Here is a 72089-nt window from a genome sequence, read left to right as displayed (position 1 = left end):
ACCCGATGTCATCCGTCTTGTACACGCCTGAACTCGTAAAGGCTAGTTCACGTACTGACCATTCATGTTTGTTAACCATGTTTGCCCTACACCTGTATGGAACCTGAAATACCCTTCAACCGTTGTAGCCTATCGATAACCAAATTGAAACAGATCCACTGACTCGTGAGCCGGGCGTTGTGGAATGGGACACTGTGTCCGAGCTGTCGGCCTACACTGGGGTAACAAGCCTCCCGGTAGTGACCGCGAGCTATCCCTTTTCTCAGCACTCCCCATGTGCTTGAAGTTGGGGATGGGGAACTCAACGGGATCAAGGATCGCGGGGTCTTGGCCTCACACGTTGGGGGGCCTTAGCCTCGCAACCAGTTCAGGGCATTGATACGTGGGGTGTATCAGTTTCCCTAACCTGCTGGATGAATGGAACTAATTAAGAACTCGGCTAACATTATCATCGCATAGCACTAGATAGGTTGGCGACTCGGTAGTCGATGTCGCAATGAGGGAGTGTTGTTCATGCGCAATCGTTAGACAGAGTCACTTGAGGGAGTGTTGTGGCGAGGGCATGCATCATATCATCTATCATGCATATGTATTAATAAGATTAGTCAGGTGTTTATGAATGATTGCCTTTCATTAAGTTCATAATATAATTGATGCCTGTTACAATTTAAGACTAATAGCACCCACTGAGTTGATCACTCACTCCCACTCTGGGACGGTGTTTTAAAACACCAACCAGATTCTCTCATAGACGCAGGTGTTATAGAGTATGAGGAGCCTGGCAGTGCGAGCTTTGAGAAGGAGGACGAGCTGTCCTATTTCCAGCTAATGGACGGTTCCCCGTCGGCCCAGTAGACGGGATTTGGATCGCTGAGTAGTGGACTCAGCTCTATTCTTTTGGACATGATTTTTTTTTTTTTTTTTTTGTGATTTTGTTGGGCAACGCCTTGTGCGACCCATTTATATTCTTTTGGACCTGTATACATTGATCTCTTTCATTTTAGTAGACTAGTTGTGATTGTGCTTCGTGTTCCAAGTAATTCCATGCTGCGCATTTAAGTCTAATTAAACGCAAATTTGTAAAATCGGTTAAAAGTGATACCCGGGAACTTGAGAGCCGAGCGTATGCACGACCCCCAATTTTTAGGGTGTTACACCATCTCTCCTCCTTTCTCTCCCGCTTTCCCTCCTCTCCTTCCTTCTCTCCTCATTTCTTTCCCGGTTTCCCACATCTCCTTTCTGTCCTCCTTTCCTCAACTCGATCTGACTTGATTTGGTTTCCAAGACCGAGTCGGACTCGGTTCAGGTCAGGCCCAGCAAGGATTCAGATCGGATCGAGTTCAGGTTAGGTTCTTGAAAAATTGGATCGAGTCAAGTAAGACCCAATCCGGTCCGACTCAACTCAATGCCCACCTCTAATTATAAGCTAATTGTAAAGTAACTACATGTCCAACTAGTTGCATGCGAAACCTCTTCTTTAATCAGATAGATCATCTCCAAATATCAAAAGAGCCCATTCCTCCGCAATGTTTGTAGAATAAGCTCAATCAACAACAAGTATGTGGGTCCCACTAAGATGTGTGCATAACATTCAATAGTCTGTCGTGCACTCCTGACCATGTAAAATCATGTCTAAAACATCCAAAATCACGTAGCGTGGCCCACCTAAGTTTTCGAGGGACCGGCTTTACTAGAATGTAACTAAAGGGCCCACCTTAATGTATGTGTTGTATATCCATACTGTCCATCCATTTTTCCAGCTTATGTCAGGAAGTGGCTCCAAAAATGAAGTATATATAAATCTTAGGTGGACCATGCCACAGGTGGTAATTGACCGTTAAAAGCTTCCTTTGGATGAAGCTGATATTTATATGCTCCCTTCAATCCTTCATCCGGATGTATTTGTCCTTATTAACAGGTTGGATGGCATGGATATACAACACACATATCAATGTGGACCCCACAGTCAGTCAGTCCCACCGTGACCGAATGTACGGTCTTGGAGTGGCCTAATTTTTGGAAGCGGATTGGCTGGTGTACCTCACACCAGCCATATCTATATTAACGTCAGCAGGTTTTGTGGGTTTGATTATGACGTATGTGTTATATCCAAACCGTCCATTCATTTGGCGATCTAGTCTTAAGGCTTGAGACGAAAAATAAGAAGATCTAACTATCAAGTCGACCACACTACAAAAACCAGTGGGGGATTTAACATCTACCATTGAAACCCTTTTTGGGGTCACAGAAGTTTTGGATCAATATGAAATTTGTTTTTTTCTCTCATTCAGGTATTTGTGACATTATGAACAGATTGGATGTAAAATAAACATTATGGTGGGCCCTACAAATTGTTTAATGGTGAAAATCATTATCTCCGCTGCTATTTATGGTGTGGTCCATATGATCTTTGGATATGATTCATCTTTTGGATAATGCTCTAATATGATCTCTAAAAGTAGATGAACGGTGTAGATATAATAAATACATCACTGTGGGGCCATTTAACATTGATCTCCTTTGAACCATTCGTACAACTCGGAGCTCAAGGAGCGTCAGTGCTCTTTGCACGACAAGTACCTACAGCAGCTATATAGCTGGTGTGAGGTACACCAGCCAATCCGCTTCCCTAATTTTTAGGGTGTCCACGCATCCCGATGGGACATATCTTCTAAATGGATTGGAAGGCATATGCAAAACAGGTTTGGACCCCATACAATCTGGAAGTTCGCATCACAACTGTTCTCTATGGTGTGGCCCACCTTTGTTTTGGATCAGTCTGAAGTCTTGTATAGACAGTGAACTTGAAGGGGTCCACCTCGAATGGATTGGATTTGGGCTGTACACACCATCTTATAGAATAAGCTTGTTCTATGAATTTTAAAAAAAAATGATGAAAGATGTGCGGTCGTAAGAATCTATGCTGATTCCAGGAAATTGAAAGAGCTACTAAAACCCAGCGGATCCGATGGGCCAAACCGAGAAATGTATGATGCAGCCATCAACGGTGATCCGATCATGGCGGCCCGCCTCGAGATCGTCTTTGGCAGCCTGAATATGCGGATGGTCATCCACAATGAATGAAATAATGAACGGCTGAAAATGCCGTCTGCTTGTTTTGTACGTTGTGGGCCATCCGATGAGGGCACCGCGATAAAAAGATGGCAGTAAAGAATATTAATTAGTAGAATCTCAATAAGGACGATTTCTTGAAACACAATAAAGAGAAATTCTTGTAAACATGAGTTAGAAACAAGTCTCATTTATTATATTCCAATCGCACGGTCCACGTGAAGCAACACCTCTTGAAACCACCTAGCTTAATTTTTACTTTGATCGAAAACTTTGATGGGCCATGAAAAATGAAAATAGTTTCCTTGATTTTTATTTCCCTTTGGTATGGCTTACCAGAATTTTAGATCAGGGTGAAAATTTATCCCTTGGGGTTTGATGGGATTCCCAGTCCAACTCAAGGCCCATGGACAGCCCGAGCTGGGAAAGGCTTTGAATTTAGCATGCCTCTCACCTGCCCATCAATTCTCACGAGAACTCATGAGAACTTTTTGAGAACTCATCTCTTGTGTTTTGAGTGCAAGATCTGAATTGTCCACGTGATGCAGCACCCCATGATATCCCTATGGTCCAACTTTTACTTTGATCTAATACTTGGGTCGGCCATAGAAAAAGAAAGGCAAATCAAGGGGCATTTTTTTTTTTTCCATTGTCTACCAAAGTTTTGGGTTAGGGAAAAAGTTCTGCAATGGAGTTTCATGGGGTGCTACAGCACATGGATATTTTAGATCTTGAACTCATATCACGGGAGATAGGTTTTAAAAATGTTTTCACGTGTTCTTGGTGAGAACTATTACCTAGGTGAGCATTCATATATATATATATATATGAGAAAAGGTACTATACGTTTGATCGTATTATACCTTCCATAAGGTTGAGTGCTGGCGGCACATTATTGGTCAGATGGTAAAGGTTTTAAACAGCGGGGAGATTATATAGGAAACCGAAGAAACACACGGCGTGGATTAGATACTAACAGAAACGTTATTGAAGTGACGTCACCAAGTTTTGTGGGCCCCACCATGATGTATGTTTTATATCCACACCTTCCATCCATCTGACGAGATCATTTTAGGGCAATATGCAAAGAATGAGTTAAATCCAAAGCTCCAGTGGACTTAACATAGAAAACAATGGGGCTGGTGAGGTCTACCATTGAAAGCTTCTAAAGGCCACGAAAGTTTTAGATCAAGCTGATATTTGTGTTTTCTCTTATTTCATGTCTGTTTTAACTTTTGAACAGGTTGGATTTCAAATAAACATTATGGTGGGCCTTGGGATAGTTTCAATGGTGGGAATCACTCTCCCCACTGTTTTCTGTGGTGGGTCCACTACAGATTTTTATCTGCCTCATTCTTTGACTCATGCCCTAAAATGATATTTCAAAATAGATAGACGGTGCGGATACAATACATACATCATAGTGGGGCTCACAAAACTTGGTGGCGTAGCTTAGTAGCTGACTCGCTACTCAACTGTGCGTAAATCTACTTCTAGATTAAAAGGGGAAGCAGATTGGCTAGTGTACCTTACCCTGTATTGACGTTAGCAAGTTTTTTTTGGTCTAATCATGAGGTATGTGATATATATATCCAAACTGTCCATCCATTTGGTGAGCTCATTTTAAGGCTTTGGACGAAAAATAAGACAAATCTAACTATCAATTGGAACACAATGCAAAAAGCAGTGTGAGATTGAACGTCTACCATTGAAACCCTTTTTGGGTCACAGAAGTTTTGGATCAGTATGAAATTTTTTTCCCTCTTCATTCAGGTCCTTTTGACCTTATGAATAGATTGGATAGAAAATAAACGTTATGGTAGGCCCTACAAATTTTTCAATGGTGAAAATCATTATCTCCGCTGCTATTTGTAGTGTGGTCCAGATGATCTTTGGATATGATTCATTTCTTGAATAATGCTCTAAAATGATCTCTAAAAATAGATAAACCGTGTAGATATAATAAATACATCAGTGTGTGTCATGTAACTTTGATCTCCTTTAAACCGTTCGTACAACTTGGAGCTGGAGGAGCGTCAGTGCTCGTCTCGCAGCTACATAACTGGTGTGTGGTACGTCAGCCAATCCCAATCTGCTTCCATTAGAATGCGGATTGCGTCCTACCACCTCCTGGACGGTAATCCGTCTAGGCAGGGCTCTGTGGGGCCCAACGTGATGTAAGTGTTTTATATCCATGCCGTTCAATGATTTTCTCCGATCATTTTAATATATGAACCAAAAAATGAGGCAGGTCCAAGGCTTAAGTGGACCACAAGGTGGGGATTGAATGTCCACCATTAAAAACTTCTTACGAGCTAGAGAAGTTTGGGATCAAGCTGATATTTGTGTTTTCACTTCATCCACGTCTACAGGACCTTATGAATAGGTCGGATGGAAAAAATTCAATAACAACTTATTTTTCCCTACATAACCAATACAATGCGCGTTAGGAGTTTGTAACAGTAGAAATTCAATAACAACTGTTTTTCCATAGTGTGGTCCATCTGAGACTCAGATATAACTTATTTTTGGTGTAAATCTCTTAAATTATATTTCAAAATGGATGGACGGCATGGATAGAAAATATACATCATGGTGGGGTCCACATAGCACCAGTTTTGTTTCTCTAGATTTCCTATAAAATCCACGCCGCGTTTATTCGGTTTCCTATAAAATCTCCCCGTTGTTTAAAACTTTTACCATCTGACCAATAATGTGCCGCCAGCACTCAACCTTATGGAAGGTATAATACGGTCGAGCGTATAGTACCTTTTTCACACACACACACACACACACACACACACACACACACACACATATATATGAGAAATGATACTATAAGGTCGAGCGCATAGAACCATAACACACGGTCGAGTCGTGTCTTAGCGTGAACCGTTGGATGATAAACATTCAAAATGCGTGGGAAGATGCGACAACCTCTCGGGGAAGCTTAATATGATAAGAAGTTAGTTAGGGCCCACCATCATGTTGTGAGAAATCCACACCATCCATCTGTTTTTTATTTCACGTTAGGGCATGAGACAAAAAGTGGGGTAGATCCGAAAATCACGTAGGCTTCATGATAGGAAATAGTGAGGAATGGATGTCTGCTGGTGAACATTGGTGGGGGTTATAGAAGTTTTGGATTGAGCTAATATTTTTGTATTTTCAGTTCATCCTAGTAAGAATGACCCTGTTAACAGTATAGATGGCATATAAGAATAATGGTAGACCTTAGGAAGGTTTCAACAGTAGGCATTTAACTACTCACATTTTCTTGTTGTGTGGCCCGGTTGAATTATAGATATACCTCATTATTTTTCCCACGTCCTAACATGATCAGAAAAATGAATAAAAGCAATCCACAACATATCAAATGGTTGATTGGACCTATTTTTCGAAAACAATCTCAACCATCCATATTAAAGGTATCACAGAAAAGGATTACAATCCCTAGTAGTTAACTTCTTGGGCATAAAAACCTTGGGTTAGAAGATAACCATCAAACAAGAAAACATCTTTATTCTTTCATCCTACTTTTATTACATTTTGGTTTTTATCACCAATTCTAGAAATATATATTCTACATAAACATCAAATCCACACACTGAACTGTGTACACATCAAAGAAAAACACCTCCGCGGTTGATTATTTTCATACAATAGACACACACAGCAATAATGTTCTTGCCACTACATGCCCACAACCTCACTGATTTTCATACACCCAATTATACCTTGAGATCCATCAGTTGACGAAATGTAAGTGCATGAAATGGCTCTAGAGAGAAAGAAGGCCCCCCAACAGATAGCTCCTGAGCCACATGGTGCATGGTTGGTCGAGAGTCAGGATCCGGCCGAATGCATGCAAGGGCCATGGACACTGCAAATATGACTTCATGTGCAACCTCCGCCGTTGGATTGGAGAGACGTTGGTCCAACATATCCTTTAGCAGTGGATCATCTCTATTTGGTGATGACAAGGAGGAGATGAGTTGCCCAGGATGCCTTCCAATCATCACTTCAAGTGCCACAACACCAAAGCTATAGACGTCGCATTTCTCAGTCACCCTCATTGTATATGCAAGCTCTACATGATAGAAGATTTTTCAATCATATTCTTTATTCTTTGCTAATCATCAATAGATAAAATCTTATCCATATATCAAACTAAACTGGGTAGCGTACTGAGTAAACTCTGTGGGGTCCACTGTTATTTATTTAATCTATCCACTCCGTTCATCCATTTTACAAGATAATTTTAGGCTTTGAACCCAAAACAGAAGCATATCAAAATCTCAAGTGGACCACACCACAGTAAACAGTGTGATTGAACCTCTACCATTGAAAATTTCTTGGAGGCCACAGAAGTTTTTTTATCAAGCTGATGTTTGTGTTTTCTCTTCATCCATGTCTTTGTGATATTATGAACAGGTTGGATGACAAATAAAAATCACTGTGGACCCTAGGAAGGTTTCAACAGTGGAAATCATTATTCCACATTGTTTCCTGTGGTATGGTCCACTTGAGCTTTGGATATACTTCAATTTTGTGCTTAACCTCTAAATTTAGCCGGAAAAATGGATGGACGGTGTAGATAAACCACATACATTCACAGTGGGCTCAACTAAGTTCACTCATAATGATAAAAGCATACTGAGTAACTCAATACGCAATCAGATTTCCATTTCCTATGCATCATTCTCCGATTTACTAGCATGGGCTAGAAGACATGAGCTTTTTCAATCATTTATTAACTACCCGTTGCTCATCCATCTAAACTTGGTATGCATGTAAATCAATCCTGACCATATGGAAACATGACCCATGTTGTAGATAGAGAAGATCCCAGAAATTAACGCTTATGGAAGGATTCTATCCAACCAATTGGTGGCCAATAAATGTACAGTTAAAAATGGTCAGTGCCAGAAATTTAATAGCTAATAAAATGTGGTGAAAGTTTCTTAAGATTTTCAAATATGAATTTTCTCATATTCCATTGCCTTAGAATATTGCCCAATTTGACAATAGTGTGGTAACTAATGCACAAATTTTATAGTAAATAATTTCAACAAAAAATAGAAAATATTAAGAAAAATAAAGGCTAATTTATGATAAAACTATTCAGTGTTGAGAATATATTAGTGACTAACCAGGAGCGATGTATCCATAAGTGCCTGCAAGCATAGTCCAATTGGACGAATCAGGTATCAGCAATCGTGCAGTGCCAAAATCAGAAATACTAGCCTCAAGTTCTGAATTCAGCAGAACGTTGTTGCTTGATAGGTCTCGATGGACAATTGGCAGGGTGCAATCATGGTGCATGTAAGATAAAGCATGGGCCACACCTTTAATAATATTCACCCTTAGAGTCCAGTCTAACTGTGCTGCTTCTTCATCATTGCTTAGGATACTTGCCAAGCTTCCCCTTTCCATGTACTCATAAACGAGAAACGAGCATCGAGTATGGTAGCAAAAGCCATAAAGCTTCACTATGTTGCGATGACGGATTTCGGTTAATGCTTGTATCTCATTTCTAAAACTTCTTTGATCACATTGATCCCCTCCTTCGAGCGAGTGAAGTTTCTTCACAGCTACTACCTGACCTACTAGTAGATTTGCTTTGTAAACTTTTCCATACCCTCCAATTCCAATGCAGTATTTCTCGTCAAAACCCTCTGTTGCCTTCACGATGTCTTCGAACACAGCAATCCCATCATAATTCCATATTGAAAATGAATTTCCGCTACTCCTCTCAAGAACCCCTTTCTTTATATTTCTTCTTCTTTGGCAATAAATGCAAGAAATGCCAATGATTACAAATAAAAGAAACAAGGCCACTGAGACCGGAAGAATAATGAGGATCACAGCTCTGCGACCTTTCATCGCATCACCATGACTGATTGAAGAGGCATTGCAAGGTTGCAAACCTTGCACTTCACCACATAAGTCTTTATTATTTATGAATGCCTCTGCAGGAGCCTTCTGAAAGCTTTTACTGTTGGGAAGAGGACCTTCCAAAGCATTGAATGAAAAATCAATGGATTGCAAGCTGAACATCCCTTCAAAAGAAGGTGGAATGGAGCCTGACAACATGTTGTGGGAGAGGTTTAACTTTTCCAGCCGAATTAATTTCATGAGTTGTGGTGATATCTGTCCATTGAGGGAGTTATGACTTAGATCTAGTAAACCTTGTAGGTATACTAGGTTACCGATCTGAAAAGGAATGCTTCCATTTAAAATATTTTCGCTCAATTTCAGATATTGGAGTTTGAAGCAATCACCTAATTGAGGTGGTATTGGACCACTTAGGTGATTCATTGACAAGTCAAGAACCTCCAAATTGGATAGTTTTCCAATCTCTTGGGGTATCTGACCAGAAAGCTGGTTTTCATTTAAAGTTAAGTTGAACAAAGAAGTCAGCCTCCCAAATTCCTTTGGAATCTCGCCTACCAGCTGGTTTGAAGAAAGACCAAGCACACTTAGCTGCGTCAACTGCCCTATCTCAGGAGGAATTCTACCGGTGATCATGTTCCCGGATAATTGTAGCTTTGTCAAATTTCGGCATTCTCCCCAATTTGGTGAGAGTTCACCAAACAACATGTTGTCGCTGACATCCATGAATATGAGATGCGGGTATACACCAAAGGCTTCCGATACGTTTGCAGCAAGTCGGTTTCCATTAAGTCGCACTCTTATTAAGCTAGTGCAATTTCTGATGCCTTTTGGGATCTCACCAGTGAAATGGTTGCCAACAGCATTGAAGACGTGAAGAGATCTGCCCTGGCATAACTGAGGTAAATAGCCTGTTAGAATGTTATCGGACAGATCAAGCCTGTTGAGATTCATTAAATTCCCAAATTGTGGAGGAATTGAACCAGAAATTTGATTTCGAAAGAGGGAGAGGAGTGTCAGCTTTGTCAAGTTCCCTAAAGTGGAAGGGATGGGACTAGTCAGATTGTTATGGTACAATGCTAACGTATTGAGACTCATTAAATTCCCTACTTCCGGAGGAATAGAACTAGAAATTTGATTTTGAAAGAGGGAGAGGAATGTCAGCTTTGTCAAGTTCCCTAAAGTAGAAGGGATAGAACCTGTTAGAATGTTATCGGACAGATCAAGAATGTTGAGATTCATTAAATTCCCAAATTGTGGAGGAATTGAACCAGAAATTTGATTGCTGTAGAGGGGCAACTCTGCAAGGTTTCTCAAATTACCCAAAGCAGGAGGGATGGGACCAGTCAGATTGTTATGGTACAATGCTAACGTATTGAGACTCATTAAATTCCCTAGTTCCGGAGGAATAGAACTAGAAATTTGATTTTGAAAGAGGGAGAGGTATGTCAGCTTTGTCAAGTTCCCTAAAGTAGAAGGGATAGAACCTGTTAGAATGTTATCGGACAGATCAAGAATGTTGAGATTCATTAAATTCCCAAATTGTGGAGGAATTGAACCAGAAATTTGATTTTGAAAGAGCTGGAGGGCTGTCAGCTTTGTCAAGTTCCCTAAAGTGGAAGGGATAGAACCTGTTAGAATGTTATCTGACAGAACAAGCCTGTTGAGATTCATTAAATTCCCAAATTGTGGAGGAATTGAACCAGAAAATTGATTGCTGTAGAGGAGCAAGTCTGTAAGGTTTCTCAAATTACCCAAAGCAGGAGGGATGGGACCAGTCAGATTGTTATGGTACAATGCTAACCTATTGAGACTCATTAAATTCCCTAGTTCCGGAGGAATAGAACTGGAAATTTGATTTTGAAAGAGGAAGAGTGTCAGCTTTGTCAAGTTCCCTAAAGTGGAAGGGATAGAACCTGTTAGAATGTTATAGGACAGATCAAGAATGTTGAGATTCATTAAATTCCCAAATTGTGGAGGAATTGAACCAGAAATTTGATTTTGAAAGAGCTGGAGGGCTGTCAGCTTTGTCAAGTTCCCTAAAGTGGAAGGGATAGATCCTGTTAGAATGTTATCAGACAGATCAAGTTGATCGAGATTCATTAAATTCCCAAATTGTGGAGGAATTGAACCAGAAATTTGATTGCTGTAGAGGAACAACAGTGTAAGGTTTCTCAAATTACCCAAAGCAGGAGGAATTGGACCGGTCAGATTGTTCTGGAACAATGACAACTCAACCAGATCTTTTAGATTCCCAATTTGTGGAGGAATGGAGCCAGAGATTCGATTTTGGTCCAGGTACAAGATGGAAAGATTTGACAAGTTCCCTAAAGTGGAAGGGATAGAAGCATCTAGGTGGTTAATGGACAAGTCTAGCTCATTCAAATTCACAAGATTCCCTATATCTAGGGGTATTGATCCACTTATACTATTTGCAGACAGATCAAGGGACATGAGTTTATAAAGAGCGCCTATATGAGCTGGGATGGTACCAGTGAGAGTGTTGCCACTGAGATTGAGATGAACGAGGTTTGGAAATGAGGGGAAGCTCAAGTTGTCGAGCTTACCCTGCAAGCCTGCACTCGGTAGGCTTATCTCTGTTACACTTCCAAGGCTGTTGCATGAGATCCCAGTCCATTTGCATGGAGATACGGTGTTGGTGCTGGCATTAGTAGCAGGAAGTGACCATGAGTGGAGAACTTGTGCTGGTGAGAGGCTGGCTTTCCATTTCAGGAGAGCCTCTGCTTCTGGCAGTCCTGCTGTTGCAGATGATATTGTTGCATTGGAAGAAGAAAGAAAGGGTACGAAAAAGAGGAGAAAAGCGAGGGAGAGAGATTTTTGTATGGCCATGGCTGTTGTTGCTTATGGTCTGTTACAAACTTACGATGGATATGGGTATTTATAGGAAAAGGTTGGTATAGATGGCTTCGATTGCGCTGCCCATCTTATTTTTACGACATCTTCATACAGTTTCAATTATACCAGTAAGGATGAACAGAAAACACAAATATCAGACTGATACAAAACTTCACTGACCCCAGGGAAGGTGTCAATGATAAGTGTTCAATCGTCACTTTTTCCTGTGGCATGGCCCACTTCAGTCTAGGGTCTGTCACATTTTTTGGTGATCTGGCCAAAGTATCACACGCACATCACGGTGGACCCCACAACTTTCTGCTAACACGTTCTCCATGTAACTGCAATAGTAGGAATGGGCTCCCTTCAACTCTGTTTTTACATGGCCCCACAGCTTTTCGTTTACATGGGACCCCTACACAATCCATAAAACACCTAAGAGCTGTGGGGCCCACCAGTTCTATATATAAAATCCACTCCATTCATGAGGTTCCATTCATGAGTCTTGGTTGTGAGGCCAAAATAAAAATAAAAATTCAGAGTAGTGATCCACAACTCAAGTGGCCACCCCTATGGAATAATGGAAGGGATGCCAACCATAAGTCTGTATCTTTCAAGTATGAAGACTACTGTCCTAGTATGGCTGGCACAGATAATGGAGTAACACAGACTTTACAACTGTCCTCGTAGAGCTTAAAGTCCCGTACATGTGATTCTCGTAACCCTGGGTTAGAGGCGATTCGCATCGACGATATTGCAAGGAGTGTGATTTAGGTGGGACTGGATGGCTTTGGACTTGACTTCTACCTTTAGAGTCAAATCTATTCTTGTGCAAGGAGCATCAAGATTCAGAATAGCGGGACCTGATTCTACTCTTCAAGTCAGGTCTTCCCTCCTTTGAAAGGGAAAGTCTTTATATATAAATAAATAAATAAATAAATATATATATATATACACACACGCCGAAAGGCTCACCTGCGAACTAGTTCGTGCGTACTACGTACCAACGTTTTTGAGAACCCATCATACGTGATGTGGATCTAAAATCTGAACCGCTCATGTGAAGAAGCACCTCGTGAAATCCCCTGGGACCAAGTTTTACTTTGATCTTAAGCTTTGATGGGCCATGAAAAATGAAAACAGTTTTCTCCCTTGCTTTTCATTTCTATTTGCTAAGGCCCACTAGAATTTTAGATCAGGGTGAAAATTTGTCACATGAGGTTTCATGAAATTCCGCATCACATGGACCGTTCAGATTAGACACGTATGACACGTGTGAAAAAGTGCACACGTGCGTAGGTGCGCAGGGGAGTAAGACACACACACTCTCTCTCTCTCTCTCTCTCTCTCTCTCTCTCTCTCTCTCTCTCTCTCTCTCTCTCTCTCTCTCTCTCTATATATATATATATATATATAATTTTCTGGCAGATTTCAAAGAGTTAGACCCATGACTGGATGGGTTTGGGCCTATATTCTACTGTGAGAGTCAAGTCTGCGACTTTTGAGTCACGTCCCCTTTTTTAGGGAGCTACTAACTAGATTCCAAGGGGACCGGATTGAGTCTTACCCCTGCCCAGAGGTAGGGCTTTGTGGGGTCCACCATGATGTAAGTGTTTTATCCATGCCGTTCATCATTTTTTTTCTGATAATTTTAATGTATGAGGCAAATAATAGACAGGTACAAGACTTAAGTGGACCACAAAGTGGGGATTCAATTTCCACCATTAAAAACTTCTTAGGAGCTGGAGAAGTTTCGTATCAAGCTTATATTTGTGTTTTCACTTCATCCACGTCTACATGACCTTATTAATAGGTTGGATGGTTAAAAAACATCACAGTGGCCCTTAGAAAGGTTTCAACGGTGGTTGATTTGGTGTGGTCCACTGGAGCTGTGGACCTGCCTATTTTTAGGATTATATCATAAACTAGTCTGGTAAAAGGGATTAACGGCGTGGATAAAACACTTACATCACTATGGGCCCCACAGAGCCCTGCCCGGACGGAGGGTAGGACACAATCCACGGGATGCGGAATTCATGCGAAAGCCTTTCACATGAAGTTCTTGCGCTGGGAACCCAGGTGGGGCCCACCGTGATGTTTGTATGGCATCCACCCTGTCCATCGGTTTTGTGAGCTCATTTGAAGCCATGAGAGTAAAATTGAGCAGGATCCATGACTCAAGTGGGCCGTACTAAAAGAAAAGGTAGTTAGGGAAATTCATACCGTTGAAACATCCGTGGGTTCTACAGTGATGTTTACATGCCATCCATACTGTTAATAACGTCATTCATACTGGGATGAACTGAAAAAAAAAAAATAGAATGATTCAAGACTTCTGTGGCCCATGAATATTTCAACCGTCGAAATTCAATCCTCACATTTTAGGCCCACTTGAGAATTAGGTACGGTTCATTTTTGTCCTCATGTCCTAAAAGGAACTAAAAAACAGATGGACGGAGAGGATTTCTCAAAATCATCACAGTGGCCCCACCTGGGTTCCCAGCCAGGAACTCCGCGTCCTTCTCCGCGTGGGTGAACAAGTGTTGCAGAAATGGCCCCAAAAGGTGTGCATCATGGGGGGACGTGGTTTGACTGGGTGACCCCATGGTGATGTGAACAAGTTTCCGTGTGAGAGTGAATAAGTATTGCAGACATGGACCCCACATGGTGTGTATCACAGGGATACTGTTTGGCTGGTGATCAGTTGATGATGCGAACAAGTTTCCTTGCACTTGCCCAACTTCTACCCACAGATGAATTAGGTAGGGGTCGGTTTGGCTGGTGACCCAAACACCAGCCAGCTAGCTAATGTCAAAAGTGCACATAGTCATAATCCACATCACACAGTGGGGCATAAAACACACGTGATGTTTATATGGCATCGAACTGTTCATACGGTTATTCCAACAGTGATGAACAGAAAACACAAATATTAGCTTCTTTTTCAGCAAAAAGAAATTTTATTCACAAGATAAGCAATACAGCTGAGACCCTAGTATTAGCTTGACCCAGGACTTCAGTGACCCTAAGGAGGTTTCAATGGTAGGCATTTAATCACCACTATTTCCTGTGGGTGGACCACTTGTGTCTTGGATCCGCCTCTTTTATGAGCTCTCATGTCCTAAGATGAGCTGGCCAAACTGCTGGACACGAAGCAATCTAAAGCTCCTCTCTACAGGTTGATCTCTTCCTCTCTCTATCTCTTTCTGTCGCTCTTTCAGATTTCAGGAATGCTAACTATTTGATGAAATGGCTCAACAAGATAAGATTTCATGTCTTTTTTTCTTTTTTTTTTTGAAGTGAAAATGAGAAATCTGGATTCGTGAATCTGGTGTCTCATTATCTAAGGTAGAACGAATCAAACTCTGTTGATTTCTCCAGATCTTGCAATTTCATCACTTGATTTTTCTTTCTGCCTTGTTATATGGTAATGGAGAAGCGCAACAAATTGAATGAAGTAAGACCCAGCTACTCGGACATATGAAGTCATCGTTCATTATGATAGCTTGGCACCGACTTGTGAAGGTGATCTCCTGGTTTCATGTATTTAATTGAAATGTACGCTAGTGGAAACAAAATCTGGTGAGTAGAAATGCAATTTTTAATATATATATATTCTTCATTTGAGGACTTCATACAAATTTGCAATTGGCAGTGGGCCCAATTTTGGATGCCATGGACAGTTGGGTTACTTAAAAGGGAGCTGAAAACTGGAATAGAAAAGATGAAAGGAAATTAAGCTAATTCAGGCTAATTCAACGGTCTGTACATACCATGGGAAAGAGCTGAGAGAATTAGTCTCATTATTATAATACTTACGTGGTGTCCACTTTTGTCTCTATAGACCATCCAATCCACTCATCTGACCATGGAGTCTAAACAGTGTGAATTTGAAGTTTTCAGAATGATTTTACCCCTTTACTTATGGTGAAAAACCCTTCCCTATGGTGCAGCTGATGTAAGTCTTGGATTACACGTGAATCTACAGGACTCATGGTCTGTGATGGCCCAACTGATGGATGGGGTGGATATGATGCATGATTGTCCCACATAGTTATTAGTTAGCTAGCGCAAGTCATCCCTTCCATGTGTCCATGCAATTCAGGCCATTGTTGTCCCGATTTCTATATATCTTCCTTCCTTTCTCTCTCTCTCTGCATCATTTGCATCGCATTTCCTAGCCTACTTAATAGTTTCAGGCTAGAAAGGAAGAACAACACAATATGCGTGACCTGAGGCTGAGTACTGGTCATCTATCCGTCCTACGGCTTGACAAAGTCAAAGACCATTGCTGTCTCTAATTTAATGGCCTCCTTATCGTGGGCTAGGCAAAATAAAACCTTGTAATAGACTAGGCTTGAAAAGTCCAAACAAATTAGCTTGTAATCAGAATCAAACCCATAAATTCATGGCCCCACTCACCCAACAAAAAAGACACTCGACTCTAAAAGTCGCTGGCATTAATTGTCAGAACTATCCGATCAGTGGATGAGAAAACAGGAGAGGTGCGTGATGATTCTAAGATTCAATCACTGATTTGGACTGAAGAGAGGAGATGGAGACAGAAGAATGAGAGGTGAAGCTAGTATGTTGTACGTTTGCCAAACATAGTAGTAACTAAAATAAGTTACTTGTGCAATAAATAGTTTATATTAACCAACTTATTGTCCAAACGCTCCGTTATTAACATAATGCGTTATGCTATAATGCATCATTTTTATAATTTATAATTAACGTCATAGTGAGCTATCCAAACGAGCCCCAGAAGACTTGAGATATTGGGAGGTCCAGTTAAGTCTCCTTCGGAGGTGTACCCAACATGAGGGAAAAACAAAAGTTGTCTTTGCCTCTTTCCATCAAAGCTCATCTTATTGCCATTTCATGACTTCACCCGTATCTGTTTTAGTTACCTCACACATGGAAACAAGTGATACTCATGTGAGACTGTAGCTACTCCTGAGGTTGTCCTAACAATACGTGGTTTCCATGTCTTTAAAACATAGCCTATCGATCATCAGGTGGGTTATACTGTTGAAATGAAATATTGAATGGTTATTAGAAAAAGTCTAATGGTTCAAATCATGTGTTCCCCCATGATGATAATATATTTTCATAATTTTATATGCATGGAACTCACACAGTGATGATCTTGTGGTAAGTGGATCTGATTTTACACGTGACCCACTTCTATGTATGAATTGGGGGAGGTTTCAAACCTCAGTTGAGCAGGTGCAACCTGCATTTCTCATTTTACTTGGGGGTTTTGGGTAAGGGATCCTGCAAAAATGAGATTGAGGACTGGGGCATTGCCATCCAAGGGACTAAAATCCTGTGCAACACCTGTTGTAACTAGGTAGAGCATGCAACTATCATGCTCAGTAAGTCCACGGTGACATGTTTGTGACCTTGATTCACGTTCATCAATCATGCCTCTTCGTGTTATGAACTAAGGCAAACAATTATGCCAATCCAAAACTCAGGTGGCTAGGTTGCAGGGAACAATAGAATACGATCGGACAACACGATTGTTTATGCATGGTCCATAAAATGTCCAGTTTGGCTTGAGGACTTGGCTGGGTGGACTTGATCCGCTGGGTCGCATCTGATTAAGTTCAGCAGTTGTCTGCACAGAAAATATTGGTGACTTGGCCTGACCAGCCAATTCACTACCAAGTCCTCTGAGTTGCAACTTTGATTCAAAATCAAGCAAATCAGCTGGAGTTGTGCCTTAAAACCGTGATTACAGTACCTGGCTTCAGGCCTATGTTCTAGAAATCCCACAGATATAGAAAATTCTGTTTATCACTTTTCTTTAATTAGATGCAGTAGATGTCAATTATCTTTCTTTCTGCCAAAGATTACCCAATTGATGAGTTGACACTAGATGTCCCCCACAGCTTTTTGCTTACACGGGCTCCATATTACAGCTGTTGTAGGTAGGGACTCTCTACAATACCAGTTTTACAGGGTCCTACAAAGCTTTGGTTTAGATGGGATGACTCCAAGTCCGGTTTTACATGGTCCCATAGCTTCCGGTTACGTGGGATCCTCAAGACCAGTTCTACACAATGCATTAAACACCCAAGAGCAGTGGGTCCCACCAGTTTTATATGTAAAATCCACTCCACTTATCAAGTTCTATCCCTGAGTCTAGGCTGTGAGGCAAAAGAAATCAAGCAAATCCACAACTCAGGCTGGCCACCCATTAGGAATAGTGGTTTGGATGCCATCCATAGGTTTGTGTGGTGCAACCATGGTGTGTATCATCCGTAGGACCCATTGCTCAAGTGTTACTAACAAGGATAAAGTGAATGTACAAAAATCAGCCTGATAAAAACTCAAGTGGCCCATTTTGTTATTGGGTGCTGTGAGATTTCTGGGAGTGGCCATGGCTCTGATGGATGGGTTTGGGCCCTGATTCTAGTTTTCAAGATTCCTAGTGGAACCCGAACTGGATAGGTTTAAGCCTTAATTCTACTTTTTGAGTCAAGTCTTTGTCACTTTTAGTTGGGTACTAACAGATTTTGAAAGTTTTGGGCCCGAGACTGGATGGGTTTGGGCCAGATTCTACTTTAAGAGTCCTCCTACTATTGAGTCACGTCCCCACCTTTTTAGGGAGCTACTAGATTCCAAGGGCCTGTTTGGATGCACCCTCCCAAGGGGTGTTTGAGCCCTAAGAGCAGTTTTGTTCTAAACAGCAATTGATGATGCGACTCTGCAAAATCTCCTTCTTCTGCTTGACAAAATAGACACTATAAAACATACTGGCAAAAAAAAAAAAAAAACTAGTTTGTGGAAATGTATGAAAATGGACCTCAAAATCATCAAAGAAGTAGGCTGTCAAGTGCCAACTCATTGGAAAAAGCAGGTTTGGACCATCTTTTCCAAAACTCCCTGTCGTGGAAGTGCATCCAAATGGGCCCTAAATCACTAGAGAAGAATCTGTTTTATGCATTCCTGTATCATTTTTTTAAAAAAGTGATGCAGTCAAGTATTGTAAAACCCAGACAGTACTGATTATGAGATCCAACCCCTGCAATAGTTGCACCAAGACCAACTTGACCAGATCACCCAAAAATACAATCCAGCTCATCCAACCATCAGGTAGGCCATCTTATAAAACTATAATACAACCAAAAAAAAAGAAGAAAAAACATCCAATCGACAGTCGGTCCCACACGGTAAGATGAGAAACTTTCAGTAGGTGAAAACGTTTTCCATGGGTGATGATGTGAACAAGCTTTGGTCCACGGGAATAACTTCTGCATACAGTGTTGCAGAGATGGCCCCCATATGGTGTGTATCATGGAGATGCGGCTTGGTTAATAACCCGATCACCAACCAGCTAGCTGGTATCAAAGATCCATGGACCTTACCATAATTTATGTGTTTTATCTAGGCAGTCCATCAATTTTACCAGCTTACTTTAGGGCATGAGCCTAAAAATGAAGCATATCCAAACCTGAAGTGGGCCGCACCACAGGAAGTAATGGGGATTGAATGCATCCAAAACTCTAATGCGCCACAAAACAGTGGGGATGGAAACACTCACCATTGACACTTCCTTGGGCCCACCATGATATTTATATGACATCCAAACTGTTCATACAGTTTCAATTATACCCGTGAGGATGAACAGATGATACAAAACTTCAGTGACCCTATGGAAGGTTTCAATGATAAGTGTTCAATCATCATTTTTTCCCGTGGCATGGCCCACTTCAGTCTAGGGTCTGTCACATTTTTGAGTGAGCTGGCCAAAGTATCACACACACATCACAGTGGACCCCACAACTTTTTGCTTACACGGGCTCCATGTAACTGCAATTGTAGGAATGGGCTCCCTACAACTCTGGTTTTTACTTGGCCCCACAGCTTTTCGTTTACATGGGTCCCCAGCAACAATTCTATACAATCCATAAAAAACCTAAGAGCTGTGAGGCCCACCAGTTCTATATATAAAATCCACTCCATTCATGAGGTTCCATCCATGAGTCTTGGTTGTGAGGACCAAAATAATAATTAAAAAAAAATAAATCCGAGTAGTGATCCACAAGTCAAGTGGCCACCCCTATGGAATAATGGAAGGAATGCCAACCATAAGTCTGTATCTTTCAAGTATGAAGACCACTGTCTTAGGCTTTAAGGCTGCATTTGGATCATAAGTCATATGGACCATCTACAGTTTCTAACATTATTTTAACGATTTGGATTATGACTATGTGCACTTGCACAGAGGATTAACATCTAATAGAGCATTCTCATTTTCTAATCTGTGTGATCATGTCAGGACTATTTCCTATTGTGTGACCCATTTGAGTTTGGGATCGTAATTGGGCTCATCTCCAAAGGTGATCTGGTGAAATTGATGTTCGTGTTTTATCCATTGCGCTTGTCCATTTTTTGGACGTCATTTAAAAAATAAGGCATATTCAAATCTCAATAGCTCACTTGCTGAATCTTCTGGATTTTTAATATTACCTCCTAGCATGGGCTGGCACAGAGAAATGAGTGGAGTAACACAGACGTTACAACTGCCCTCATAGAGCTTGAAGTCACATACATGTGATTCTCGTAATGCATCAAGGATATTCCAAGGAGTGTGATTTGCATGGGACTGGGTGGTTTTGGACTTGACTACTACCTTTAGAGTCAAATCTATTCTTTTGCAAGGAGCATCAAGATTCAGAACAGTGGGACCTGATTCTACTTTTCAAGTCAGGTCTTCCCTCCTTTTAAAGGGAAAGTCTTTTGTTTTTTTTTTGGTGCCAGCAGATTTCAAAGAGTTAGACCCATGACTGGATGGGTTTGGGCCCAGATTCTACTATAAGAGTCAAGTCCGCCTTGACTTTTGGGGGACGCGGATTGCGTCCTACTCCCGCCCGGATGGTAGGGCTTTGTGGGGCCCACCATGATGTAAGTGTTTTATCCATGCCTTTCATCATTTTTCTCAGATCATTTTAATAAATGAAACAAATAATTAGACAGGTACAGGGCTTAAGTGGACCACAAAGTGGGGATTCAACTTCCACCATTAAAAACTTCTTGGGAGCTAGAGAAGTTTTGGATCAAGCTTATATTTGTATTTTCACTTCATCCATGTCTACCTGACCTTATTAATAGGTTGGATGGTTAAAAAAATCACAGTGGCCCTTAGAAAGTTTTCAACGGTGGTTGTCACTGTCACTGCAGCTTCCTTTGGTGTGGTCCAATGGAGGTGTGGACCTGCCTCATCTTTAGAATTATTTTGTAAAATAGTCTGATAAAAGGGATTAACGGCGTGGATAAAACACTTACATCACTGTGGGCCCCACAGAGCCCTGCCCAGACGGAGGGTAGGACGCAATCCGCGGAGAAGGACGCGGATTTCCTGGGAAAGCCTTTTGCATGAAGTTCCTGCTCGGGAACCCAGGTGGGGCCCACCGTGATGTTTGTATGGCATCCATCCTGTCCATCGGTTTTATGAGCTCATTTTAGGCCATGAGAGTAAAATTAAGTAGGATCCATGACTCAAGTGGGCTGTACTGAAGGAAAAGGTGGTTAGGGAAATTCATAACGTTGAAAACTTCACTGGGTTCTACAGTGATGCTTACATGCCATCCATACCGTTAATTACGTCAGTCATACTGGGATGAACTGAAAAAAAGTATATATATTAGAATGATTCAAGACTTCTGTGGCTCACGAATATTTCAACTGTCGAAATTCAATTCTCACATTTTTGGCCCACTTGAGAATTAGGTACGGTTCATTTTTGTCCTCATGTCCTAAAATGAATTCATAAAACGGATGGATGAGTAGCTTTCTGTAGGTGAAAACGTTTTCCATTACCCCGTGGATATGAATAACTTCTCCGCGTGGATGAGCAAGTGTTGCAGGAACGGCCCTCAGACGGTGTGTATCACGGGGGACATGGTTTGACTGGGTGACCTCACGGTGATGTGATCAAGTTTCCAGACACGTGAATAACTTTTATGTGAGAGTGAATACCGCTTGACAAAGTGGATGTCCCCCACAGCTTTTTGCTTACACGGGCTCCATATTACAGCTGTTGTAGGTAGGGACTCTCTACAATACCAGTTTTACAGGGTCCTACAAAGCTTTGGTTTAGATAGGATGACTCCAAGTCCGGTTTTACATGGTCCCATAGCTTCCGGTTACGTGGGATCCTCAAGACCAGTTCTACACAATGCATTAAACACCCAAGAGCAGTGGGTCCCACCAGTTTTATATGTAAAATCCACTCCATTTATCAGGTTCTATCCCTGAGTCTAGGCTGTGAGGCAAAAGAAATCAAGCAAATCCACAACTCAGGCTGGCCACCCATTAGGAATAATGGTTTGGATGCCAACCATAGGTTTGTGTGGTGCAACCATGGTGTGTATCATCCGTCGGACCCATTGCTCAAGTGTTACTAACAAGGATAAAGTGAATGTACAAAAATCAGCCTGATAAAAACTCAAGTGGCCCATTTTGTTATTGGGTGCTGTGAGATTTCTGGGAGTGGCCATGGCTCTGATGGATGGGTTTGGGCCCTGATTCTACTTTTCAAGATTCCTAGTGGAAACCCGGACTGGATAGGTTTAAGCCTTAATTCTACTTTTTGAGTCAAGTCTTTGTCTCTTTTAGTTGAGTGCCAACAGATTTTGAAAGTTTTGGGCCCGAGACTGGATGGGTTTGGGCCAGATTCTACTTTAAGAGTCCTCCTACTATTGAGTCACGTCCCCACCTTTTTAGGGAGCTACTAGATTCCAAGGGCCTGTTTGGATGCACCCTCCCAAGGGGTGTTTGAGCCCTAAGAGCAGTTTTGTTCTAAAGAGCAATTGATGATGTGACTTTGCAAAATCCCCTTCTTCTGCTTGACAAAATAGACACTAGAAAACATACCGGCAAAAAAAAAAAAAAAAAAAACTAATTTGTGGAAATGTATGATAATGGACCTCAAAATCATCAAAGAAGTAGGCTGCCACGTGCCAACTCATTGGAAAAAGGAGGTTTGGACCACCTTTTCCAAAACCCCCTATCATGGAAGTGCATCCAAACGGGCCCTAAATCACCAGAGAAGAATCTGTTTTATGCATTCCTGTATCATTTTATTTATCATTTTATTTTATTTTTGAAGTGATGCAGTCAAGTATTGTAAAGCCCAGACATTGATTATGAGATCCAACCCCTGCAATAGTTGCACCACGACCAACTTGACCAGATCACCCAAAAATCCAATCCAGCTCATACAACCATCAGGAAGGCCATCTTCTAAAACTATAATACACCACAAAAAAAAAAAAAAGGCAAAAAAAAAACTAATTTGTGGAAATGTATGAAAATGGACCTCAAAATCATCAAAGAAGTAGGCTGTCAAGTGCCAACTCATTGGAAAAAGCAGGTTTGGACCATCTTTTCCAAAACCCCCTATCGTGGAAGTGCATCCAAATGGGCCCTAAATCGATGCAGTCCTGTATCATTGTTTTTTTAAAGTGATGCGGTCAAGTATTGTAAAGCCCAGACAGTACTGATTATGAGATCCAACCCCTGCAATAGTTGCACCACGACCAACTTGACCAGATCACCCAAAAATCCAATCCAGCTCATCCAACCATCAGGTAGGCCATCTTATAAAACTATAATACACCCAAAAAAAAAACAAAAAAACCACATCCAATCGCAGTCGGTCCCACATGGTAAGATGAGAAACTTTCAGTAGGTGAAAACGTTTTCCATCTTTTCCAAAACCCCCTATCGTGGAAGTGCATCCAAATGGGCCCTAAATCGATGCAGTCCTGTATCATTGTTTTTTTAAAGTGATGCGGTCAAGTATTGTAAAGCCCAGACAGTACTGATTATGAGATCCAACCCCTGCAATAGTTGCACCACGACCAACTTGACCAGATCACCCAAAAATCCAATCCAGCTCATCCAACCATCAAGTATGCCATCTTATAAAACTATAATACACCAAATAAAAATAAATAAATAAATAAATAAAAAACCATCCAATCGCAGTCGGTCCCACACAGTAAGATGAGAAACTTTCAGTAGTTTTCCATGGGCGATGATGTGAACAAGCTTCGTCCATGTGAATATAACTTCTGCATACAGTGTTGCAGAGATGGCCCCCATATGGTGTGTATCATGGAGATGCGGCTTGGTTAGTGACACAATCACCAGTCAGCTAGCTGGTGTCAAAGCTCCATGGACCCTACCATAATTTATGTGTTTTATCTAGGTAGTCCATCAATTTTGCCAGCTTATTTTAAGGCATGAGCCTAAAAATGAAGTAGGCCACACCATAGGAAACAGTGGGGATTGAATGCATCCAAAACTCTAATGCGCCACAAAACAGTGGAGATGGAAAAACTCACCATTGACACTTCCTTGGGCCCACCATGATATTTATATGAGATCCAAACTGTTCATACAGTTTCAATTATACCCATAAGGATGACCAGAAAACACAAATATTAGACTGAGACAAAAATTTAGTGACCCTCGTGAAGGTGTCAATGATAAGTGTTCAATCGTCACTTTTTCCTGTGGCATGGCCCACTTCAGTCTAGGGTCTGTCACATTTTTTGGTGATCTGGCCAAAGTATCACACGCACATCACGGTGGACCCCACAGCTTTTTGCTTACACGGGCTCTATGTAACTGCAATTGTAGGAATGGGCTCCCTACAACTCTGTTTTTACATGGCCCCACAACTTTTCGTTTACATGGGACCCTCAGCACCGGTTCTACACAATCCATAAAACACCTAAGAGCTGTGGGGCCCACCAGTTCTATATATAAAATCCACTCCATTCATGAGGTTCCATCCTGAGTCTTGGTTGTGGGGCCAAAATAAAAATAAAAAATCAGAGTAGTGATCCACAACTCAAGTGGCCACCCCTTCGGAATAATGGAAGGGATGCCAGCCAGTAAGCCTGTATCTTTCAAGTATGAAGACTACTGTCCTAGTATGGCTGGCACAGATAATGGAGTAACACAGACTTTACAACTGTCCTCGTAGAGCTTAAAGTCCCGTACATGTGATTCTCGTAACCCTGGGTTAGAGGCGATTCGCATCGACGATATTGCAAGGAGTGTGATTTAGGTGGGACTGGATGGCTTTGGACTTGACTTCTACCTTTAGAGTCAAATCTATTCTTGTGCAAGGAGCATCAAGATTCAGAATAGCGGGACCTGATTCTACTCTTCAAGTCAGGTCTTCCCTCCTTTGAAAGGGAAAGTCTTTCTTCTTCTTTTTTTTTCTGGTGCCAGTTGATTCCAAAGAGTTGGACCCATGACTGGATGGGTTTGGGCCCAGATTCTACCATAAGAGTCGAGTCTGCCCTGACTTGCTACCCTCGCCCGGACGGTAATACGTCCGGCCAGGGCTCTGTAGGGCCATGGTGATGTAAGAGTTTTATCCACGCTGTTCATCACATTTCTCAGGTCATTTTTAAGTATGATCCTAAAAATTAGGCAAGTCCACCGCTCGAGTGGACCACGCCAAAGGAATCTGCAGTTATAATGACAATAACCGTTGAAACCTTTCTAAGGGCCAGTGATGTTTTTTTAACCATCCAACCTATTAATAAGGTCATTTAAACGTGGATGAAGTGAAAAAACAAATATCAGCTTGATCCGAGACTTCTCCAACTCCCAAGAAGTTTTTAATAGCGGACGTTCAATCCCCACTTTGTGGTCCACTTAATCCTTGGACCTGCCTCATTCTTCTGTTAATACCTTAAAATTATCTGAAAAAAATGATTAACGGCGTGAATAAAACACTTCCACACGTGATTACCTCATGTAGGTGACGCAGGGGAGGACGTGAGGTCGAGCACCGTCTTCCTCAAGAGGATAACTATTCCGAATCCACGGAACTTCTCTGGACTCCTCACAGAGACTTCTCGAATCCACGAGGAAAGAAAGCAGAAAATAGAAATAAATTCTAATAAAATCGAAATTGATTGATGAATGAATAAAAACGAGTTCACAACCCTTTAAATAAGGGTACCAAGCAATGGGAAAGAAATTAGAATCAAACTACAACTCAAACTCCTAGAATCCGCGACTTACTATAAATAGTAAACTTACTATTTATAGACGGTCGTGATGTCTACTAGTACGCAAGGTTTTCGGCCAAAAATAGTAAGTGTCCTATTTGGCTTCACCAAACCGTTCTCCTAATTATTCTAAGCTCTTTCCATGTTGGGCGCAACTCCTAAAGCCCGACGGATGAAGAGTTATAATCAAACTAAAACTTACTATTTATAGTAAAAACGAAAATAAAACAGGAAACGACCGACAATCAAGGGTTTTTCGCAATTCCGGGCTGCAACCCGGCGTAGGGGTTGGTTGGCTAAAGTAGCTCGTTCTACCCCAAAATCATATATTTTACGTCGCCTAACTCATTCCGGATTGCGAGATACGCCGATTTAAGGTCCGATGGTCCGGATCACTTCGGCCTCCAGGCCTTCCTCGAGTCAAGTCAGCCCTGACTTTTGAGTCACGTCCCCCTTTTTTAGGTAGCTACTAGACTCCAAGGGGGAGCGGATTAGATGAGACCCGGGTCTACCAATGTGGGTACTGGGACCCTGACTGTAGGGCTCATAATGATGTACGTGCCTTAAATCCATACCATCTAACCGTTTTGAAAGATTATTGTAAGGCATTATCCCTAAAAGGAAGTAGATTCAGATCTTATGTAGACTATACCACATGAAACAGTAGTGATTGAATCCCCACCACTAAAAACTTCATTTGTTCCACAGGAATGTTTATTTTCCATCCAACCTGTTGAAAAGGTCACAAAGATCTAGATGAAAAGACCACACAAATATCAGCTTGATCCAAAACTTTTCTGGCCCATGACAAGTTTTTATTGGTCGATTACCACCATTTCTTGTATTATGGTCCACTTGAGATTTGGATCTGCTTCATTTTTTGAATCATGCTTTAAAATAAGCTTTCAATACCGATGCATGGACGGCACAGTGGACCACAGTCAGGGTCCCACCCATCTCGGTGGATCTAGGGTCTCACCTAATCCGCTCCTATTCCAAGGGCCACTTTGGATGCACCCTCCACGATGGCAAGCAGATTGGCCAGTGTACCACACACCCACTATATAGCTGTTGTAGGTAAGTGTCATGCGAAGATGAGCACTGATGCTCCTCGAGCTCTGAGTTGTCCCAACGGTTCAAAGGAGATCAAAGTTACATGGGCCCACAGTGATGTATTTATTATATCTACATCGATCATCAACTTTTAGAGATCATTTTAGAATATTATCCAAAAAATGAATCATATCTGAAGATCATCTGGACCACATCATAAATAGCAACGGAGATAATGATTTTCACTGTTAAACAATTTCTAGGGCTCACCATAACGTTTATTTTATATCCAATCTGTTCATAAGGTCAAAAAGACCTGAATGAAGAGTAAAAATAAATTTCATATTAATCCAAAACTTTTGTTACCCCAAAAAGGGTTTTAATGGTAGACGTTCAATCCCCCACTAAGTTTTTAAGTGTGGTCCACTTGATAGTTAGATCTATCTTATGTTCCGTCTCAAGCCTAAAGACGAGCTCGCCAAATGGATGAACGGTTTGGATATAACACATATCTCATGATCAGACCCACAGAACTTTGCTGACATCAATGCAGCAACTATATAGTTGGTGTGAGGTACACCAACCAATCTGCTTCCCTCCTAAGGGGTGTGACTTTGCAAGATCCCCTTCTTCTGCTTAACAAAATAGATGCAATAAAACACCAAACTGGAATTTAAAAACAAAAACAAACAAAAAAAAAAAAAAAAAACCAATTCGAGGAAGAGAGAGAAAATCATTCCAAAATCATCTATGCAAGCTACCAACACAACCGAAAAAGCAGGTTTGGAACCCTTTTTCTGAGACCCATTAAGGAAGTGTATCCAAACAGGCCCTAAATCACCAAAGCAGAATCTATTGTATGCATCTTGTATAATTTCTTTTTAAGTGGTGTGTAGTTAGGTATTGTTAGGCCCAGGCAGTAATTATGAGATCCGACCCCAACAATAGTTGTATGACGACCAACTTGACCAGATGACACATAAAACTAACTAGTCCAACCATCAGGTGGGCCACCTTAGAAAACTATAATATTGCAAGATCCCCTTCTTTTGCTTAACAAAATAGTTGCAATAAAACACCAAATTGAGAAAAAAAAATCAATTTGAGAAGAGAGAGAAAATCATTCCAAAATCATCTATGCAAGCTACCAACACAACCGAAAAAGCAGGTTTGGAACCCTTTTTCTGAGGCCAATTGAGGAAGTGGAACCAAACAGGCCCTAAATCACCAAAAAAGAATCTATTGTATGCATCTTTTATCATTTTCTTTTAAGTGGTGTGCAGTTAAGTATTGTTAGGCGCAGGCAGTAATTATGAGATCCAACCCCGACAATAGTTGTACCACAACCAACTTGACCAGATGACCCATAAAACTAACCGGTCCAACCATCAGGAGGGCCACCTTAGAAAACTATAATACACCACAAAAAACCTTAACCTATAGTCCACCTGGCGATTGGAACTAACTTGGCTTTTGGTCCAAGCTGATAATCATGGCAAGGCTCACTAAATGTGCTTGTGAAATGGTATACAAATAACGCAGTCACCCCATATGGTAAGATGAGTAACTTTCAGTAGGTGAAAACATTTTCCACGGTAATCATGTGAACAAGTTTCCGTGGACATGAATAACTTCTCCACGTTGGAGAGATCGTATTATGTCATGAAAAAAAATATTGAGATAGATCTAAAGTTCAAGTAGGCCCACCATAGAAAACAGTGGGTACAGTGACATCCACCGTTCAAACCTTCTTAGGGGCCACAGAAGTTTCCGATCAATCTGATATTTTTTATTTCACTTCATCTATCTCTATGTTAACTTATGAATAGGTTGGATCTGAAAAATACATCATGATAGAGCCTGTAAATGTTTCAACTGTGAGTGTGACTGCTCCCACGGTTTTCTGTGGTGGGTCCACTTTAACTTTAGATCTATCTACTTCTTCTTCTCATGCCATAAAACGATCTCTCCAACATCACTTCAATAGTGATTTGGCTACTGACCTTGTCAGTATCTAATCCGCGTTCATCACGGGGGGTGTGGTTTGACTAGGTAACCCCCACGGTGATGTGAACAAATTTCCGTGCACGTGAAGAACTTCTATGTGAGAGTGAATAAGTACAGCAGACATGGACCCCACATGGTGTGTATCACAGGGATACGGTTTGGCTGGTGATCAGAACAAGTTTCCGTGCACTTGCACAACTTCTGCCCACAGATGAATTAGGTAGGGACTCTCTACAATACCAGTTTTATATGGTCCTACAAAGCTTTGGTTTTTGTAATGCCCCGAAAATTGGGGGTCGTGTATACACTCGACTCCCAAGTTCCCTGGTATCACTTAAAACCAATTTTTACTGTTTTGCGTTTAATCCGGTTCACTGAGCAATATGGAATTACTGGATACATGAATCATAATTCATGACTAGTATACTGGAAGGGAAATGACTAAATATATACAATGTCTAAAAATATCGATGGGACGCACAAGGCGTCGCCCAACAAAAATATAAAGGAATAATACGTCCAAAAGAATAGTGTGTTGAGTCCACTACTCAGCGACTCAAGTCTGCCTGCAAAATCCACGCCGAATCACCCATCAACTGGAAATAGGACAGCTCGTCCTCCTCATCTAGGCTTGCGCCGAAAGGCTCCTCGCACTCAGCGTCACCTGCAACTACTGAAGAGTTTGGTTGGTGTTTTAAAATACCGTCCCAGAGTGGGAGTGAGTGATCAACTCAGTGGGTGCTATTAGTCATAAGTTACACAAACATTAATTATACTATGAATTTAATGAAAGGCAATACATTCATAAACACCTAACTAATCTTGTTAATGCAGGTGTATGAGAAATGATATAATGTATGCCCTCACAACAATACTCCCTCGAGCGACTTCGTCTAACGATCGCGTATGACCAACACTCCCTCATTGCGACCTCGACTGCCGAGTCGCCAAATCCTAACTAATGCAATGCATGATAAATGTTAACCGGGTATTTAGTTAGTTCAGTTCACCCAGCAAATTGGAGAAACTGGTACACCCCACGTATCAATGCCCTAAACTGGTTGTGAGGCCAAGGCCCCTCAACGTGTGAGGCCAAGATCCCGTGATCTTTGATGCCGTCGGGTTTCTCCCATCCCCGACTTCAAGCACATGGGAAGTGCTGAAATGTGGGATTGCTCATAGTCACTATGGGGAGGCGCGTCACCCCAGCGTAGGCCGACAGCTCGAATACGATGTCCCATTCCACCATGCCCATGTCTCGAGTCAGTGGATCAGTTTCAAATGGTTGTCAATGGGTTCTAATGGTTGAAGGGTGTTCCAGGTTCTATATAGGTGTGGGCAAATATAGTTAACAAATATGATTGGTCAATACGTGGACTAGCCCAATGAGACGGACATTATTCTATAGTTTTGGAACTAGTGGCCCACCAACGAGCGGTCTAAAGCTTGTTCAAAAAATTGAGACATTTTTTAAATGAATTAGGTATTGAGATTTCTTGTGGACACTAATTAGGGTTTGGATTAACTATGTTCATAATGTGGCCTATTTATAACTAGTGAAAGTGAAGATTTGGTCATGATTACTCTAAACCGTCGGTTTTAGGCTAAAAGAGTAACGTGGTTGATTTAGTCTATTATTCAATATCCAGGCCTTATCTGACTCAGCCCCAGTTAGATCTTTAATTTAGTCAAGATTGTCTTGATTAGTTAGCAATGGGTCGATTAGATTTGGGCACTATATAAGTAAATCACGAGGCTAAACTTGATGTTCAAATGATTGGGCGGATTCATTAGCTTCCTACAGTTGTTTAAACGGACTTGTGCGGTTCTTTACTGGTTCCACCCGTATTTAAATTAACATTGAGTGCTAATGGTCAGTAAGTGATATTATAAGTTAATTAATAAAAAAATTCAAGGATTTTTAGAAATCCAAAACAGTGAAAATCCAGGATGTTACAATCTACCCCCCTTAAAAATAATTTCGTCCTCGAAATTGCCTAAGGGTAATAAGTAAAGATATTATCATTTCATTTGCTTAAGTTTTGTTGGTTTCGGGTTTATATACGTGTTAGGGTACATAATAAATACGCTAACCTAGCTCATCGTGATCTACCCCCCTTAAAAGTTTTCACCCTGATGGTTTACTACAATTTATTTAATTATCTATTTATTTTTAAAGATTTGGATTCATGACGACGATTTCCCTCTATCTAGAGTAAAAATATTTATTTTCAATGTTAGACCAATACGGAGAGACGGTTGTAGTGGGCTTGAACCCGATACGTCGATCATCTACCTGACCAGGGTAGAAGGCTCATCGTATCCCTTCTTCGTCCTGGTGGATCCTGGTCTTCTGCTCGGTCAAAGCAGTGAGTCCATTGGTAGTCGCCCAGGATTGAGAATTGGGTCAAGCCGCGAATGCTTCGCAGGCGTATACTTCCGTAATTTCGTAGTCTGATCAATCTAAATGTTTAGGGAACGACTATTATTGAAAAGTTTAAATCTCCTATTTATAAGGTTGTCCTTTGGGTCTTGGTCTACGAGAGTCCTCATTTTAATTTATATCCAAATTGGGGGTTAATAAATCTCTCGATATGCCTATGGTCAAAGATCATCCTAAAAAGTTTCTAAAGGCACAAAATTTTATATGAATTACCATTTCAATCTTAGGGCTGGTGGGCTATGAGCACACTACACTTCAGTTTCATAAATTTCAAGAATGAAGGAATAGTCGAAAGTTTTAAGGTATTCTGGTGTTAAACTTTAATATGAAAAGACATGACTAGTCTATTAACAATAATACATGCTAGCATTCACAAAGTGACAAGGGAATTTCAATCCATGCATTCACATTGAATTCAAAAAATAAAAATCATTGGCATGACCAGTTACATCCTACAGTATGGATTACATGTATCACTAGATACCGCAAACTTAAGGGAAATACAACCTAATCAAAGCAGGAAAGGTTACAACTATCCTTCAACACATGAAAGCAATTCTAACTGACTCGAACAAACTACTAATTGTCCATTAGGTTAAGCTACTATTCTTTTGGGTTGGACGCGGACGGGGGTGCCTCCACCCCTTTGCTGCAGCAAATCAAAGCTTAGGAAGAAAGAGGCAACGGTTGCTAAGAACGTCATATCCCTTAGCTAGGTTGGATTGGCTGTGAGAAATGTAAGTGGGTCGTTGAAGGAAAGATTTTAGGGGTGGTTTTGAGAAGACTTGAGAATGGGTCTAGGATTGGATTTGGGGAGTATATTTTTTAGAAATGATTTGAGAATGTATTGGAGGAAAAAAATTATAATTTTTAATGTAATTCATCATTAAGTTGACCATTTTCATACAAAATTTCAATCTATTTCAAGTTCCATAAAAATTATAAAACATTTTAGAAGCATAAGTTATTCGAAACTAACGATTTTCTGTAAGATACTAAAACGTCTCTAATTCTTGTAACGTTTCTCATAATTTTAGTAACTGAATTATTTTTAACATTTTTATGATGATTTATCATTAATTTTAAAGTCATCCTACAAAATTTCATCTTATTTGGAGTTGTGGATAAATTATTAAATTTCTAGAAGTAACCATTGCCTGATGATTTTTGGACGTTGTCAAATCACCCTAAAGTAAAAAATATTAATATTTTTATTTTATTTTTTATTTATTTTTATATAAAACCAGACTTATTAAGCTTCAATCTAGCTCTTGAATCACCCTAATCAGAGTTATATTGAGGGAGATATGGCCTTTTGAAGTTGGTATAAAAATTACAATAATTTCCGGGCGGGGTCCCGCCTAGTCCCTGGACACCCGGGCGGGGTCCACGGATGGGGTCAAACGGTCATACGGGGTCGCACGGGCGAGGTCCCGCTGACCCTCTGTCTCCCGATGAGGGTAAATTGTGACGAGCATATCTCGCAAACTGGAATGAGTTATTCCACGTGCCATATATGAATTGGGGGTAGGAGAAGCTACTCTACGCAATGGGCTTATCTATTTCATGAAATTCCTCCTGGTTAAGGGCCAAAATATAATTTTTTTTCAATTTCACTATTTTCAGTAAATTTTCGTTCACACCTAACTCTTTACCCTCAAATGGGTCAAAACTATCAAATTTGGCCCGATACTCGCTCATTTGATCTAGGACGATGGTTTTGACCACCAAATCGTTTAGTCTCCAGCTCGTTTCTATTAATGTCCCGGAAAAACTAAAGGACAGAGTGATGGTAGGTGAAGATTTTAAGGGGATAGGTTAGGGAGAGGAATTTGAACTTAAACCTATTTGGCCAGTGATATTAAGCTGTACCAAATGGGATTACAATGTCAATCCCAGCTCAAGATTGAGAATGACATGTCTGAAACAAGTGTGGGATGAGACTCAAATTTACTTCACAGGCTTTGCTAAATGAGCCTTGCATTGGAAGGTGTAATGTGGGATTTCTAAATCCCAGGATGATAAATTTCTAAGAATAATTGGGAAAGAAGACCCGGGATTTACCCTTAATTGAATACATTCCAACGGGGCATTATTGAACATGGGATGCACTCATCGCAGGGACAATACCTTACACATGCATTTATCGTTACTCTCACAATTCCCTTCATCCTAAGCTCACCTACTTCAGTTGGCCCAACAGTCCCTTAGGAATTAGGTGGACTAGAATGGCTAACTTTTCTAGTTAGTCGAATCTAGTCTTCTCTTCAAGTTCTTAAATTTCTTACCCGGGAATGGGCCGTGGCACTGTAAGACTCTCGGATCTCCTTCTCTAGCCTCACTATTCCCTCTCTCGCTAACCATTCCTAACTCCTTGGAAGTCCTACCCTCCGTCTACAATTGTTGGTTCAGGGTCTGGGATGGTTCCTAGCGTTTTAAGTCCCTGTTGTGTTTTCTATTGCGTATCCTCTCAAGTCAGCAGACGCGTTAGTGAGTTCATGACCCATGACATAATGGATTCCAAACTATTGCTCTGATGCCATCTTGTAACACCCTGAAAATTAGGGGTCATACACACACTCGACTCCCAAGTTCCCGAGTATCACTTATAACTGATTTATACTAAATTACGTTTAGTTAAGCTTAAATACGCAATATGGAATTAATTGGAACATGGAACACAATCACCACTAGTTTACTGTAATGAAAGAGGTCAAATATATACAAGTTCAAAAGAATATAAATGGGTCACACAAGGCGTTGCCCAATAAAATCATAAAAGAATGACAAATCCAAAGAATAGTGTGATGAGTTCACTACTCAGCGACTCAAGTTCGCCGGCAAAATCTTTGTCGAATTGTCCATTAACTGGAAATAGGACAGCTCGTTCTCCTCATCCAGGCTCGTGCCGAAAGGCTCCTCGTACTCAACGTCACTTGCAACTACTGAAGAGTCTGATTGGTGTTTTAAAACACCATCCCAAAGTGGGAGTGAGTGATCAACTCAGTGGGTGCTATTAGTCTTAAGTTACTCAAACATCAATTATACTATGAATTTACAGAAATGCAATACACTCATGAGCACCTAACTAATCTTGTTAATGCAGGTGCATGAGAAATGATATGATGCATGCCCTCACAACAACACTCCCTCGAGCGATTCCGTCTAATGATCGCGTATGACCAACACTCCCTCGTTGCGACCTCGACTGTTGAGTCGTCAAATCCTAACTAATGCAATACATGAGAAATGTTAACCGGGTATTTAGTTAGTTCAGTTCACCCAGCAAATTGGAGAAACTGGTACACCCCACGTATCAATGCCCTAAACTGGTTGTGAGGCCAAGGCCCCTCAACGTGTGAGGCCAAGATCCCGTGATCTTTGATGCCGTCGGGTTTCTCCCATCCCCGACTTCAAGCACATGGGAAGTGCTGAAATGTGGGATTGCTCATAGTCACTATGGGGAGGCGCGTCACCCCAGCGTAGGCCGACAGCTCGGACATAGTGTCCCATTCCACCAGCCCGACTCTCGAGTCAGTGGATCGATTTCAAATGGTTGGCAATGGGCTCCAATGGTTGAAGGGTGTTCCAGGTTCCATACAGGTGTGGACAAACATGGTTAATAAACATGATTGGTCAGTACGTGGACTAGACCTTGCGAGTCCAAGCGTGTACAAGACGGACGACATCGGATACAATAACCCACATAGTCCAACTACTGTCGCCCATCCGTACTCGCCTAAATCTGTCAGCCTAGCCTCAAGGCAATCCTACCAATGGGGCCACCTTCTCTCACCTCAGTTTCCTGACCAACCTAGAGATTTAATGGCATTCAGTAATACTTCAACAATTCATGGTTTACCATCTAAACTCAAATAATATTATGCACTCATACATCAACATAGGAATCCAAATTTTTCCATAAATATAAGTACTAATAATATTACAAAATGAATGTGCATGTGTATTGTGAGGGGTTAGCGGAGAGATCAAGAATTATATATTTCATAGCACAAAAATATAACAAGGGTAAACGTATCATACCTACTACAAGGAAGCATGAAACAAGAATACATATATGAGATGAACATACACTCACCAAATTCATGCCCAAACATGTTTGAGGAACAACGAGCAATACAAAATCATTCATATCATTTTGATGATCTATCACGTGAGGGTTTGACTAGGTTTTCCCTATGTTACTCAAATATTTCACCCAAACACTCATAATCATGAAATTCATACTAAAATTGGTACTAGGCCACCTAAGCATAATAGTCCGCACCTATGAATCGTTGAGAGCTCTAGGAAACAATCTAGGATTGTCAAACTCGTGGTGGATTCGTAGAGATCCTGAGTCAAAGGAACTTTGTATGTTACGATTACATTCAACATCTAGCTCAACACAAAGGATCTCAAGAAGATGGGTGCTTACCTCTCCAATCGGTTGGAATTCAAATTTAGAGTGGTTGGTGTGGGACCTCTTGAGGAAGAAGGAAGGAGTTGCAAGATTTGAACTCCCTTGGGCCCACATTTCTCTCCCTTCTTCCTTCTCTTCTTCTCTCTTTCCCCTCTTCTCTCCTCTTTCTCTCTTTCTCTTCTCTAGGGTAAATTCGTATGGGGAGAGGGGTGCCCAAATGAGGCCTCTATATAGTGTCAGATTTGGTGTAAATGGCCCTAAGGGATGAGTTTTCACTATACTAGCCCTAGGGGGTGTTTTTATACCATTTTGAGGCTACTACAGGGCATGGGAGTCGACACCCACCATTAGATAGTTGGCCCTAGTGATAATCTACTCATAGACACAAACGACCTGTCATTTGGATGTGTCGATCGACGGGTAGGATCAGAATTCAATTCAACAGTCATCGACTATCGATCGGGCCCGCGACTATACGGATATGAGCAGGGAAATATCCTTACTCGACATGTGAAGTTTGGTCGTAAACCGACGGTCCAAAATCCTCAACTTTGCATAAGAGTGAACGTCTCAATTTACTTAAGTTTCAGCTTCTTCTTTCAGGGTATTTGCACTTCTTATGCATTCGTCTTTCGGTTCAAGTTGAGCGGTTTTGGACAGTACCCAGGTGAATGTCGAGCCGAGTAAGATGGACATTATTATATAGTTTTGGAACTAGTGGCCCACCAACGAGCGGTCTAGAACTTATTTGGGAAATCAGGGCATTTCTGGAATGAATTAGATATTAAGATTTCTCGTGGGCAATGATTGAGGTTTGGATTAACTATGTTCATAGTGTGGCCTATTTATAAGTAGTGAAAGTAGAGATTTAGTCATATTTACTTTAAACTGTCGGTTTTAGGCTAAAAGAGTAACGGGGTTGATTTATTCTATTAGTTAAGATCCGGGCCTTATTTGACTCGGTTTTGATTAGATCTTTAATTTAGTAATGATTGTCTTAATTAGTTAGCGATAGGTCGGTTAGATTTGTGCCCTATGTGAGTAAATCATAGGGCTAAACTTGATGTTCAAGTGATCGGCGGATTCGTTAGCTTCCTACGGTTGATTAATCGGAAATTATGCGGTTCTTTACTAGTTCCACCCATGCATAAACTAACATTGAGTGCTAATGGTCATTAAGCGATATTATAAGTTAACTAATAGAAAAAAAAATTCAAGGATTTTTTCGAATATCCAAAACGGTGAAAATTCAGGATGTTACAATCTACCCCCCTTAAAAACAATTTTTTATTCATGCAGTCCATCCATTTTGCCAGCTTATTTTAGGGCATGGCCTCATTTGCCCTACCACGATGTATGTGTTTTATCCATGTAGTCCATCCATTTTGCTATCTTATTTTAGGGCATGGGCATATCCAAACAAACTGTATGATGCAGGAAACTATTGTTAATAAATGTTTTAAATTTGAGGAAATTCAACTAGTTCGATAAAGTTCGAGTGAAAGTCCAGCAACAATGTATTTTGGAACTTCCGAAAAATTTGACCAGTCGGAGGACAGGTTCGACTAGTTGAAGTTCCCTTTGACTAGCCCGAGCTCTGGTTCGACTAGTCGAAGCTTCAACTAGCCCGAGATCTGGTTTGACTAGTCGGAGGTTACGCAGATTATGCGCATACTGCATAAATTTGAGGCGGTTTCTAGACTATTCCAAGTCGGTGCGCAAGTAGGATTTCATAATTTATAAATAAGAGCTTCTAGGGCCATTCTAAAACATTCTAAGACTTATTAAAGTATTCCAAAGGGTTTGTAGAAGGGGTTCTAGGGTTTCAAAGGGGTGTAGCGAGGGTGAGATTCGAGGTTATTCAAATCGGGTAAGCCTTCTCTCTTTGTAATTTTTGATTTCATAGTGAAGATCTGTCGATTTGTGCTGTAGTTTTTTTTCCTGAAAGGGTTTTTCACGTTAAATCTTTATGTTCTCTTATATTTGCTTGGTGCTCTTAGATTGTTATCCTAAATTCATCTTTGTGTGATTTCACGTAACAATCCTTAACAAGTGGTATCAGAGAAATCGTTGGGACTCAACTTTGAATATATAGGATTAGCATCAATGGGAAGCAATATGTATGATATTGAGAAGTACTCAAAGAAAAATAACTTTGAGTTATGGAAGATCAAGATAATCAGTTCTTTAACCAAGCAAGGCGAAGATGGTGCTCTTGAAGAGCGAAAGTCTACTATAACTGATGATGAATGGAATACTCTTGATAAAAAGGTCTTATCCTCGATCTGTTTATGTCTCACAGATGAGGTGTCGATAATGCTTTGAGGGAGAAAACCGCAGCAGGTTTATGGGCGAAGTTAGAGGATATTTATGCTAAAAAATCTATTGAGAATCACCTACACTTGAAGCTACAGTTATTCACTTTCAGATTGGTAGAGGGTGAAGATGTGTAGGCCCACATCAATAATTTCAATAAACTGATTTGCAAATTACTAGACATGGAGGAAGTGATCAAAGATGAAGATCAGGCATGTATATTATTGAATACTCTACCATCATCGTATGAATCATTCAGGGACTCATTGTGCACTGGAAATAAAATCCTAAGTGTGGACACCGTTATCTCAGCCCTTTAAGGGAAGGTCATGAGAAAGATGAACGGTAGCTTGAGGTCATCTTTTGATGCACTGTTTACAAGGGAAAGAGATACTAAGCCACATGTTGTGGGCATCCATGGATGGTCCCCTAGGTCACCCAATATTGTAAGTACCTACAGGTCTTTTAGGGAGAGCTCCTATAGAAACAACACATGTACACTATAGGGCTGAAAGTTGGGCGGGTTCAACCCGACCAATCATAATCCGCATAATAATCACATAACTATCATAATCACAACGGAGATGAAACATATTGGGATAACTCACCTAAGATCTGGTGATATAGATTTTGAGATGTTATCCTAAGTTCAATCAGTTTGCAATAACTTAAATAATCATAATTCAAATTATATTTCTATTAGTGTACGACTATGTAATCAACCCGCCCATGGTTAGTAATTAGTTTCCCCAAATTTGAAATTCATATAGGAATTGAACTATTGATCTTGGTTTTGTCCTCTACATGGTTTTGGGGTGATTTCTTTTGAATGTGGGTCCCACTTAATTAACCAGGGTGTTCTGACCATTCATGTGTTCTAAGACAATCAAAGATTACTACTAATTTACATCAATTAAAACATTGAAGTTCTAATTAAACAAAACATTCTAGTAGATTGTTGGTTAATCGAGATCGATCGAGATTCGATCGGTCAAACTAAATTCAAATTTTGGTCTTTGGTTATTGGACACTTTGTGCTACTTTGAATGGATTGAACAATTCTCTTGATCGATCAAACAAAATTGAAATTTCCTGTTTAAGTTTTTAGATTGTTTTTGCCGCAATCAATTGATCGATTGATTGATCTGATGCTGTTGCATTAAGTCCAAACGATCTGAAATTTTTTTATTTTCCTAATTTCTTATTTTGAATGATTGTCTGATCATGTGGGACGGATTTGAACCATACGTTGACTCACAAAATCTAAAATTGAAAATGAGTTAATAGATCGCTTAAATCCAGACCATCTATGTTCTTAACTGTTAGATCTAAGCATGTTATGCATGATTTTTCTTCTTCATCTCTATAGTCCATCAAATGGTCAGATCCACCCAAACTTTCTAGATATTAAGTTAGATCAATTCCAAAATATACATTAATGGTGGAATCAAATCGGATTCGTCCAATCACCATCTTCAAATCTGAAGTGTAAAACGACATTTACCATTAGATTTGATTGATGGAATCCAAACCTATGGTCAAATTAATATGAAAATTAGGGTGCCGGTATCGTTTGCCCCTTATGATCAAATGATTCATACATATCAGATCTAAGGCCTTCAGTAAGAACATACTGATTTCTATAAGGAAAAACTACAACCCATATTTGAATTCCAAATCATCTCTTCATGAGATTTCTCTATAGATCAATGTAATGATTATGTGGTTGAGATAGACTGCCCATTGCATAACTACCCAAAAAGGGACAAAAGCTATGGATAAAACCGTAGCTAAATACATATAGCTGCGGTTATCGCCCGTAGCATGGCTGCAGTCGAGGTACAACACCATGCCAAAAACATATCGTTACGGGTTTAATCCGTAGCTATACTCTCTGTAGCAAAATCTACATACAGCTACGGATAATATTTGTAGCCAAAAGTATGATTATATCCGTAGCTATTGGCTGAAGTGAAAATAGCTATGGTGTTTAGATCTAAGGCTGCGGCTATTAGCCGTAGCGAGTTTCTATTTTAAAAAAATTAATGAAATAATGGCTTACCATTGCTAGTGCATGCCCTGATAGATCAACTCATCTAAAAATTCTGAATTCAACAAAAAAGGAAACTAGTGCATGCACAACAAAGAATACACAGCAATGCTTCTATGTAGAGAGTACCAAAAGCTCAAGCTTATAATGAGATCAACATATTAGCATTCGATACTAAATTTGGGATAGCAGTTGGCATATATCAATAGAAATGGTTTTCTTGACTCGGGAGAAACACAATCCACTAAAGGGATGGCCTCCACTTGTGATATTAGACAAACCAGGATCCATAAAAGGGGTGTGCGCATCCCAGGCACGGGTGTAAATGGTGGCTCCATAAAAGCAAAAGACATGAAAAAGGGGTGTACATCAACAAGTAACTTCTTTAGGGAAGCTTTTGTATACTTACCTCCTTACTAAAGTTTGCAGGAGAAATTCTCTTCAAAGAAGAGACCCGTTGTGATGCTTGAGATTTTTGTAAACTAGAAATACAGGCTTCATAACCTTCTTCTATGGAAGACACAAAATAAATGACCAGAAGCTATTCTCAAAATCTGATTATAAAAATCAAAAGTTTTAATGAACTCCTAATAATATTAAAATGGTCTTACATTTTCATCAGCAGTTTCAATTTTTTTGACTGAAGGAGTTTCTGTCAACTTTTGTCCATCGATGCTGTCCTATCATCAAAAACATATTGGTAAATGTGATTGCAATATTCAATATTCAAGATATCAAAGCACTGCAAAATATGTTCACTGAATTGAGAAAATCCAAATCCATCTCAGCTTACCCGCAGCTGATTTGAACTATCGTGCTCAGACTCTGGAAAAGAAGAGGTCAGCTCTGTGAAAGATGTTTAGGGAATTTTGTTTTGCAGCCAGGAATGACAGTATGTATTAAGTGATTTGCTGGACCCATGTGCACTACAAAGAACCCCACGTGCCAACTTGATAAGTGTGCGAGACATCCAAGTTGTGCACCAGGAAGGTCTCACAGTGTAAATGACCAGGCACAGGTAGGTTTATTCATCAGGCAGAGCCAGAGGTATTGATCGAATGCACACCATTGGCAACTTTTCTAAACAATCAATTGATTTTATGCATGTGTGACCCACCTAATGAGTTGACTAACTTAATTTTTGGGTTAGGCCATCTACATAGCATGGCCCATCTAATTACATACCGGATCATCAACAAAGGTGCCATGTTCATACATCTGGTCATTATTACAATTGTGTCATGTGTGTTATCAACCATTTAATAACATCATCAATCCCAGTTTCTATCCAGAACCGAAAATTGGCTCCACAGATTCACATTGTATGTGTCAAGATTCAGAAACTCATACTTGACTCAGAAACTCGGTCCCCTAAGTTTTGAGTTTAGAGTAAGACAAGTGTAGGAAGTGGGGAAAAAAGGTCAATTTCATAAAAGGAAAAAACAGTGGGTGGGAGTCATTGAGTTTTTGAACACTGGTAGGTCATTTGGCATTCATGGATGCATGCACGTATGTACATCACAGAGTAAGTTCTCACTATTATATTTTTGCACTTTCAAGGTTCAAGGTGAAAACAACAGAATGAATTTGCACCAACTTTACCTGTTCTGTTGTTAACTGCTTGATTGGTACGAGAATTCAAGGCTTCCAACAAGGAAAGCACCTGCACACCAACCACATTTGCAAACATCGCCGCGGACTCCTTGTGTTCCTCAGTAAGCCCAACATATAACATGTTGTCCAATCTCTTCTGCAGGATTTACAATAGCTGACGGCCATAAATCTTAAGTAAAATAAAAGGCTGGAGCATGGCACAGCATATTCATCATTTCAAAGTCCCATTTTTAATACCTTTGCAACATCAAGCACATGTTGGCCAAGTACAGGATGCTTCCTCACACAGTGACGCACTTTGTGTGATTCTGCTAAACAAGAGTTGTTCGTCAACCCTGCCACCTGTTAATGCCCAGCAGACCCAAAAACATAACAATACCATCATTCACTTTGTGGACATTAGGGCATGAGTAAAGAAAACATGGCAGGACGATCTCGAGTTGGAGACCCAGATATCTGGTACTTTTGCATCAAGAAGAAATGAAAGCATGACAAACTATTCGCAGTAAAAAGTTGGACCATTTGGCTGTGATAGTGAGATACCATATCTGATCAAACAGTAGGGGCAGCAGCAATTTCCAGCAGCATAGATGGAGTGCAAAGCTAGATTATCTTCACAAGTAGGCAAACTGAAATGAAGGAAACATCAAAAAAACGAAAGTTAAAAACATGCTTCAATATAACAAATTTTAAGATTCAACAATCAGAAAAAAAATGTATAGAAACAATAACAAGGAAACATTTTCATGCATTATATACAGGGCTGTTTGCTAGACACTTAAAATGAGTTCATCTCATTTTAGTTACCCATAATATGTATTAGAGATGATGAAGGTTGCTTATCAAGATTCTTTTTAATCCTGAAATGTGATCTCTAATACATTGTAAAGATTGATGAATATGAGATGAACTCAATTTAGGTGTCTACCAAACAGTCCCTGAATGTGGACAACTTCTACATTAAATAGAGCACCACTCACAAACCCGTATTTGTTTAATGCTTTGTAGCTCTTCAGCCCCATGTTGTTGAGTCTCAGCCTATAGAAATTGAACACTAATAAAATCAGGACAAGATATACTAGTGTAGCTAAGTGGGGATGAAATTGTAAACACCACCACCTATGCTTTCAGACCCCTCTCTATTTTCATTTCCTTGATTCTCGTCTATATGCCAAAAACAGCTCTTCCTATTTGATAAATAAAAGACAGATACATCTTACATTACCTTAGGGAAAAAAAAAAACCCTCACAACTCATCCTTCATGTCGTCATTGCTACTGCTCTTCTGGCTCTTGTCCTCTGTCTTTGCAGCTGAGACTGGTCTCTGGAGCTTGAAAGGTGATGCATGCTTCTTGAAGAATTTGTAGAATGCCACCACTGTTCGATCTGTATCAACAGTAATCTGGAAAAACCATAAAGATCAAGTTAATAATGCCTACTTGCCAATGACAATGCAATGAAAGCAGCAGCAGCAAAGCAGCAGCAACAAGAACATGCTCGCCAGAAGCAATAAGAGAAGTGAAGGCATTATTAAAGCTGCAATTCAAAGTGCACTCAGAACATGTAAAGAGCAGAAACATTTTGACACAGTCGGTGAGAAGGTGTGGCATTTAATAACACATGTAAAGGAACTTCTACTCACCGGATCAAAGTTCTTATTTCCTGCTGGGAAGAAAAGAAGCGTGGGAAACCCATCGGACTGCAAAAGCAAGAAGACCGTAAGTCCCAGTATTATATCTCAGAACTGACAAATCAGACCTCAAATCAACCACAACATTTTGCTCTCTCTCATATATATATATTCACTCCATGCACACCAACAATGATTTCCTCAGATTTCAGAACTTTCAAAACTTCAAAACAACAACATGATCTCATCATCTTCGATTCCAATCTATTCTTTTATAAAAGTTGCAGTTAGCAGCAATCCTATAGGTGTTTGCAAAGCTTAGGCTCATAGAATAAAGCAGCAAGATACCTGATGGGAGTGAATAGTGAAAATGTCCCATTATCTGGAACTCCCCCTGTTAGCTTGTTGTTGGATAGATCCCTGCATTCCCCATTCATAACAGTTCATAGAGGGGAAACTAGCAAAGACATATTCAATAAAAAAAACAGAAGAGAACCCAAATTTCCGCATGGAACAGACAGATACTCACAGAACTTGCAGTGCAGTGACATTTGTCAAAGACATGGGTATGTTACCCGTCAAACTGTTGTTGTTAAGCCGACTATCCTTCCACAAACAGTTCGAGAAGCAACATCACATTAAGGCCTAGATATCATTTGAATGGAAAAAGAACAACATAGCTAATACTCAATAAAAGCATCTCCAGTAAAGACAGGCATCAACTAGATAGTTTACTTATATTGATTGCTTTCTACCGATTACATTCTGCAGTTTCTACTTTCTAGGCAGAAAGTTGACATATGCCAAGTGAACACACACATGAGGTCTTGCTGCATAGAATTCCTAGGGTCTGGGGCCCTTTTGGTGATCCTTCCATGGAGTGGACTCGCCTGATTTTTGGGATATGGCATCGAGAAGTGGGGACCCACCTGATGGACAGCTTGGATGTCACACGTTTTCCATCCAGGCCTGTGTTGGCTTGCAAGGGAGCTGGGTTGCACAAGCTCAAAACTTTCCAACCTCAATGCATCTGTGTAAGCATTCAATATAACAGGTATTACTCCAAATTGGAAATAGCAAGTACTTATCAATATCTGGGATGAAAAGTTCGCCTCTGCAAACCTATTTTCTGCAACTCACAACCAGTCTACCAGAATATACTATCCATGTTTCTCTAGTTTACAAGTCCATTCACCATGAATCAAATTCAGCAACGAAAACCAAACAAAATAAAAGAACAGAACTCAGGCCAAGCACCCAAGGCCAACTATCAAAACAAGAGATCACTCAAATCACCCTACTAATAATAATTAATGCTTTGGAAAAGTGAGAGCCACCACAAGGTGGAAGGGCTACCTGGACATAAGCTAGAGTGAGTTCTGTCATGGTGAGCCACCATGGACATCGGCTGAGGAGTGTGGTGGTGTATTATGATCCCATTTACTAAATGAACCAAGAATTCGTGCCCAAACCTGACCCAAAGTAAAGGGTTTGTTTGTCAACATTAAAGGGAACAAATAGGTAGAAAAACCAGCATAGAAGATTGTACATTGACAGCCATGGATGAATCTGTTTACTTTCAAGTAGCAAAAGGGAGTTCCAAACAAGAGATACAAAGTCACTGAGGATTACATTTTCCATTCAATGTAGGCAACTTCTTTCACAAAATAATCAGGATGATAGAAGAACATGCAATGACAGCTGCTGAGAATAGCCACAAAAAATGAAGAAAGGACACTCACTTTCCATGTTGTTCTTGCACAATCTGAGTGACGGATTTTGTAATTGTTTCCTGCTTTAAATACCCAAAAAAATCTGCAAAACTAAAATTAGTAGAACATAGCCTTGGAGATATTGACTTAGAAATGGCCTTTCACATTTACATCAAACAAATGAAATAAAGGGTCAACTAAAAGTAAAGAAAATACTGACAATCCTTGGATTTGATATGAAAATTTAGCTACACAGCAATTTTCCTGCATTGAGGCCTGAAGAATATCACCACAGAATGAACAAAATCACAACAGCATCAACAGTAATCACAAAATCCGAGCAAGTTCAAGTAAAGAGGATCTCATCTGCTCTTGTGATGGGGATAGTGAAATATGGTACTGGAGTATTAATGATGGTAGCTGTGCTAGAGTCTTCTAGGGTGGGACAACCTAGATGAGATTCCAGCCCCGTCTTGGTAGGTACCTCGTGGCTGGTGCTGAAAATGTTGTATCAATACTGGATGTTGAGACCGAAGCTTGTACGCATTCATTACAGGGACACACAAAGTCTGTCCATTCTGTGTGTTGGGATCCCACAGGCGATTATGTAGCATCTGTTAGGGAAGACTCAGTCAGGGTATGGTTGACCTTATTGCAATGGCTTCCCAGGGCGGGATGGTTATTCTAAGTTCTTGTAGTACTGTGAGTCCTTTTATTGCTTATACTGGTACCTTATACTATAGAACTAACATCGTGATGATCTGTTTGTGAAAGTGGTAATGCTTTAAGTTGTAATGTGGGAAAAAGGAGAAATTTGGTAATGCTTACAAAAGGATAAATGAAGCTTTGAATGCAGGGTTCTCTTTAAGTTATAATGTGGGAAAAAGGGAGAAGTCCTGCATTTTTGGCAAATTGTTGAAGGCAAAAAAACCATATTGTTGTCCATCCATACTGTACAAATTCATTTGTTGGCCTTAGCTGAGATATAATGTTTTTGTCCCCTTTGATATCATCTAAGTGAAGGGAATGAGGGTGCTTTTTAAAAAAGGGTCCTTAATTTAACTTGTTCGATTCCCTGCTTTTTTTACCACAGTTTTAATATGTGAAGCCCATCTTCCATTTGTACCTGCTCTCTCTTCTCCAGAGTAACAAGCTGATTGATATCTGTTCATAGGTGGTTTTGGGATCTCTACCCATTTCTCAGAAATTTGTGAATTGGTATTGGAGCACTAGAAGTACTTACTATTTAGATTGGACTTAGACTGGTGGGCTTACCATTTTTTCACTCCTGCGATTTCCACGCAACTTATCATTCATTGCTGGTCATTGGTTGTTACCAGTATCTATAACTCTGGAACATGGCTGAGAACAAGACCATGATGCTGTCTGCGCATGAGGGGCTGATTGTTGCCTTGGCTGTGTCAAACATGACGGGGTTGGTGGCTTCTGCGAGCCATGACAAATTTGTCAAACTTAAGAAATGAAGGTTCTTTTGCTACAATGGGTAAACTGCTATCTATACTCAAAATTGCATTCCACTCAGTCCTAACATCTCCCGGTAGTGCTTGTTTTTATTGCAGTTGGTCTAGCAGGGAAAAGGGTTGCAAGATCACTGCCATTGCCTCTTCTGTCTACTTAATCTAACCGAAAAAGATCACGTCTTACACTAACCATGTTGTTGTTGTAGTTGTTATGTTTATGATAGGGAGACATGACTCATAACTCATCATACTAAATCCATGAAATAGTTTTTATATAATATATGCATATTCGGAGTCTTTGTTTATAAATAAAAACAAAGTTCTACCACCAAAACCTTCCTTGTTGAGCCATTTCATCAAACAGTTAGCGTCCATGAAATCTGAAAGAGATAATAAGAGATCCAGAGAGAGGAAGAGATCAAAACCTATGGAGAGGAGCCTCTGATTCCCTCGATTTTAAAAGATGCCACAAAAATATGAAAAGGGACTTTCGAATGGTGTGTGTTTTCTTCAGGTAGGAGCTTCACGGCTGCTGCAATGGAGCTCCAAGCAAGAAGATGACGTGAGGGGGATAGAAGAGATGGCGGAGATGCATCGGAGAGGCGAATGAGAGATATGGAGCAGGTGTGAGAGAGAGGGACAGGAGATCGGGACGGAGATCGGGGGAGAGAGAGAGAGAGAGGCAAAGGTTTTTTTGGGCGGGGCTCTATTTTGAGCGTGGATTGGGTTCCCACCAGGCCGGTCCTATTAGGGGCTCCGTGGGGCCCATCATGATGTATGTAGTTTATCCATGCCGTCCATTCATTTTTATAATTAATTTTAGTATGTGATCCCAAAAATAAGTATATTGAATGCCCAAGCGGATCACACCATAGGAATTACATGTGATTTAATGCCCATTGTTTCCCACCATGTGGTCTACTTGAGCCTTCAATCTATCTGATTTTTTGAATTCATGCACTAAAATGATATGTCAAAACAGATGTACGGATTAGATAGAAGAAATATATTGTAGTGGGCCCCATAGAGCCCCTTACACGACCGTCAATTTCGAGTGGTGTAGCAGCCTTTTCACTACGGAATATCCGTACTAATATAGTTACAGTTTATATCCGTCGCAGAAAATTCATAGTCCGTAGTTTTTGTTGATGCGTAGACCAGCGAAAATGCACCAATAGCTAAAAGGTAAGTAAAGAGAAAGGACAAGAGACTAACCATTCAAGCTCCCAGAACCCTCTCGTTCTCTGGGGTTTTCTATGGAATTTGGCAAAAAAATTATTATCACTGCCACAAAAATTGATCCTCTAGCCTCACCCGTGAGAGTCACAGTAGCATGAGTTAATTCCTTGATATCTCTCTTAACCAAGAGTGTTTCTACCAACTAGCTAAATGATTTATTTTTGTTGTTGTTCTTAAAATTAATTTTATAATTATTCATTGGACACATGACCAAATGTTAAGAATTTATATGATTCCACTCATGAATCTTCCTGTGATGCTGGCTATGGAATTTAGTATTTGTATTGCATATGTTACTCATAACTCATTTTTACATGTATTAAATGTAAGGTTAGGTTTTGAATATGGTGAAGTTGTCTTAAATCACTTTATCCAAAGCCCAATTCAAAATTTAATTGGGCCATGAATGTAAGACCCAAGCCCAACCTATTTCCTGAGCTACCAGGCCCATTGCCACCCTTAGCCTTTCTATTACCATACCTTTTCCAAGCCGTAGATCAAGCTATCCTTCCAAACGATAAGTACTGATCCGTGATGGGTCCCAACAAACAGATGGCACAGATTGTCAGACTGGTGAGATTTCTCAAAATCATGGATCCAGCCAAATGAATGGTTTGGATCACTCAAAGGTCTACCATCTACTTGGGTCCTGCAAGTTGCACCATTAATCAATACAAGTACTCCTGTATTAACTTAAGTGAAACGGAGCCCACCTCTCTTATAACTGAATCTGTCGATCTGATGGGACCTCACATCCAGTGAAGATAGATGCCAATTGAACGGTTAGGATAACCTACCTGATGGGGGCATTTTGTTTTATCATTATCACTCATCCTCCATGTGGGCTTTGCATGATATTGACGGAAAAGTGAGTTTTGCAGGTGCATGTAAGTCTCTTGGTTGTATCAAACCCTGTACATACCATGATGCAGCCGATAAGATCAGAGCTTGTGTATTGTTGATGTAGTTTCCAAACGTTTTTCTTAGACCACTTGATACCTATAAGAGAAGACAGGGGTAGAAACCCTGGCTGTAGCAAGGGGTCTTCTGATGCCAAACTCAGACAAATAAGCTAGGCTTGGTCGAACGTAGGATTTTGGAGTGTGATTTGTGCATACCTTTCACCATTGGGGATGCTTTTATTTATAGGTGAGAAATTGTAGTGACATAGAAGGTAATTTTCCTGTTTAGTAGGGGCGTATTGTAGAGAGATTCATATCCCAATCATGTCGCAAGTATCTTCCGAGATCCTCAGCTAAGACCTCGGGCATGTTCGTGTTGCGGTAGTTTTCCGAGATCCTCGACTGCAATCCTGGGTAGTTATAATCGGAACTAGGTTGGAACTAGTAGAAACGTGTGGTAGAAGTCCGATGGGGACAATCGTTTCGAAGAAGGGTTTCGCCAACCTAGATTATGAGTTGTGGCCGAGTTTACGTTGTCATTGAGCAGATTACCAACCTGCCGATAGAGCTGGGCATCAGTCCAGATTGGATCGGATTGGGTATAACTCGATCCGATCCGAAATCTCTTTGGCCTGATCCGAACTCGAGAGCCTTTGCTAGGAGATGTTCCAAGCAATTGATCGAAAATTGATGGGACTGTGGGGGAGCTCGGGGTCGTTCAATGAAGTAACATAATGCTTTTCTCTGACGGTTGAGGAGCTCCTTCATCATGATTGGTGTTGACCGACCTACTCGTATTTTGCATATATGTCTGAGTTGGCTTCTTCTCAAGCCAATCCATTTTTACCCATAACATGTATCGTTAATTACACTCCCCCATAGTGTCAAACATTTCTCTTTTATGAAATCCGTTGTGACTGTGGGATAGATAAAAATCTCTATACTAGATAATCCTAACCATCTAATATTTGCTCCTTATGTTGAAAGTGGACGGTTGGGGGTTTTTGTGGCATCCCTCATCCATGATGGGCCCACTGGATTGACAATGTGGATCACCAAAAATGGGGTCCTGCACATGTACCTGTACCAACCCAATCCGAGACCAGCTTAACCTAGCTCCTATATGATTTCTAAGGATATATTGACAAGTTCCATCTCTCTTTTCTCAATGTATTTTTTTAATATTTAATTATTAATTTAAATTAAATAATTTATTAATAAGTACTAATTAATATTTTCTTGACTACTATTCCAATTTCAATTAGCAATAAATATTTTTGAAATGATTATTATTATTAATTAATATTATCGTAGATGACTATTCCAAGCTTGGGCTGGAATTTGGTTAGGACAGTTACTAACATGAGGGTCAGGCTCAAGCTTGTTCATTTTAGTCCTACTGTGACAACTCATGATGTTGATACACAGGCACTTAAAATTGCATACGTGGAATTCTCTAACTCAGGTTAAACAAACTAAATTGTGGAACCCTCTAAAATGATCTCTCAAAATGGTGGGCCGCACATATGAGGTTTGGATCTGCCTCATTTTTGGCCTCACACCCTAAAATGATCTCGCAAAAATGGATGGACACCACAGAACTTTGCCATGTCAACACAGTAGTGTGTGGTCGGTCTATCCACGTCTCTATTACCCACTTGTATGTTATTAATCAGGTGGGCCACACATGGACAAGGAAATAGATATTTTAAAGAAAGGAAGGTAAGGGTTTACATTCAAGATGGACGGTTCCCAACTCAGAATCAGAATAGCATATTCGCAGAATATACAATACATGAACATTTAAAGTCAGACAGGCCTGATTGATCAAAATCAATTGATTTAAAGTCCAATTCAAAAAATGAATGGGCCATGCACATGAGGTGCAAGGCCCACCTAAATTGAGTTCAGGCTCGCTGGTTTGGGCTGGATATACAGGGCCCATTGCCGCCCTTAGCATCCATGAAAAGATGGATGATTGTAACCAGTGGCCTACATTTCACTAGATGCCAATTGAATGGTTAGGATAACCTACCGGATGGGGTATTTTGTGGTGTCATTTTCACCCATCCTTCAATGTGGTCCATGCATTTAAGTCGACTGGGTGTATCAAACCTTGTACATATGCTTGAGGAATAATGAAGGTATGATGCTCCGGATCAAAGCTTGTGTATCATCAATTACACTCCGCTAGAGTATTAAACTTTTCTCTTTTATGAAACTTGCTTTGATGATGGGATGGACAAAAATCTCCATATGAGATAATCCTAGCCATCTAATATTTGGTCCTTGTGTTGAATGTAGACAGTTGCTATATTTTATTCTCAATCATTGCTTTAAAAAGCTGAGCATGGAGTTGAGTCGGACCGAGTTAGGGTAGACCCGACTTGATTCGGTTTTGAAATAGACCTAACCCGAACTCCACCTGACTTGGTACCGAGTCTAGCATGCTTAAACCTGATCCCGAGCCGAGTCTGAGTCTAGCCTGGACTAATCCGCACAGAGTCCAACCCAATCACATATACCGAGTCAGGTGCAATAGGTATCCACAGGCTGAAATCACAACTCAAAACCTTGGTGCACCTGGAATCGCAGCCTCTCCATCAGTTATAGGGCATCTAAGATATGTAACGGCAAATTTGGAGTTTATACATACACACATGCACGAGTCAGGTTTCAGATCAAGTCGAGTCAGTACCGAGTTGAATTTTGAGTTGAGCCGAGTTAAGTTATTAGGTGACCCGAACTCAACTTGGTTTGAGTTTGGATTACACGAAAGTCTACTCAGTTCAGGTCAAGTTAGGTCTGAATGAGTCGGACGTTGAGTCATCCCGTGCCCAGCTCTAATTATGATGGGAGATATACAGAAGGTTAAGGGCCTGCAATTTAGGAGATTCTTAGGGCATCTCTTGACAATGTGGATCACATAAATAAGGTCCCACATGCACGTTAGTCGTCTTAGCCTGCTTCTGGCTAGAGGTGGGCTGGCATACGTAGCCCGAGGGCTGGATCTTTTGACCTAAAAGTGAAGCCCATTATTTAATAGGACTGAGCGTGGGCTGTGTATATAAGGTCTGCTGACTCAACCTAGTCCAACCTAGTTTACCCATTTATGGTTTCTAAGGGAATATTTTAAAAGTTCTATCTCTTCTTTTTCTTTTTCTTTTTTTCAATGTATTGTTTAAAATATTTAATCTCTAATTTAAATTAAACAATTTAGTAATATTAATTAATATTTTAGTAGATGACCATTTCAATTTGGATGCAGATTGCCTACTGAAGCTGCTAGTAGCCAAGTCGTTAATGTACTATGTGTTTTATCCATGTTCTCCGTTTAACTTTTCATATCATTTTAGTGCATGAGGTAAAAAATGAGGCAGATTCAAATCTCAAGCAGACCATATTACAAGAAAACAGTGGTGATTAAATGGTTCCATTAAAAACTTCCTATGGCCTACTGTAATGTTTATTTGTCATCTAACCTTTTGATTAGGTCATATAAACTTGGGTGAAGGGAAAACACAAATATCAGCTTCATCCAAAACCTTTATTGCCCTTAAAAAGTTTTCAATGGCAGGTGTTCAATCACCATTATTTCCTCTAATGTGGTCTATATGAGATTTGGATCTACCACATTTTTGGAATCATACCCTAAAATGATTTAGAAAAAATGGATAAACATGATAGATAAAATACATACATCAGTACTGAAGGATCTGTGGTGCACTGTCTAGTAGCCCACATCAGTAGGCAACCCGCATCCCTACAAATCGAAATTCCAAATAACTATAACATTTTCATGGAAGAATATTAATAGTAATTAACATTATTTTAGATGATTATTTCCGATCTAAATATGGTGAAAAGGTTCAACTTACACATGCCTAGATTAGATTAGCTACCATTCTAGTTCGTTATAAATTGGAGTGAACTTTTTTTTTTTTAATATTTATTTATTTATTTTTATTTTTTTATTTACACACACTCACGCTACATATACACCTGATCCCATGATCTCAGCGTTGAAATAAAGATTGTTCAAACAAAGATTGTCTACCAAGTCATGGAACTAGACCCAAAGGCCGGACAGACCTTGGCTAGTTAGAACCCGGCCCTTTGACAGGCCTATCTCTAACCCAGGTTATTAAAGATATTTGGAATCGATATTTATTTTAGGTGGGAGATGATTCTTAAACAAATGCCACTTAAAGATGCCAACCTTTTCAGAGCAAATTATTTGATTCCCAAGAAGAGTTATTTGATACTGTGACATCGCATGATGTTGATACGCAGGCACTCAAAAATTGCATACCTGGAATTCGCTAACTCAAGTTAAACTAACTAAAATGTGAAACTATGAATTTAAATCACATGTGTGCCACGTACCAAATTCTGAGGTACTTCCTAAGCCCAGTGTACCATCTATCACACTCTACTAGAGTATCAGAGAAATTTTTTTTATATGCACGGTCATAAGTAAGCTCTGTTGGCCCACATTGATGCATGCATCTTATCCACGCCGTCCATCCAATTTATCAGCTCATTTTAAGGTATGAATCAAGTTCATGTGGACCCACTACTAGAAATAGTGGGAATTGAGCCCCTATAATTGAAAACTTCTTGGGGTCACAGCAAGTTTGGATCAATCAAATATTACGTTCGCTTTCATCCACGTTGTGTGGACCTAGGAAGGTTCCAATGGTGGACATCATTACCCCACTATTTCTTCTGATGTAGTCCACTCGAGCTTTAAATAAATTTCAATTTTGGACTTATGCCCTAAATTGAGCTGATATTAATTTACAAGTAGGCTTGGACTTAAGCTTGGGCTTTAGTTCTATTATGTGCGATTGACCTTGGCCAGTCCGATCCTGACCGTTGGACAACCCTGTTTCTAACCCACATTAAAAAGAATACTTGAAATGAATAAGGATCTTAGCTGGCTGATAATTACTAAACTAATAGCACTTTAAGATCTTGTAAAAGCATATTAGTTTATTCACAAAAGAGAGTTATTTGCTACTATAACATGGCATGATGTTGATACGCAGGCACTCAAAAATTGCATGCGTGAAATTATGTGGGAACCATTGTCAACGGGGAACAGTCTTTGTAAATTCTGTGGGGGGCTATCGTGATGTATGTTTCTCATCCACGTCTTCAATCTGTTTTTTTTTTTTCATATCATTTTAAGGCATGAGGTCAAATTGAGACATGAAAAGCTCATCTCTCATCCAAGTCTTAAATCCATCTTTTCATATCATCTTAGGGCATGAGCCCAAAATTGAAACATATGCAAACCTCAAGTAAAGCCCATAATGGAAAATAATTAGAATTGAGCATATATGGTTAAAAACTTTTCGAGCCCACATGAGTCTTAGATCAATCTTATATTTGTGTTTTTCCTCTATCCATATCCTTGTAAACAGGTTAGATAACAAATAAATATTACTTTGAGCCTCAGGAAAGTTTCAACCATTGACACCGTTGTTTCCACTGTTTCTTGTGTTGTAATCTTGATTGTGTCCAGCTGTCTAGGCAGGACCTCTGTGGGCCCCTCATAATGGGTTTTATCCACGTTGTCCATTCAATTTTTCAGATCATTTTAAGGTATGAGTTTAAAAATTAGGTATATCCAGCACTCAAGTGGACTGCACCACATGAAACAGCGGCTTGAAACCTTCCAATAGGTGCGGTACCAACCTGTTCACAAGGTTACAAAGACATGGATAAAGGGAAAACACAAATATCAGATTGATCAATGTGAGCTATCGTCGGGTCCAAAAACCTTCAGGTGAATTTGAAAGGTTTTTAGATGGATGTCAATAGCTTTATATAGTGGGGACGACTATGTTGTTTATAAGCCATCTGACCCATCAATCACGTGAGGGAAGTTATTTGATATTCTGACTTTGTATGACGTGGATACATTGGCACTCAAAAACAGGACACGCCCGCCATCACTAGCTTACAATCTGAAAATCAGATTAGTTAAACAATCTAGACGTCTTAGTCATTGACATCTGTTTTCTGAAATAAGGTCCTATATATATATATAAAATAAGATCTCAGGATAATATTCTTTTTTTCATTTTTAACCGTCCAACAAATATCTACCAATCTAACACATTCAAATGAAATTAGTTTTTTAATCATGAAGCATCTAAACTGGTACATATAATTTAGACCATCTATTCTGAATTTGCTCTATGCCCGGTATCAATTTCTCAATAATTTCTAACTGTGTGCTTATCATCCATCACACTTTGCTGAGTATTTTTCTCAACTAATTCCTATTATATGATTTTATTATTATTATTATTATTATTTTTTTTAAAATCAAATATATACAATCATTAAATGAATCATATCATAAAAAACAATACACAACCATAAAAAAAAAACATCCAAACTCTGGTGGCCCACATGATTGTTGGATCATCATGAATTTTGGGTCATTAAAATCTCTAAGTGGGGCGACTCTTCTAGACGGTTGGATGACATTTACCCTAGCCTACCATGCTCTAAAAATGATGGCTAATTTCTCTATTCAAGTGGTCTACAATAGACAAAATAAAGTGACATTTAAAAAATATATATATTTTTAGTTATTTATTTATTTAGATGTAGTGACATACCCAAGATGCGAAAGGGCATAATTGTAAGGTTAGAAGATCTTAAGAGTATAAGTCTACCTAATGGAAAGTTTTGAACAAACACATGTGCAACATATGGGATGGTGCCATGATCAGAAATCTTGATGTACTACTAGCTGCAATGGGCATTTGGACAGCTCAATTGATCGATCTAGACCGTCCATTAGATCTGGCATACATCTAATGGGCTACAAAAAAGAAATAAATAAATGAGCTGGAATTTTTCAACCAAAGAATCAATTCTGTATAAAATAAACGGTCCAGATCACATATGAGAAACAGGACAATTAACACTTTTGAGCCATCGAACCTGTTGATAAGGTCACATAAACCTGGATGAAGGGAAAATGACGAATATGAGATTAATCCAAAACTTTTTAAATGATCAATCACCACTATTTTCTATGGTATGTTCCACCTGAGAATTATATCCATTTTATTTTAGTCATGCTCAAAAATTATCTTGCAAAACGGATGGACGGCGGAGATATAGAATACATGCTTCAATGTGGGGTGGCACCTAAGCCACTCCCTGCGAATCACATCTGGCCCCGTCGCCACACCACCCTGACGGTGGTGCAGGCCTGATCATTAGTCATTACACAAATAGAAGCTTTGCTAAGCCCACTTGTATGTATAAGTCAATTAATCAGCATGCGACCAAATATCCCAGTGTGGCCCACCAGTGCAATATCCAAGCCATCCATCAGAAGGAAACCACAATATACATTCCCTATTCCAAGAATCTGATTGGCCTATTAGTCTGATGGGCCACAATTAACTACAGAAATGTACGGTTGTGAAAAGATCATCTGAAGTTTTGTAATCCGTCAACTTATTTCTATTATCATAGCTCACCTATTGAATAGATCACCTTTATCTTTGGTTAGTAACATCTAGACAGTGAGGTTCATCTAATGGATGGCTTGGATCTTTCACCTGTTTGCCATGATGACATATATGCTGACGTGTACATTAGCTGACTTGTACAGGCCTGTGAGCTTGGGAAAACGCGACAAATAGATGTAATTGAATTTGATAGTGCATTCAGACGCAGCCTTCAAGATCTTCCATTCATTTGGAAAATACGGTTTCCCACTTCCGAGTTCCGAACCTTCTAGATTAGTACGTGGAATTTCAGTGTTTTCTCCTCTACGGAAAATCTTTTTGGACGGTGACGATCGAGCATGGCCCACCACTTTCATATGTTATTTTGGGACGCAGATTGTCTGTGAAAGCCTTTTGCTGGAGCTAGGTGGGCATGTTTGTGGGAAATTCACTTGTGTAATTTTTTTTATTTTTTTTCCAATAATGTTAGGACATGAGCCCAAAATTAATGCAATTCTAAACTCAAGTGGGCATATAATTAACATTGCAGTATACCCTAAGTAGGTATCAATGATAGGCATCAACCTTTAGTGTAGCACATTTGAGTTTTAAATTTGTATTACACATATATGCTGACGTGGACATTAGCTAACTTGTACAGGCGTGTGGGAAAACTCGACAAATAGATGTAATTGAATTAGATAGTGCATTCAGACGCAGCCTTTACGATCTGCCATTCACCTGAAAAATACGGTTTCCCACTTCCGAGTTCCGAACCTTCTAGATTAGTACGTGGTGTTTCAGTGTTTTCTCCTGTACGGAAAATCTTTTTGGACGGTGACGATCGAGCATGGCCAACCACTTTCATATGTTATTTTAGGACGCAGATTATCTATGAAAGCCTTTTGCTGAAGCTAGGTGGGCATGTTTGTGGGAAATTCACCTATGCAATTCATCTAATGGATTGGATCTTGTACCAATGTGCCATGCTGGCATATGTGTGATGTGCTGCCTTGCACACTCGTTTGGGCTTTGCAAATCTCTTGATTGGATTATGAAGGAGCTCTATTGCTTGTGTTTTGTTACCTCCTGAAAATTGGGTAATTTCTCAACCATGCAAGGATTTACAGCCATTTATATTTCGTTCTAATGCTTTTTTGTAATATATTTGGGGTCAGCACATGGTAGGTTGATGCATCAATCTAGACAATCCGGCAGTTCCCTATGCTTGGGATGATAAATGGTTCAAAATACATATCCATCAGATGATTCTAGCCATCCAATTAGCTGCCTTCAAAAGGACTGCAATAAACAGGAATGGCTAGCAGTCAACATTCAGTGGGGGTGAAGTGAACAGAAGCATGGATTGAATTGTCTGATATTTATTGAGTTTTTAAACTTTGGCTATTCATGATAGGCATCACTAGATGGACAGCTCGGATTAATCCATCTCCCTGCCATCTCTATGAATAGATGACTCCGCTATATTAAGGGTCCTGCCCTAAGTTGCTGATAATACTGTAGAGATGGAAGAAGCTGAAGGTGGTAGAGCCATCTCTCTACATGTATGGGGTTATCTGCCAATATGAGCTGTCCAACTAGTGGGCCTCAATATGGGTGGAGAATGATTTGAAAATCATACTTATTGGAAAACCATGGCTATTACTCTACTTACCATCAATTAATGTTCAGACTATCAACTGTCTTTCCTTCTCACCATCCATTTGAAGGTCACTGTGTAGATTGCCAGGATCATCTGATGTATGCATATTATCCCACTAGATGGACAAATCCTGGCTTGTGTATTGTAGCAATATGGCTCAACCATATTCTGCTTGTTCTGGCTCTATGGTATGGTCTCCCTTCTCAGCCAAGGGGCCTGGTTAATCATGGTGTGTTTTTGCCATGTGTTTAAGTAGTGGTGATTCATCCACCATGCCTGTGGCATACATGTAGCTCAATCCAAACTGTCCAAATTATTCGTCCTACCATGGATGGAGCATAGCCTGGCTTTCCTAAGGCTAGCCCATCATGTGGTCTAAGTGAATTGGAATAGGGCTACAGGAGTTTGCATGAAAGATGAAATGTCGTACAAGTGGGATCAAAGTATTAAGGTGATCCAGACGGTTTGCCTGATGGGCCCCACAAATGATGGCGGACACGCCAAGTTTTCCTGATTGAAAGTCCCTGTTTTTTTTTTTTTTTTTTAAGGAACTGTCTATTTGTAGGCCACAGCCAATGGATTACCATCTTCCAACTTGAGAGATTATTGCATAATTAATTACCACGAAGGTCCCACCAGATCAATGGTTAGGATTACCCAAAAAGGGTTTCCATTAGCATGCATTCATTTGGTGGGTGAGAAGTGGGCCAAAAATTCGATAATTGGGCTTTTTAGGCCCAAGTCAATGCTGAACACAGCCCATGAGCCGTGGAATCATTCACGTGCGAGGTGGGCCCACCATTGAAATATTCAGCCCACCAGCTTTAAATAAATTGGGTTCATGTTGGCCTATGTTGGGCCCCTCATATTGATGGGTCCTGCTACATAATTTCCTTCCATTTTAAGATCTTAACTGTCTTACTGCGACCTCGAAAATGGATGGTGTAACTAGGGAGCGTCCATTGTGGGGCCCATCTGATGATGGTCCAGATATCATCCACACGTGCCACGTGTACGACTCGGGATGCGAACAGAAGAGGGTATGGACACAGCAGCAGCAGTTGGGATTGGTTTTAGATCTTTCCTTATCCCTTGTAACTGCCTAAACAGATTTTATCTGTTGTTGTCAGCACGTCGAGGGGTGGAAAAAATACCATGCTCTGGCAGAGTTGGATGCTCCATACACATGCGCTTAGATATTGTACACGTGGCATTAAGTCAAAATCACGGATCCCTAGTACAGTAATTATCTGATAGGTGGACATCTAATCAACGGTTAGGATGTTAAGTAGCTGATGGTCTTATTTCAACAAACACGTGTCTATTAATCAATGTCCAGGGTTGCCTAATCAGACTGATTTTGGAGCTATGCCCCATCCACTGCGGGTCCCACTACATGAATGGTGTAGTGACCTTACAGTATAATTTCTATGTGCATGTGTATGAAGTATCGTACTCCGCTGGAGTATCAAACAACTCATCTTTGCTATAAATGGAATGTCATGAACCCTAATTAACCAAAAATGGCAAATGCAATAGTGATGGAGAGCTCAAGAGTGTTATGTATGAAGTGAATACAAAGGTTGCATTTCCACTCCTCTCAGAGGATGGTCAGGATCTCCGTGCAGTGGGGATCCAGAAGAAGTTGATTGTGGGCCTTGTTCCTGTCAAGATCTACGCCTTTGGTATGTGTCCACAATCGATTTCTAGCCGTTGGATTCTTACACAGCTCAAAAACTGGCACCATCTCACTCTTTTAGAACTTTCTAGATTAGATTCACAAAATTAAGCATTTGGGCTTGTGATTGTGGAGCCCAGTAATTTGGATCATGGGCCATGGGTCCCTTCTTTTCTAGGGTTGTACATCAGAGTTGAGTTGAAGTGGGCCAAGCTTGGCTTGACTCGTCCTTGTTCTCCTCGAGTCAAGCTCGAGCTTACAATTAGAGCTTAGCTTGTTTTCCAAGCCATTTGAGTCGAGCTGGTGGATCGAGTCGAGACGAGCTTACATTGAATCGAGTCGATCCTGCTCCTACCTCGACCTAACCCACACCTAACTCAACCTAGCAACCCAATCCAACTCACACCCGACTCAACTGACCCGACCCGCACCCGACTCAACCCCCAAATCAAATATTCAATTAATGATATATATAAAATATTAGATAGAGCAATAGAGGTACCTTGTTGTTGGTGTCGAGAGATGGAGAGCTCGGGTGAGTGGCCGAGTGCATGCCGACGGCTCAAACAAGTCGGGCAGACGCTAAGTTGAGCTCGGTGAGTAGCCGAGTAGAGAGGGAGAAAGAGAGAGAGAGAGGAGGTTGGGTTATTCTTCAATGAAAAAGGGACGGTTGGGATGGTTTAATTTTTAACTTATTGTTATTATTATATATATATATATGTAAAATAATAATATAATATATTATATATTCGAGCTCTTGTAGAGTTTGAGTAAGCTCCATTGTGCTTGAACTGCTCGTTTTTAAAATGAGCCAAGTCATATAAAGCTTGGCTCGCATCGAGTCATCGTTCAAGCTAAGCTAGATCGAGCCAAGCCGAGCGAACTTTTCGAGCAAGCTTGGCTCATGTACAGCCCTACTTCTTATGCATTGATGGGCTTTTGGCTTGGGCTTTTCATCTTCGGCTAACCCCCTGGATTTGATTCTTGGGTTCTTCATGCCGGTCATTTTATTACACAGACCCACTAGGAGGCCCAGTAGCCAGCGGGTACAAATCCATCAAACGTTCAATCTTCGGAGTCCATGGTGCACCCATATTTGGACCCGACTAAGGGAATCGGGTCCGGGTCGTATCGGGTTCAGAGTTGGGAACTTAATTACACAGGGAGAGCAATTTCGCTGATGTGGATGGAGCAGCTTCATCTGAATGAGATCCATGCCGTTCATCAGATGTACCACCTTTGTTGGACCGGCGCCCAAAATTTTGACCGATTTAAAACATTGGGTGGGCCTCACTACGGAATGGCTGATACAGGGACCAAAAATAAATCATCCAAATTGCGTGTGGGGTCCACTGCGATGTAAATATACCATCCCATCTATTCATCTAAGTCTTCCCACTGGGACGAAGGGACGCTCCAAAATTCAATTCATTCTAAAACTCACGTGGGTAACGCCATGTGAATTCAAAGATTATAGGGATGATCTACACCGTTTCTTATGGTGTGGCCCACTAAAGTCTTGAATTGGAATGATTTCTAGGATCCATGGTGAAAATGGTCGGACTGAATCTGATCATAATTAAGTACCCGTTTGATTTAAAATCGGGTCCTAGGATCCGATTTTTAGATACATTAGATAAACAGTCTCCAAAATAGAACCATGTCCCCCACTCTAATAATCTGAGATCCTTCCAAGGTGGGGCCACCATGGTATTTGTATGGCACCCAGCAGGTCCCATGCCCCATAATCAGGCCGGTTCATATCAGGAACCACCACATGAATTTGGAGGTTACTGGATGGTCTCTATTCTTTTATAAGCTCAAATGGACCACACCACAGGAAACACCGCTAGAAAATTTTGTAACGGAAAAAGAAGTTTTGGATGAAGCTGATATATGTGTTTTCCTCTCATCCAGGTATTCGTGACCTTTTAACATGTTGAATGGCAAATAAACATCATGGCGGGCCCTAGGAAGGTTTCAACAGTGGATGTTATTATCCCCATTGTTTCCTATGGTATGGTTCACATGACCGTTTGATCTGCCTCATTTTTCAGCACATGCTCTAGAATGATATAACAAAACTAAGGACCAGCATGCTCAAAATACACGCATCATGGTGGGCCCTACAGAGTCGGCTCACTAGCGATCTTGAGGCCATGGGCGTCCAAATTTTGGGGCCCTTCTTTGCCATGAAGATCACCAGCCATGAAAATCATTCCAATCCACTCATTAGGTCGGCGATACTTGTATATTGAGTTAGACCACTCATTAAAGCTTACCTGATAAGTGGGTTCATGGGCTAAGCTTTTGCACGGGTTAGATATCACACAAACATACCAATTTGGGAATTATAAGCTAATTGGAAAGTAACAAAAGGTCCAACTAGTTGCATGCAAACCTCCTTTTTAATCGGATAAATCATCTCCAGAGATTAAAAGAAGCCATTCCTCTGCACTGTTTGTACGATAAGCTTAATCAACAACATGGTATGTGGGTCCCACTAAGATGTGTGCATAACATTCAACATCCGTCGCTAAAATCACATGGTGTGGCCCACCTAAGTTTTGGAGGGGCGTGGATTCAGTCAAGTAAGACTGGACTGGCTTTACTAGGATGTAACTGTGGGGCCCACCTTAATGTATGTGTTGTATATCTATACTGTCCATCTATTTTTCCTGCTGATTTTAAGACGTGGCTCCAAAAAATGAAGTACAACAAAATCTCAGGTGGACCATGCTACAGGAAATGGTGGTGATTGACCATTAAAAACTTCTCCTGGATGAAGCTGATATTTATTAGCTCCCTTCATCCAGATGTTTTTGACCTTATCAACCGGTTGGATGGTATGGATATACAACACATATATCAATGTGGGCCCCACTGTCAGTCCCAACCTGACCAAATGTGGGGTCTTGGAGTGGCCTAATTTTTGGGGTGTCCACACATCCTGATGGGACATATCTTCTAAATGGATTGGAAGGCATATACAAAACCTAGTTTGGCTCCATACAATCTGGAAGGTCGCAATGGTGACCGTCCACATCACAACTGTTCTCTATGGTGTGTCTGATGAGCTCACAAAACGGATGGACAGGGTGGATTTCTCACAAACACCACGGTCGGCCCCACATGGGTTCACAGCGCAGGAACTTCCTGTGAAAGGCTTTGGCAGGAAATCCGCTTCCCAGAAGGGGTGTATGGCCAGACGTGACAGTCGCAATCAGAATCTTACCATCAGCATACGAGCCACCGTGGCATCTGTAAGATCAGGACTGTTCAATAGGTTGTTACTACTTTTTATGCTGCATGGCCTGAAAATCAAGGCAGACCGTTGATTAGGTGGGTCACGTGTGTATGTTAAATATAGATACTTCATCGTACAAACCGTCCATTTCATCACACAAGCGTGGTCCGTCTGATGAACAATCCAGCCCGATCCCTTGACTCAGGTGGACCACTGAACGATGGGGGACCCACTATAGAAACTTCCACATGGAATGTTGGATCCGGCCGGGTGTTTAAATGCAAGGTTGAAGGGATGCACGAAAAATAGGCCATTCAAAAAGTCAGGTGGGCCACAACACGTGAAGATATATGTTTTAAATGTGATCATACTTCTCTCCCTTTGGTGTGGCCCATCTGAATTTTGTATCAGGATGATTCTTTAAATGTAACGTGAAAATGAAGAGTTGCACCAGATGCACGGTTTAGATTCTACGTACATATCATGGGATCATTCTCCTAATTGCATACATGCACAGATATATGCATGCATACATATATACATACAAAATACATATGCAGATGCATGATACTTACAACATGCATATGTATGGATACATGCATGCAAATATACATACCTAGATACATATGTACATGCATGCATACATACACATGCATGCATGCATACATACATGGTATGATGATTACGTGGCATGGAATGTGCAGGGTTTTAGGAGAGGCTAGGGATGACATAAAGCTTCCTGCTGGCTCAGTTATCTGCATTACCAAGCTTCCTGGTTTTATTTTACAAACAAAAGGTTATTTTAAATTTCTAATCTCTTCCTTTAGCCTTATGGACCCATTTTTTTACAGATCCAAACCGTTGATATTACGGACACCACCGCGGATGGTGCACGAAAAATATCCGAGATAGAAAAATCCCAAACCTTTGAATTGGTGGCCCACAAAGAAGTTAAAGAACTGATAAAACATTAAAAAGCTAAATATTCTACGGATGTGATTTTCCAATTAAAAATTTAGTCCATGGGCAAGTCCCATCATATGAACGGTTTGGATCACTGGACTATTGGCCCCACAAATCTAAAGCCAGAACCTAATGAACAATTTCACAGCTGGATCATTGTATTAGGGTTGCGGATATTTGGTAAAGTTATTTTATAGCATGAGTTTGCAAGATCCATGACGTCCATCAGGTGGGCCTCACTTTGAGATCCCTGATGCAAAAATTAGGCCTAGTCCGGTAATCCACAATGAATGAAATAATGAACGGCTGAAAATGCCGTCTGCTTGTTTTGTACGTTGCGGGCCATCCGATGAGGGCACCGCGATAAAAAGATGGCAGTAAAGGAAATCTACGGTGGGCTCACCTTATGGACGGATTGGATCTTCCCTACTGATGCCATATTAACTTGGGTGGGCCCTTTCACGGGCTGGGTTATACATGCACAAGGGCACATGCCAATGTTGCAAATGTGAAAGATCCGAGCATTCCATCAGGTGGGCCATCTTGTTTCACTCCTCCGGTGGACTGCAGTGTATAAAGACAAACAGACGGCTATAATTTTTTAGCCGTTATATGATGTGGCCTGCCTGAGTAGAATTTTCGAGTTTAAGGGAGCGGATTAGGTGTGGCCCTTACCGTGGGGCCTACCTTGATTATCTACTCTACATCCAGGCCTTCCATCCGTTCTTAGGGGGCACTTTGCCATCAGATGGGTGGAAGAGAAGTAAAAAGGGAGAGAGAGAGAGAGAGAGAGAGAGAGAGAGAGAGAGAGAGAGAGAAGATGGCTTGCAGAGAATGCCTCATTGATGCTTTTCAAACAAAGTTTTTTTTTTTTTTTTTTTTTCCAGAAAATTCACCATCTGCTTTCTTTGGTGTTGATGGGGATAGACAAACGCTGCGAAGCAAGATTACGAGGCTGATAAACTGTCAACTTTTAGGAGTGAATTGCAACTGGGATTACATTTTGGAATATCTAAGAGAAATACTAGGGAGGGAGACCACTGCAATCCTGGCTGATCATCTAAAGGGTTCCACGTAGATGGGACAAATGAGAGAAATCTCACTGATTGGAGATCCTTAACAGTCCATAATGTTGAGCTATAAAATACAAGTCCATATTTCAACGCCTATATGTGGATGCTCTAGGTCAAGCCCCATCCAATCTGGTTATAATAACTTTGAAACTTGATTAGGCACTATGAATGCCCTCCCTTGTGCACACATGCAAAATGAAGCCCTCATTTCCTTGATCTTTTCTGTTTGTCAATTTTGGTTTGATCATCATCCACAAAAGAAATTTGGACCTCTCTGGAGTTCAAATACAAAGCTGAAGAAGAAGATACCAATCGATAGCCAGGTACTTTGACTATAACACGGTAGATAACAAACCCTCTAACTTCAAATCTAAGAATTGAAACTAATAGTGAATAAAATCAAGGCTATTAAAATTGATCTTCCTGAGTCATTCAAGTCGGGGCTATTATCGCTAAATTGCCATCGATGTGGAATGACTATAGAAAGAAGTTGTTATATAAGACTAAAGACTACACACTGGAACAAATTCAAAAACATCTTGAATTGAGAAAGAATCCCACAATCGCGATAAAAAGATGAAAAATGGAAATTCCTTGTCTAAAGTACACGTGATAAAGAATACTAATAAAGAATCCCGAGAAAGGCATTTCTCGAAACTCAATAAAGAGAAATTCTCATAAACCTAGGTTAGAAGCAAGTCTCATCTATGATATTCCAACTGAACGGTCCACGTGAAGCAACACCTCATGAAACCCCCCAGGTCCAAATTTTACTTTGATTGAAAACTTTGGTGGGTCATGAAAAATGAAAATAGTTTCCTTGATTTTCATTTCTCTTTGGTATGGCTCACGAATTTTAGATCGGGGTGAAAATTTGTCCCTTGGGGTTTCATGGGATTCCACATCACATGGGCTGTTGGATTAGATGCCCATGACACATGTACAAAGGTGTGCGCATGCATAGGTGTGCGAGTGAGCATACCTCTCATCGCCCACCGTTCTCATGAGAACTCATGAGAACTTTTTAAGAACTCATCTCCTGTGATATGAGTGTAAGATCTGAATTGTCCATGTGATGCGGACCCATGAAATCCTATGGTCCAACTTTTACTTTGATCCAATACTTTGGTGGACCATGATAAAAGAAAGGTAAATCAAGGGGAAATTTTTTCATTTTTCCATTGTCCACCAAAGTTTTGGGTTAGGGTAAAAGTTCCAGGAGTTTCATGGGGTGATGCATCACATGGATAGTTTAGACTTGAACTCATATCACGGGAGATAGGTTTTAAAAATGTTTTCACGTGTTCTTTGTCAAATTGTGAGCATATATATATATATATATATATGGGAAATGGTACTATAAGGTCGCGCATAGAACCATAACATATGGTCGAGTCATGTCTTGGCTTGAGCCGTTGGATGATAAACATTAAAAATGCACGGGAAGATGCAACAACTTCTCGAGGAAGCTTAATGTGATATAAAGTTAGTTAGGGCCCACTATCATGTTGTGAGAAATCCACATTGTCCATCTGTTATTTTATTTCATGTTAGGGAATGAGATAAAAAGTGGGGCAGATCCGAAAATCACATAGGCTTCACAACAAGAAATAGTGAAGAATGGATGTCTGCTGGTGAACATTGGTGGGTTACAAAAGTTTTGGATTGAGCTAATATTTTTGTATTTTCAGTTCATCCTAGTAAGAATGACCCTGTAAACAGTATAGATGACATATAAGAATAATGGTAGACTTAGGAAGGTTTCAACAGTAGGTATATAACTTCTCACATTTTCTTGTTGTATGGCCCGGTTGAATTATAGATATGCCTCATTATTTTAACAACGTCCTAACATGACTAGAAAAAATGAATGAATTTGGTGGATTTCTCATAAATATTATAATGGGCCCACCTATTTATGTGCTCTCTCTCTCTCTCTCTCTCTCTCTCTCTCTCTCTCTCTCTCTCTCTCTCTCTCTCTATATATATATATATATATATATATATATATATATATATATATATATATATATATATAAGCAATAGGCATTTCTCGTTGGACCTATCTTTTGAAAACAATCTCAACCATCCATATTAAAGGTTTCACAGAAAAGGATTACAATCCCTAGAAGTTAACTTCTTGGGCATAAAAACCTTGGGTTAGAAGATAACCATCAAACAAGAAAACATCTTTATTCTTTCATCCTACTTTTATTACATTTTGGTTTTTATCACCAATTCCAGAAATATATATTCTATGTAAACATCGAATCCACACACTGAACTGTGTACACATCATAACAAGAAAAACACCTCCGTTTGATTATTTTCATACAATAGACACACACGGCAATAATGTTCTTGCCACTACATGCCCACAACCTCGTTGATTTTCATACACCCAATTATACCTTTAGATCCATCAGTTGACGAAATGTAAGTGCATGAAATGGCTCTAGAGAGAAAGAAGGCCCACCAACAGATAGCTCCTGGGCCACATGGTGCATGGTTGGCCGAGAGTCAGGATCCGGCCGAATGCATGCAAGGGCCATGGACACTGCAAATATGACTTCGTGTGCAACCTCCGCCGTCGGATTGGAGAGACGTTGGTCCAACATATCCTTTAGCAGTGGATCATCTCTATTTGGTGATGACAAGGAGGAGATGAGTTGCCCAGGATGCCTTCCAATCATCACTTCAAGTGCCACAACACCAAAGCTATAGACGTCGCATTTCTCAGTCACCCTCATTGTATAGGCAAGCTCTACATGATAGAAGATTGTTCAATTGTAGTCTTTATTCTTTGCTAATCATCAATAGATAAAATCTAATCCATACATCAAACTAAACTAGGTTTCTTAATCTAGGTTTCAAATCTTCCAGGCTTTTGTGCTTGCTGGTCCCAAGGCATCTCTACAAGCTGAGCATGTGCCAAGCGACGAGCATTACATGGGCCAAATTTTCTGATGATCTGGCTAGGAAGTCGGGATCGTCCACCCATTAATTAGGCATGGAGGCCACAGAATTTTTTTATCAAACTGATGTTTGTGTTTTCTCTTCATCCATGTCTTTGTGATATTATGAACAGGTTGGATGACAAATAAAAATCACTGTGGACCTTAGGAAGGTTTCAACAGTGGAAATCATTATTCCACATTGTTTCCTGTGGAATGGTCCACTTGAGCTTTGGATATACTTCAATTTTGTGCTTAACCCCTAAATTTAGCCGGAAAAACAGATGGAAGGTGTGGAACAGTCACAGTGGCTCAACTAAGTTTACTCAGTATGATAAAAGCATAGTGGGTAACTGAGATTTAGCTGGAAGACACGAGCTTTTTCAATCATTTATTAACTACCCATTGCTCATCCATCTAAACTTGGTATGCATGTAAATCAATCCAGAACATCTGGAAACATGATCCATGTTGTAGGTAGAGAAGATCTCAGAAATAACACTTATGGAAGGATTCTATCCAACCAATTGGTGGCCAACAAATGTACAGTTAAAAATGGTCAATGCCAGAAATTTAATAGCTAATAAAATGTGGTGAAAGTTTCTTAAGATTTTCAAATATGAATTTTCTCATATTCCAGTTGCCTTAGAATATTGCCCCATTTGACAATAGTGTGGTAACTAATGCACAAATTTTATAGTAAATAATTTCAACAAAAAATAGAAAATATTAAGAAAAATAAAGGCTAATTTATGATAAAACTATTCAGTGTTGAGAATATATTAGTGACTAACCAGGAGCGATGTATCCATAAGTGCCTGCAAGCATAGTCCAATTGGACGAATCAGGTATCAGCAATCGTGCAGTGCCAAAATCAGAAACACTAGCCTCAAGTTCTGAATTCAGCAGAACGTTGTTGCTTGATAGGTCTCGATGGACAATTGGCAGGGTGCAATCATGGTGCATGTAAGATAAAGCATGGGCCACACCTTTAATAATCTTCACCCTTAGAGTCCAGTCCAACTGTGCAGCTCCTTCATCATTGCTTAGGATACTTGCCAAGCTTCCCCTTTCCATGTACTCATAGACGAGAAACGAGCATCGAGCATGGCAGCAAAAGCCATAAAGCTTCACTATGTTGCGATGGCGGATTTCGGTTAATGCTTGTATCTCATTTCTAAAACTTCTTTGATCAGATTGATCCCCTCCTTCGAGTGGGTGAAGTTTCTTCACAGCTACTACCTGACCCACTGGTAGATTTGCTTTGTAAACTTTTCCATACCCTCCAATTCCAATGCAGTATTTGTCATCAAAACCCTCTGTTGCCTCCACGATGTCTTCGAATACAGCAATCCCATCATAATTCCATATTGAAAATGGATTTCCGCTGCTCCTCTCAAGAACCCCTTTCTTTATATTTCTTCTTCTTTGGTAATAAATGGAAGAAATGCCAATGATTACAAATAAAAGAAACAAGGCCACTGAGACAGGAAGAATAATGAGGATCACAACTCTATGACCTTTCATCGCATCACCATGACTGATTGAAGAGGCATTGCAAGGTCGCAAACCTTGCACTTCACCACATAAGCCTTTATTATTTATGAATGCCTTTGCAGGAGCCTTCTGAAAGCTTTTGCTGTTGGGAAGAGGACCTTCCAAAGCATTGAATGAAAAATCAATGGATTGCAAGCTGAACATCCCTTCAAAAGAAGATGGAATGGAGTTTGACAGCATGTTGTGGGAGAGGTTTAACTTTTCCAGCCGAATCAATTTTGTGAGTTGTGGTGATATCTGTCCATTGAGGGAGTTATGACTTAGATCTAGTAAACCCTGTAAGTATACTAGGTTACCGATCTGAAAAGGAATGCTTCCATTTAAAATATTTTCGCTCAATTTCAGATATTGGAGTTTGAAGCAATCACCTAATTGAGGTGGTATTGGACCACTTAGGTGATTCATTGACAAGTCAAGAACCTCCAAATTAGATAGTTTTCCAATCTCTTGGGGTATCTGACCAGAAAACTGGTTTTCATTTAAAGTTAAGTTGAACAAAGAAGTCAGCCTCTCAAATTCCTTTGGAATCTCGCCTACCAACTGGTTTGAAGAAAGACCAAGCACACTTAGCTGCGTCAACTGCCCTATCTCAGGAGGAATTCTACCTGTGATCATGTTCCCGGATAATTGTAGCTTTGTCAAATTTCGGCATTCTCCCCAATTTGGTGAGAGTTCACCAAACAACATGTTGTCACTGATGTCCATGAATATGAGATGCGGGTATACACCAAAGACTTCCGATACATTTGCAGCAAGTCGATTTCCATTAAGTCGCACTCTTATTAAGCTAGTGCAATTTCTGATGCTTTTTGGGATCTCACCAGTGAAATGGTTGCCAACAGCACTGAAGAATTGAAGAGATCCGCCCTGGCATAACTGAGGTAAATAGCCAGAGAGGCTGTTGCCACTCAAGTAGAGTTTAGAAAGATTTGTCATGTTTGTCATTTCTTGAGGCAACGAACCAGATAATTGACAGTCAATAAGGGACAACTCAGTAAGCTTGGTCAAGTTTCCTAAAGTAGAAGGAATATAACCTGTTAAAAGGTTAATGGACAGATCAAGACCGTGGAGATTCATTAAATTCTCAAATTGTAGGGGAATTGAACCAGAAATTTGATTTCGAAAGAGGGAGAGGAGTGTCAGCTTTGTCAAGTTCCCTAAAGTGGAAGGGATAGAACCTGTTAGACCATTATTGGATAGATCAAGCTTGTCGAGATTCATTAAATTCCCAAATTGTGGAGGAATTGAACCAGAAATTTGATTGCTGTAGAGGAACAACAGTGTAAGGTTTCTCAAATTACCCAAAGCAGGAGGGATCAGACCAGTCAGATTGTTTTGGTACAATGATACCTCATTGAGACTCATTAAATTCCCAAGTTCTGGAGGAATAGAACCAGAAATTTGATTTTGAGAGAGGTAGAGGAGTGTCAGCTTTGTCAAGTTCCCTAAAGTGGAAGGGATAGAACCTGTTAGACTGTTAATGGACAGATCAAGAATTTTGAGATTCATCAAATTCCCAAATTGTGGAGGAATTGAACCAGAAATTTGATTGCGGTAGAGGAGCAACCCTGTAAGGTTTCTCAAATTACCCAAAGCAGGAGGAATTGGACCGGTCAGATTGTTCTGGAACAATGACAACTCAACCAGATCTTTTAGATTCCCAATTTGTGGAGGAATGGAGCCAGAGATTCGATTTTGGTGCAGGTACAAGATGGAAAGCTTTGACAAGTTGCCTAAAGTGGAAGGGATAGAACCTGTTAGAATGTTATCTGACAGAACAAGCCTGTTGAGATTCATTAAATTCCCAAATTGTGGAGGAATTGAACCAGAAATTTGATTGCTGTAGAGGAGCAACAGTGTAAGGTTTCTCAAATTACCCAAAGCAGGAGGAATTGGACCAGTCAGATTGTTCTGGAACAATGACAACTGAACCAGATCTTTTAGATTCCCAATTTGTGGAGGAATGGAGCCAGAGATTCGATTTTGGTGCAGGTACAAGATGGAAAGATTTGACAAGTTCCCTAAAGTGGAAGGGATAGAAGCATCTAGGTGGTTAATGGACAAGTCTAGCTCATTCAAATTCACAAGATTCCCTATATCTAGGGGTATTGATCCACTTATACTATTTGCAGACAGATTGAGCGATTTGAGTTCATGAAGGGCGCCAATATGAGCTGGGATGGTACCAGTGAGAGTATTGCCACTGAGATTGAGATGAATGAGGTTTGGAAATGAGGGGAAGCTCAAGTTGTCGAGCTTACCTTGCAAGCCTGCACTTGGTAGGCTTATCTCTGTTACACTTCCAAGGCTGTTGCATGAGATCCCAGTCCATTTGCATGGAGATACGGTGTTGGTGCTGGCATTAGTAGCAGGAAGTGACCATGAGTGGAGAACTTGTGCTGGTGAGAGGCTGGCTTTCCATTTCAGGAGAGCCTCTGCTTCTGGCAGTCCTGCTGTTGCAGATGATATTGTTGCATGGGAAGAAGAAAGAAAGGGTAGGAAAAAGAGGAGAAAAGCGAGGAAGAGAGATTTATGTATGGCCATGGCTGTTGTTGCTTATGGTCTGTTACAAACTTACCATGGATATGGGTAGAAATAGTGGAAGATGGAAGCTCCGATCATTGATACCTTGCATATGCATGAATGGAAAATATGAATACCAGCCTAGTTTTCAACGGTGGTATTCAATCCCTTGTAGTTCTTGGCTGCTCTGAACTTGGGAGTTG

At 40.4% G+C, this 72089-nt stretch overlaps 4 protein-coding genes across 9 annotated transcripts; all 4 read right to left on the bottom strand.

Moving 5' to 3' along the window:
• Window positions 1-6576: 6576 nt before the first annotated feature.
• Window positions 6577-9864, bottom strand: LOC131257915 (MDIS1-interacting receptor like kinase 2-like). Its single transcript, XM_058258853.1, has 2 exons — window positions 8226-9864; window positions 6577-7162 (listed from the first exon to the last, which is right to left on the bottom strand). The coding sequence occupies exons 1-2, from the start codon at window positions 9691-9693 to the stop codon at window positions 6804-6806; spliced, it is 1827 nt and encodes a 608-aa protein (XP_058114836.1). The 5' UTR covers window positions 9694-9864; the 3' UTR covers window positions 6577-6803.
• On the bottom strand, window positions 9771-11817 carry LOC131217310 (probable leucine-rich repeat receptor-like protein kinase At1g35710). Its single transcript, XM_058212222.1, has 4 exons — window positions 11151-11817; window positions 10599-10793; window positions 10290-10454; window positions 9771-9850 (listed from the first exon to the last, which is right to left on the bottom strand). Exons 1-4 carry the CDS (start codon window positions 11815-11817, stop codon window positions 9771-9773), a joined length of 1107 nt encoding a protein of 368 aa, XP_058068205.1.
• A 28856-nt stretch (window positions 11818-40673) lies between these two features.
• LOC131257916 (protein disulfide isomerase-like 1-3) lies at window positions 40674-47199 on the bottom strand. 6 transcript variants are annotated; one of them, XR_009177714.1, is made up of 9 exons: window positions 47029-47199; window positions 45153-45398; window positions 44767-44882; window positions 43940-44440; window positions 43759-43830; window positions 42018-42122; window positions 41769-41934; window positions 40960-41012; window positions 40674-40846 (listed from the first exon to the last, which is right to left on the bottom strand). XR_009177714.1 is itself a non-coding variant. In XM_058258854.1 (8 exons), the coding sequence occupies exons 4-8, from the start codon at window positions 42324-42326 to the stop codon at window positions 40763-40765; spliced, it is 393 nt and encodes a 130-aa protein (XP_058114837.1). In that variant the 5' UTR covers window positions 42327-42409; window positions 42765-43182; window positions 43423-43479; window positions 43759-43830; the 3' UTR covers window positions 40674-40762. The 6 variants fall into 6 exon arrangements, 4 of the variants coding, with proteins under 4 accessions (XP_058114837.1, XP_058114840.1, XP_058114838.1 ...); XR_009177713.1 differs by having other exon boundaries at window positions 41769-41916; XM_058258854.1 differs by lacking the exons at window positions 43940-44440; window positions 44767-44882; window positions 45153-45398; window positions 47029-47199 and adding exons at window positions 42324-42409; window positions 42765-43182; window positions 43423-43479 and having other exon boundaries at window positions 41769-41916.
• Window positions 47200-67119: 19920 nt separating this feature from the next.
• Window positions 67120-71589, bottom strand: LOC131257914 (probable leucine-rich repeat receptor-like protein kinase At1g35710). The gene is made up of 2 exons (XM_058258852.1): window positions 68601-71589; window positions 67120-67616 (listed from the first exon to the last, which is right to left on the bottom strand). The coding sequence occupies exons 1-2, from the start codon at window positions 71158-71160 to the stop codon at window positions 67258-67260; spliced, it is 2919 nt and encodes a 972-aa protein (XP_058114835.1). The 5' UTR covers window positions 71161-71589; the 3' UTR covers window positions 67120-67257.
• Window positions 71590-72089: the final 500 nt, after the last annotated feature.

The sequence above is a fragment of the Magnolia sinica genome, chromosome 10 (genome assembly GCF_029962835.1).
Source record: "Magnolia sinica isolate HGM2019 chromosome 10, MsV1, whole genome shotgun sequence".
Taxonomy (NCBI): domain Eukaryota; kingdom Viridiplantae; phylum Streptophyta; class Magnoliopsida; order Magnoliales; family Magnoliaceae; genus Magnolia; species Magnolia sinica.
Note: the sequence above shows the minus strand (reverse complement) of the source record. Positions and strands in the feature narration are given on the sequence as shown.

Bases quoted from the DNA above. Each gene is read 5' to 3' on its own strand.
- LOC131257915 (XM_058258853.1), bottom strand. From the start codon at position 9,693: ATGGATGTCAGCGACAACATGTTGTTTGGTGAACTCTCACCAAATTGG. The intron at 7,163-8,225 runs GTTAGTCACTAA...TCTATCATGTAG, and splicing joins TTATGGATACATCGCTCCTG to AGCTTGCATATACAATGAGG.
- LOC131217310 (XM_058212222.1), bottom strand. From the start codon at position 11,817: ATGGCCATACAAAAATCTCTCTCCCTCGCTTTTCTCCTCTTTTTCGTA. The intron at 10,794-11,150 runs GTAATTTGAGAA...CTCCGGAACTAG, and splicing joins TCCAATTCCTCCTGCTTTGG to GGAATTTAATGAGTCTCAAT. The intron at 9,851-10,289 runs GTAATTTGAGAA...ATGCCAGGGCAG, and splicing joins TCCCATCCCTCCTGCTTTGG to ATCTCTTCACGTCTTCAATG.
- LOC131257916 (XM_058258854.1), bottom strand. The intron at 41,917-42,017 runs GTATTAAAAATG...TAAATCCTGCAG, and splicing joins ATGTGCTTGATGTTGCAAAG to AAGAGATTGGACAACATGTT. The intron at 40,847-40,959 runs GTAAGCTGAGAT...TTTTGATGATAG, and splicing joins ATAGTTCAAATCAGCTGCGG to GACAGCATCGATGGACAAAA.
- LOC131257914 (XM_058258852.1), bottom strand. From the start codon at position 71,160: ATGAATCTCAACAGGCTTGTTCTGTCAGATAACATTCTAACAGGTTCT. The intron at 67,617-68,600 runs GTTAGTCACTAA...TCTATCATGTAG, and splicing joins TTATGGATACATCGCTCCTG to AGCTTGCCTATACAATGAGG.